The 71554-nt window shown below is 42.1% G+C and overlaps 6 protein-coding genes and 1 pseudogene across 6 annotated transcripts in view; 6 read left to right on the top strand and 1 right to left on the bottom strand.

Annotated features, from left to right (window-relative positions):
• LOC115663478 (mechanosensitive ion channel protein 10-like) overlaps window positions 1–1539 on the top strand; it is a 2914-nt gene extending 1375 nt beyond the window's left edge. The window contains exons 2-5 of the mRNA XM_030585477.2: window positions 24–129; window positions 491–784; window positions 867–1069; window positions 1260–1539. Coding sequence (XP_030441337.2) covers window positions 24–129; window positions 491–784; window positions 867–1069; window positions 1260–1512 — 856 coding nt within the window. The 3' untranslated portion in view covers window positions 1513–1539. The remainder of the gene's footprint in view (window positions 1–23; window positions 130–490; window positions 785–866; window positions 1070–1259) is intronic.
• A 2375-nt stretch (window positions 1540–3914) lies between these two features.
• Window positions 3915–7607, top strand: LOC115663477 (mechanosensitive ion channel protein 10-like). The gene is made up of 5 exons (XM_056310985.1): window positions 3915–5263; window positions 5359–5482; window positions 5831–6124; window positions 6204–6406; window positions 7186–7607. The coding sequence occupies exons 1-5, from the start codon at window positions 3915–3917 to the stop codon at window positions 7448–7450; spliced, it is 2235 nt and encodes a 744-aa protein (XP_056166960.1). The 3' UTR covers window positions 7451–7607.
• A 6065-nt stretch (window positions 7608–13672) lies between these two features.
• LOC130138063 (mechanosensitive ion channel protein 10-like) lies at window positions 13673–27317 on the top strand. The gene is made up of 8 exons (XM_056311006.1): window positions 13673–13914; window positions 14212–14986; window positions 17846–18491; window positions 18582–18705; window positions 19356–19489; window positions 25767–25926; window positions 26006–26208; window positions 26739–27317. Exons 2-8 carry the CDS (start codon window positions 14245–14247, stop codon window positions 27001–27003), a joined length of 2274 nt encoding a protein of 757 aa, XP_056166981.1. The 5' UTR covers window positions 13673–13914; window positions 14212–14244; the 3' UTR covers window positions 27004–27317.
• Window positions 27318–38456: 11139 nt separating this feature from the next.
• LOC130138020 (E3 ubiquitin-protein ligase ATL41-like) lies at window positions 38457–39079 on the bottom strand. The gene has a single exon (XM_056310896.1). It carries the CDS (start codon window positions 39038–39040, stop codon window positions 38555–38557), a length of 486 nt encoding a protein of 161 aa, XP_056166871.1. The 5' UTR covers window positions 39041–39079; the 3' UTR covers window positions 38457–38554.
• Window positions 39080–42194: 3115 nt separating this feature from the next.
• On the top strand, window positions 42195–43795 carry LOC130137971 (mechanosensitive ion channel protein 10-like; annotated as a pseudogene).
• Window positions 43796–49407: 5612 nt separating this feature from the next.
• On the top strand, window positions 49408–50706 carry LOC115663476 (mechanosensitive ion channel protein 10-like). Its single transcript, XM_030585475.2, has one exon. It carries the CDS (start codon window positions 49408–49410, stop codon window positions 50704–50706), a length of 1299 nt encoding a protein of 432 aa, XP_030441335.2.
• A 20556-nt stretch (window positions 50707–71262) lies between these two features.
• The window catches only part of LOC130137972 (mechanosensitive ion channel protein 10-like), a 2914-nt gene continuing 2622 nt past the window's right edge, over window positions 71263–71554 (top strand). Inside the window, exon 1 of the mRNA XM_056310725.1 lies at window positions 71263–71554. This exon is cut by the window's right edge and continues 961 nt beyond it. Within this exon, the coding sequence (XP_056166700.1) occupies window positions 71263–71554 (292 nt within the window).

Here is a 71554-nt window from a genome sequence, read left to right on the forward strand (position 1 = left end):
TGCCCGCTTTATTGTTTTACTAGGTACATTGACATGAAGAAGAAAGAAGATGTTGCCAAATTCATTCCTTTGATTCAAGGACCAAAGGGCGATGGAATGATCGATAAGCCAACTTTAGAGAAATGGCTGGTAAGTTCATCAATCGTAATTCAGGATATGTACAGAGTATCAGAATCTTGTCCAAGTTACAATCACAATACCGTCAATAATGTGTAAATAGCAACCAACTTGTGTAAAGAAATGCTTAAGCTCGCCGTATTGTTGACCCAGTTCGAGAACTTGTGAATTAGTATTGCACCATCAGTTACTTGGTGTCTTTCGGTATATGCTGATCGACATCCAAGATTCTATGCTTTGGAGTAAGACGTTTTCTGGAGTTATGTAACAAACTGAAACAGAGGGACTTTTGAAAGTTCAAAGTTTTTGAGGCAGACCTACTTTCAGATTAATACATTCACAAGATTTTGACTAAATAGTCTATTTTCTGCAGGAGACTGTTTACCGTGAAAGGAGATTACTTGCCCGCACCTTAAAAGATGCGGACACAGTTATCGATGATCTGGACAGGCTTGTTTCAGTAATTGTGCTTGTCGTGATTACCATCGTGTCGTTACTTATCATGGGACTTTTGACAACGGAAACACTTATTTTTATCTCATCTCAGCTTTTGCTTGTGGTGTTTATGTTCGGCAACACTGCCAGAACCGTGTTTGAAGCCATCATTTTCATATTTGTCACACATCCATTCGATGTGGAAGACCGTTGTGTCATCGATGGAGTGCAGGTGTGTTACTTAGTCCTGAGACTCCGCGTGAGACTGCTTTGTTACCGATTCCTTATTTGCCTGACGTCTGAATTCCTCACAGTTGGTTGTTAAGAAGATGGAGATTTTGACCACGACCTTCGTGAGATATGACGGTGAAAAGATATACTACCCGAATTCAGTTCTGGCCACCAAACCCATTAGCAATTTCAACAGGAGCGACAAAATGGGCGATTCTGTGGAGTTCACAGTCGATTTCTCCACTTCAGTTAATAGTATTGCAGAATTAAAGGAGAAAGTGAAAACGTATGTCTATCTACTACTTCCTAAACCTCTTTATATTGCCCCTACTAACAGGAAAAAAAACGAAACATCATCGGTTGGTGGTTGAGCTTTCTTCGGTTCATACATCATTGTTAACATTGCTAAATACTTCTTTAGAACAAACATACACAATTCCTGATGGAATTCCCATCCTTGGTTGGAAAACTAACAGGTACTTGGAAAGCAAGCCTGAATACTGGATGGAGGCACACAGCATCGTGGTCAAGGAGATTGAGGATGTCAACAAGTTGAAGATGGGTCTCTACGTCACCCATACGATAAATTTTCAAAACCCACGGGACCGGAACAGCCGGAGATCAGAACTCGTGTTGGAGCTGAAGAGAATCTTTGAAGAAGTCGGTATCAAATACCGTCTGCTTCCTCAGGAAGTTCAAGTCAGCTATGCCGGTTCAGCAGCTGCTTAACGCGCAGTTTTGAATCCTCCATGAGAAAAGTTGCCTGTGACCCGCAAGTATGTGAGGACGTGACTGTTTTGCTTTTCTTGATCATCAAGTCACAGTGCATTACATCTATGAACCGACTGTCTCTTTTGATAGAATGTTGATTTGGAGTTCCGGTGTTGTCTGTTTGTCAATTTTATCCGTTTGATTGAGAGAGGGTTGTTCCCAATGCCATTGGAATCGCAATGTCAAGGAACAGTCATCAAAGTTATCTATTCATCATATCATTTTTTTAACAGCTTAAACTTTCAAAGTAATCGAGTGCAATGTAATTGTGGGAAACATGATTTGGTAGCCGAATAAGGATTGATTGACCTGCTAATTTCCTGACATAACAAGATACCTCTGTTACTCATTTGACAGGCCAATGATGCTTTTCTTTGGTGCGTTAGATGCACATTTGCTTCGCAATGGATTCAGATTTCTCACGTTCATCTGCAAATAGTGTGTCGTCTGTCTAGACTCTAGCAGGCTGAGAGCATTCATTAAATTAATCAAGCATATGAGAAAGGTGTGAATCACGTGTGTTTTTCGTGTCAAAACGAAAAATGTCGACACCCATTTACTATTCATTTTCGTAGTATATCTGGCCTAATTTCTAGATGTTCAAAGTATACTTGTGACATTGTACTTTTCGATATGATATATAACTAAACAGATGTCAGCTCGATACTTGGGATTACTACGTTTTACTATAATATTAATGTTTTTTTTCATTAACCACGAACTTTATAATTACTGATACTTCTCTAATAGTAGGTTTTCAATTGGTTTAGGAAGAAGAGTACGATGACACACGATTTTTGTAATAAACCCTTTTTGAGGATGACTTCTAACATCCACTTCCCAAAATAGGCAGGTGTGATACAAATGGACTTTTTCTTTTTTCTTATTTACCAGTAAATAAATTCTTCCCGTAAGGAAGAATGACAATTAAAGTGAATAAGCCACAATCTCTATAACACTTTCTTGTTATCTTATTGAGACCATTTTTTTAATAAGGGGAATTGATTATTTAAAATTATTATTAGATTTGGGATTAGAGTGAAGTTACATATTTTTTTAGATTAAAAAAAGTTCATGGCACAATTAGCATTAAACCTAAAATTAATGGTTTTTTTAGGTAATTGGCATGTGCTTGCAGGATTCGCCATCGTTTGCTTCTTTCCTGCCCACTATTCAATTTAGTGTACTTTACAATCCGTCGTCAATAAATGTAATTAAGTTTATAGTTCCTCTTGGATCGGTGTCAATTTAATCCAATGCTCGTACTGATGAACACGTTGATTGCGTTGACAAAAAATAAAAATGATCATTGCCTCTATTTTTTTCATGTACACAGGACATATTGTAGTTATAGGTTATTAATGACTCAACATTAGTGAGATGCCTTTTCAATTTACGTACAGAAGATTTAATTGTCATATCTTCAATTCACATGCAGCAGCCTCAATAGAGATGTCTTTTCAGTGTATAGGTTTGAAGTATTGTGTCATGGGAGGCATTGTTCGCAAATTTGTAAGGCACTATTGGCAGGGAGATTCGATAATCCGTTCCTCACCTCCTGTTTAATTCTTTTCCAATTTTATTGCATCTATCGGTCTATATTTGGTTTGTAATTCAGCCTTCTTTACTTGTCAAGATTATATAAATATTGGCTTGGTCGTTATTAAATTTATTATTGCTTTCTCGGAGTTATTATCTCTGTTTATATTTTTTTCCGGTTATCGCACGGAATTTACATCAGTACACACCCTTGATGAAAGATGGGGATTAGGAGGTGTGGTTGATCTAAGTTTGGATCTTTCAGATTTCGAATATACTGTTTGCTTCATCAGTATGCACGAAGTGCGCGAACTGCCCGCGCCTTGTCCGTCAGTCCGACATGGATTCCGCTGATTCGTGGCACATGTGGAATTCAGGAGTTTGTTTGGGGTGATCTTTGATAATTTTGTTTCTCCAAATCTCGCATTGCACGCACTTTGACTCCTCGTTTTTCGTTTTTTTACTTTGATCGAGCTTTTAAATCGTGTGACGTTGACAAGGAACGAGCCATTCAAAACGACACTTCCCGCGGACCTTGACTGGTGCGGCAATGAAACCTTCTCTTCTGTGTCAGCTTAAATCCTGCAGATCTCTCTCATTTCTTCATGATCTTGCTCTGCACTTTCTTCCTAATCTCTTAGATTTCTGCGTTCTCCTGTGGGTACCCTTTTCTTTTTGGTTTTCAGCTCTTCGAAAAATTTAGAAACTGATTCGGTTCAGCTAAAGCTTTCATCTTCATGTTAGAAGTCCAAAATATTTAGAGGACAAGACTTGAGCTTAGCTTAGATTTTGAGTGGTTATTAGGAGTGAAACATTCAATCATGGAAAATAGGAAAAGTTTGTTAGAGAAGAAAGGAACAAAGGAGGTAGTTGTTATGATTCCGGGCAGTGAGTACCAAAGCAGAGGTTCTTCACCGAGATCCAATCTTGAACCGACAGAGATTAAGAATCTCCAATCAAGAGCACAGAGTTCTCCTCAAGGAATCACTCGATCCGGCCCAACTCTAAGTAAGCCTCGCGTGAATCCCACTGATCGTTTGGCTACAAACAAGTTCTTTTCGAGTCCATGGATATCTAAGAGGAAATCAAGATTTGAAGAACCATCGTGTCATGGTGATGCTACTTCAGTTAAGGACAATACCCAACTGAAGATTTCAGAGAGTTCGCCTTACAACGATACAAGTGCTAACGCCACTAAAGACGGTATGAAACCCGTGCTGAATGCTGCTCAAACGCCTCCTTCGAAGGCTGCAGAGGTGGAAGATGATGAGCATGTGTACAAGGCTGCAAATTTGAAGGTCCAAGAGATGGCCGGCAAGAAATTCGCCAAGTATATTATCTGGATCGAGTTCGCAGCATTTGTGTGCATCATGGGACTTCTGATCGCAAGTTTAACCGTTCGCAAACTGAAAGATACAGAAATTTGGCACTTGGAGCTGTGGAAATGGTGTGTGCAGGTGTTGGCGATCTTTTGTGGTAGGTTGGTGATTGACTGGTTGATTAACACATTGGTTTTATTGATTGAGAAGGATTATTTGCTCAAACATAAGGTCTTGTACTTCGTCTTTGGATTGAAGGACAGCGTCCAAAGGTTTACCTGGTTGGTTTTCATTCTTTTAGTCTGGGTTTTGCTGATGAACCATGGGGTGAAGCGATCGGAGCAGGAGAGGGAGACTCTACATTATGTGACAAGGGCTCTTGCTTCTTGTGTCATAGGAGCTGCTATATGGCTTGTCAAAACACTCTCAATAAAATTACTATCGGCTTCTTTTCAATGCAAGAGGTTCTTCGATCGCATCCAAGAGTCTCTCTTTCACCACTACGTAGTCAAGACCCTTTCAGGCTCGCCTTTGATGGAACAGGATGACAAGCTCTATGGGCGGCTCAGTTTCAAGAAGTACATCAAAGGAGTGGCAAAGAAGCTAGAAGAGGTGATTGATGTAGATAAGCTGAGTAAGATAGACCGGGATCAAATTTCTGCTTGGACGATGAAAGGGTTGGTTAACGTCATTAGCGACTCATCCCTAGGGATTTCAACTCTTGTTAGAAGCCTTAATCAATACTGTGATGAGGACACAGAGCAACAAAATAAGGAGATCACTAATCAATCAGAAGCAATGGCAGCTGCTGACGAAATATTCAAGCATGTCACTAAGAAGTCTGGACATGAGTAAGAAGAACCATGCTGTCACACACTTCCCTTGCATTCCAGCTAAAATTTTGCTTAGAAATATCTCACCAATACCTGCTTTATGCCTTTACTAGGTACATCGAAGAGAAGGACCTCTTGCGCTTCATGAAGAAGAAAGATGTTGACAAATTCATTCCTTTGGTGCCAGGAGCGGCAAAAACTAGACGGATCAATAGGTCATCTTTAAAGGACTGGCTGGTAAGTCTTACTAAATTAATAATATGTTGTATTAGGAAGCTTTTTGCTACCTCTTACAATGTTTTCGAAGATCCATAACTTTCTGTTCTCATCCAAGTTCTGATGATCCCAGAACAGTCAATGAGTGTACTAAATCTCAATCTTGCGGCGTTGTCTATACATATAGAAAACCTGTGATAATTAGTGGGCCATCGGCCCGGTGAATGCTCAACCACAATTCTATGCTTCAGAATTGGATTAGGTCTCCTGCCTTTTGGAAATAAAAGAATCACAAAACTTTTGGCTCAGTCCGAGTACAACAATCAGATGAGTACATTCCTAAGAACCTAATACAGAGTTTGTCTTCAGGTGAGCGTTTACCTTGAAAGGAAGTCCCTCGCCTACAGCTTGAACGATACAAAAACAGCCATCGAGGAGCTGAACAGGCTTGCTTCAGCAGTTCTGCTGGTCGTGATCATTATCGTGTCGTTACTTATGATGGGAGTTTTGACGACACAAGTACTTGTCTTCATTTCATCCCAGCTTTTGCTTGTGGCGTTTATGTTTGGTAATTCCGTCAAAACAGTGTTCGAAGCCATCATTTTTGTTTTTGTGATGCATCCCTTTGATGTTGGTGACCGTTGTGTCATCGACGGAGTGCAGGTGAATTACTAATCCTAAGACTCCCCATGATTTGTCTGAGCTGATACCATACTTTGCCTAACACTTCAATTCCTCGTAGATGGCGGTTGAAGAGATGAATATCCTGACAACAGTCTTCGTGAGAAACGATGGTGAAATGATATTCTACCCAAATTCAGTTCTGTCCACCAAACCCATCAGCAATTTCTACAGGAGCCCAAACATGAGTGATTCCGTGGAGTTCACCGTCGACTTCTCCACTTCGCCCGACAGCATTACTGCTTTAAGAGATGAAGTAAAAAGGTATGTTGCCTGCTACTCCTGAACCTCTTTAAACGAGGCACCAAAATTTGCATTTTCGTGCCTCATAAGCCATGTAGACTCGGCCGTGAATAAACATGATCATGTAATATAAATTGAACAGCATTTCATAATTGTTGGGGTGTGGTTCATACTCCACTTCGACTGGAAGACGAGGGTCCCGTATCCTGGTGAGAGGGTAGGGGTCCGAGGGCTGCCCCGGCGGGGGTCGTAGGGGTAGCGCCCTTGCAAAGCCATATGGCTTTTATATTTTGAGCCTATATTTTATTGGTAGTTTGGGCTTGGGCCCATGAATAACTACTGTTACCTGCGATGTGCTAATTATAGTAGAATCATCTGCTGGACATAGTCCTAGTTTAAGGGTGAAGAAGGATAAAAATCTTGTGTCTCGATTTTCTTTTCTCGTTTTTACTCTCTATTTCCTTGTAATTGTGAGCCGAATCCTAACAATACTATGTGCTTAATACAGAGAGGGAAATCTGCTGAATAAAGACAGAGACTCCATGAATTTAAGATGGCGATGCAATTGACTTGTGTGAACTAAAACTCAATGCGAGGGTGTGTCATTTGGCTTTTGAAGCCGTAGTTTGAAGTTTAAGAAACATCGTTTACTGGTGATTACGCTTTCTTATGTTCATAACGTGAGAAAAAATGCAGAGAATTTACACCAGGCAATTTTCATTAGCATTGCCGAATTCTTCTTCCATACAATCGTATACAAGTTTCTGATGGAATGGCATTCCTTGGGTGATAAAAATCAGGTACTTGGAAGAGAGGCCTAACTATTGGAAGAAGGATCACAGCATCGTGGTTAAGGAAATCGAAGACATGAGCAAGTTGAAGATGGCTCTATACGTCACTCACACGATAAATTTCCAAAACCCGGGAGACAGGAACAGCCGGAGATCCGAGCTACTGTGGGAGCTGAAGAGGATCTTCGAGAAACATGGTATCAGATACCATCTGCTTCCACAAGAAGTTCGAGTCAGCTATGCTGGTTCAGCGCCCGCCGGTGCGAGGTTCTGACTCCTCCAGGAGCGAAGTTCCTCGCCAGCTGCAAGTACGTTGAAAAGTGAATATTTCCTTTTCCTGATTCATTAGTCACAATACGTTATACCTATAAGTTGAATGTCTTTTGGGCTAACAGAAGGTATGAAATCACAGTATGCTGGGAATTGGATCACATCGCAGTTTTCTACTACCTTTGCCCTCCAACTTTCAAATTCTGCTTATAATTGTGGAGGAGATAAATCTAGCATTGAGACATACGTTCGTCCATTTTGCTCATTTGACCCAGATATGACTAATACTAATGCTACACGCTTGGTTGGAATTGAGGTACCTATTGATGAAATTGCAGAAATATTAGATATTTGTCATCGTCATTCTTGAACAGTATGAGCTTTTAGCTTGATCAGCTGCATAATTAGCTTGACGAACCAACATATAATTAATGTAATATCCACCAAAGGTCATCTCGCTAATTTCCATCATAAGAAATCGTTGATCATTTTGAAAAGTTCATGCTCATAATGACGCCTTCTATTTTGTTTTCTCCGTGGAGCGCAGATACAATTACTTGGTGAACGGATTCATACTTCATTCCCTTACCTCGAAAGCCCAGATTCTCAATGTGTCATCCCCTGAAATTATCCGAATCCTATTGTTCTATCGCTGCACATCAATGAAATGTCGTTACTTTTTCGCCCTTCCAATGCCTTGTTACTTTGTTGCGCTTCACACACTTGCTCTCTGCTCAATATTTGATATTGGATGTGTTGTAACTTGCATAAAACAAATAGATTGAATCAATACACCATGATGAACTGTAAACTATTACGGAAAATTTTGCAAAAATCCAAGTTACCATGAAAGCCCAGATTCTCAATGTCATCTCTTGAAATTATCCGATTCCTATTGTTCTATCGCTGCACGTCAATGAAATGTTGTTACCTTTTCACCCCTCCAATGCCTTGTTACTTTGTTGCGGTTCACTCGTCTTGCTCTCTGCTCAATATTTGATATTGGATGTGTTGCAACTTGCATAAAACAAATAGATCGAGTCAATACACCATGATGAACTGTAAACTGTTACTGGTAAATTTTGCAAAAATCCGAGTTAAAATTTGAAAGGAGAGCCAATTAAACTTACAGCCACCAAAATTGAAAAGATATTGACCTGAAATTGTTACAAAAATGCCAAACAACTAAAGGTGGTCCTACAAATTATGAAATCGATGATCATTTTGAAAAGTTCATGCTCATAATGAAGCCTTCTATTTTGTTTTCTCTACGAAGTGCAAATACAATTGCTTGGCGAACGGATTCAAACTTCATTCCGTTACCTCAAAAGCCCAGATTCTCAATGTATCATCCCTTAAAATTATCCGATTCCTAATGTTCTATCGTTGTACATCAATGAAATGTTGTTCCTTTTTAACTCTTCCAATTCCTTGTTACCGTTCTACGCTTAACACATCTCGCTTTCTACTCAACATTTGATATTAGATGTGTTGCAACGTGCATAAACAAATAGATTGAATTGATACATAGATTGAGTCGATACACCATGGTGAATCGTAAACTGTTACCAGTAAATTCTGCGAAAATCCAAGTGACAAGTTTGAAATGAGAACAAGTTAAACTTACAATTACCAAAGTTGAAAAGGATTATTGACCTGGAATTACAACAAAAATTCCAAACAACTGAAGCTGGCCCTACATATTCTTTTTCCAAAAGGTTCTAATGATTGTCGATTCCTGTCATCATCACAACAAGATATAAAAACACGATTTGCATGCGCATGTGCAAGTGCAATGCACCAGTTCTTCAACGTTTTTCCACTCTGGCTGCTGTTCATCAGTCATCCTCCAAGTTGAACTATCTTAGGTCTTCCCTTGACAGTTGACAATCATATCATTCAAATATGGCTAGACAGAGTTCATTCTTTTTGAGCCTTTACCCTAATTACCTTCCATAAAGAACTAACTTTCATTTGATGATAAATTCATATACACAGTTTAGAGCTTTTTATATAAGGCCGGAGCAGCACTCGAGTAGTCCTGCTTATTCCGTGCAACAAGCTTTCCGAGTGACAATGTCACGCCCCGTACTCTACCGGAACGCAACATCCCGTCGACGGTCGATTATGGTGCAACGCTCCCAGGAAGCATTGCCGACCCAACGCCCAATCAGAGATCAAACACATACGGAAGCAACGTATATAAATAAATATATACACCCATACAATAAATCGCATGAGACTAAGGATAGCCAAGCAATAAACAACGATCAACGCAGAAAATATGTACATACTTATATCACTATTTTAAAACTCTTTTTACAGTGCTCCCAACAACTCAAATAAAATACCAACTCCTAGGAATAACCAAACAGCCACTTCTCCGATCCGCTCCGTCTCCACAGGGGTGCACGCTCAACGACCGCTGGATGAAATGCAGCATCCCAAAAAGTGGTGGTGTCCTCGGCATTCTACGGCTGGGGGTCTGAAAATGTTTCAGTTTACATAACCGTGAGACGAATCTCAGCGAGTATGACCCCCTAAACCTAGGCTAGGCTAACATGCAATCTCCTGACCGACAGCACAAAACAACATAACCAACCAATTTATAAATAAACTCCGACCTAGGCCCTCTGACCCAGATCTCTTACCTGGCTGACCCTGCAGGTTATTGACAATCATGATTTAAATCAAGTCACATACGCGAGCACTCGGTTCACGCGTACGTCAAACGTATGCTCATACTTAATAATGGTAATAACGCGTGTCAATCACCGAGTCCCGCACACCCGCAAACCAGTCCATGCATTCTTATGTATGCAATGCTATCGTCACACCATACTCATGCCTCGGCTCACTAGCCCACACTGGCACCTTGGCACTTGCTCAATTTATCATTTATTACGACCCGCGTAAAACGCATCAGGTCTCTTCATTTAACCACAACACTTCGTGGCTCGCGTTAAAACACATCAAGCGGCCCGGTGTCTCAGCCCGCGTCAAAAGCGCATCGGGCGCAACACCGATCTCCTCACGAGGCAGGCCGCGTAAAAGCGCATCGGGTTGGTCGTCTTCCGGACATACCGGGCATCGTCCCGCGTAAAACGCATCAGGACGGCACACCCCGCGTAACACGCATCAGGGCGAAATTGTGATCACACATACACACAATCAATTATTATCTGCACCCCGCGTATCACGCATCAGGGCGTTTAGGTGATCACATGCTCATGGCAGGCACGCATTCTCGCACAATTCATCACACGCCTCGTTCCCGGCATTCACTATGCGTGCCATGAAATGCAAAACAATGCAACATGAGCATCAGTACAATTCAAGCATTCAGTTAATTTCATGCCGCAACAATCGTTCACTGGCCAATTAATACCATGCGGCTCAATTCCACAATGTGCAATTCAATAATCCAATCAAGCCATCATATGGCCAATCACACTCCGCACAAGTCGGCCACGCAGTCACGGGACATGGCATTACTCAATTTCCCAGCAATTGGGTACAGAAATCAGCCAGTCAATCAACCCGGACATACCCCGCAGTCCAATCACATAATCCCCGATTAATCTGTGCTAGACCAATAATTATTTCTAATAATCCCACTAAATTCCTTAGACTTAATTTCCAACGATCGATCCTCAATCTAGTCCGAATTACACACTAGTACTACCTAATCCAATCCAGACTACACCGATAATACCTAAGCCAACATGCCGAACACAATCATTCACCAAATCAACGAATTTAACGCATCCTTGGCACATTCAATATATTTCCACTTTGGTTCAACGAATCCCACATTCATTCGCACGTTCATTCCAAGGTAGTTCAATGCGTTAAAGGCCCGCCCTGGGCAAATCCATCTCAATAGTTGTTCTCACCACTTCGGGGTCATTCAATATGATTTATACACATCCTAATCATCCCCTAAAAATGCCTAGATTCTTGTCATTAGTCCATTATTCTTAGAATATTCAACTTGGGCACAAATTAGGCATTTTCGGTACTGAATGAACAGTGCCAGGAAAAATTAACATTTAGGCACTAAACCACCTTTAAACCATCTCATTAAGGCCTAATCACCTACCCCAAACATCCAACCACCAAATACATATAATTAAGCCTCAAATGAGCTTAATTAACACTTGAATTGTTTAATTTCAAGCCTTGAATCATTGAATTCAATTAGTGCAAAACTTAGACAAATATGCACATTTTCGGTACTTTGTGAACGATTGCAAGAACAAGGGCTTTTGAACACTAATCCACACTTAAATAACCTCATTAAGCCCTAATGACCTATCATAATCATCCTACACCCAAATAAACATCATTAGGTCCTAAATGAGCTTAATTAACCCCTAATTACCCCATAAGGACACAATTAGACTAATTAAGGGTTTAGGGGTTTATACTCGCCTATTAGCGACTCGGGACGACAGGGAACAGGCGGTCGATCACCGCCGCGGTAAGGATCGCAGCGGCGTTCGGTGCAGCCGGCGGTCACGGCGACGACGGGAACGGCGATTTCTTCTTGTTTTCTTACGTTCGGAGTGGAAATGGGGCCCGTGGTGGCTGTTTAAGGGCGAAAATGGTTGCTGGTGGTGCGGGATGGTGGCTGGTGGCGACCAGCGGCTCATTTGATGCTTTATTCGCGTGAACGAGTGCCGGGACGTCTTGCAAGTGTGCACGGCGAACAGAAATGGCGATGAAGAGAGGAAATGGGAGGGAGCTCTCGGCGGATCAGCGGAATGGAAGAGAGAGAGAGAGACGGTCAAATATGGGTCAAATTTGGTCTTAGTGGAGTCCAAGTGTCAAGATCTAGGCCAATTGGACAATTTTGCCCTTGATCCAAGGGCTATCCTTCCTTCTCATCCAATAATTTAGGGGTAAAATGGTCATTGATCCTTAACCCAAGCTGACCAGACCTGGTTTAGCCCTAACTCACCTTGGTTAGTCCCCTAATTAAATCCAAAATTCGGAATTACCAAAAATGGGTCCAAGGGCATTTTGGTAATTTTTCGGTCCCGGGTCAAAATTCCAATTTTCGCACACACGCGTTCCATATGTGCGTGGACAACATAATATGGCGTCGGAATCGCGAAATTCACTTTTTAAGTCCTCGAAAACTGACTGCAAGGTTTCGGGAATAAAATAATATTATTTTTCCAATTTTTGCCGATATTCCACTTTTTGGCCAAAACCACTCTAAATGTGCGTGGCCACCCCAAAATGACATTGGCCGCGAAAAATAACCTCAAACGGTCTCCGAATCCGGCCTCGGTGCCCACAAGGGCAAAACCGTAATTTCTCACCCCCGGACCGAAATTCCAATTTTCACTCGTACTAACCCCAAACGTGTGTGGCCAGCTTAATATGACGTCAGATTCCCAAAAATAGTCTCTTAAGCCTTCGAAAATCGATCTCGAAATCCGGGCTCAATTCCGTGAACAAAACTCGCTAAACTTTCAATTTCAGGGTCTCTTACTAACGGGCGGCTGTTTAGGAGTTACGCGTATCGACCTAGGGCTATCCATATCGTAATGGTCTCGATCACTGAGAGAATGAGAAATTATCATTAGTTCCAGAGGTCACGATCGCTCGGTTCAAGTTCAAGACTGGTTGGCCACGTGTACTTTCGGTCTTGCAGAATCACCTGCGATCCGATGGTACATCGTTGGCCTTGACCAAACCAGATCCGTTACCTTTCCTAAGATCGGTCCATACTGGTTCATAATATTCTCTCGTCATTTCTCGAGATCGGTGCCCAATTCACGATCGGGTCCCTAGTCCACGTACCATTTTCCTAGTTAGCCATACTCCATTGGTTAGTATCCCGAGAGTGATCAGCTCTGGGCGAGACTTACTAAAATGAAATGCGAAATATGATCAATTTATTGATCCCAGAATTACATCAAAATTCAGGCTGTTACAGACAAGATATTTACGCGACGCACATGTCGAAAGTCGATAACATCCTATTTAGAATCTTTCCATAGAAGATTTTTCTTGTATTACAAATGTGATTCTCTTGCTCAGATCTGTAGTGATCCAACACTAAAGACACAGGCCGCAAGGTTTCAGGACCTGTGAAGCGCTAATATTACAGCAATCAGTGTGAACCAAAAAAAGAAAAAAAAAAGTCAATCAGACAAAAAGGCCTGCGGACAAGTGCATAACAGGTTGCCATAAAGATAAACCGATAACAATGTGGTTGATGATAAGAATGTCGAACACGATGTCTCGTTTGACGGTACTTCCTCGGGCGGAATGTCCGGTTCTTCCACTTCCGTTCTCTGTCAAAGTCGACGAGTGGTCGTTAGCAGCCGCTGGAACGAGGGGCACTTTCCCTACCCACCTCCGGGAAATCAATCCCGACGCTCAAGCTCTCCTTGAAAACCCTGTTAAATAGTCTCGCTTTCATCGCCATTTTCGCCCTGCCCTCCTCGTCCCGTCAGTCTCTTTCTTCTTGCTTGCTTCTTTGTAGAAGTTGAGACTGGTCTCGCTTGTTTTTTCATTGCTATTTCGTCTGTTTACTTGGGCACAAGTGAATGAACTGGGCACTCCCAAAGTGCCCGAGACTGCATTAATTATTTGTTTGTTGTGTTGCTTGATCTGTCCCACTTCTCGAATTGTGCCCAAGTATTCTTTAATCTTAGCTAAAGCAGGCCCCTTTAAGGAAAGTTTCCATTTTTAAAGGACATCTGAGCTGAGCTTGCTCTTCCGGCACTTTCTTGATTTGGGATAGAGGGCTTCCGCATTTGTTAGAGAGCTAAAGCTCTCATGGAGACAAGTAAAGGCGTGTTGGGGAAGAATGAGACGGACGAAGTGATTGTGATGATCTCGAGCAGCGAGTATCTAAGCAGAGGCTCATCTCCAAGACCCAATATTGAGCTCACAGAGCTTGATAACCTTCAGTCTAGGGTGCAAAATTCCAACTTGACAAGCCCTTCCGCTCAGGGACTCACCCAATCTAGCCCATCTCCTACTAAGCCTCCAAGAATCCCCACCAGGAAGTCCCTTTTGAGGTCTTCCTATTCGAAGCCGAAATCAAGATTAGCAGAACCATCATATCCTGGTGATACTGATTTAGTTGAAGGGAAAACCCAAGTGAAGAGTTCTCAGTCTCCCTACAGGAATTCACCTAGAGTGGGTTCACCTTATAATGCTGCAAGTTCTGGTGCCAATAAAGACAATGTGAAGTCTGTGCCGATCACGCCTCGGATGCCATTGATCGCGTCCCCCGTTCCAGAGGAGGAAGATGATGAGGAGGTGTACAAGACTGCAAACTTGAAGATCCAACAAATGTCTGGTAAGAAGTTTCCTAAGGTAATTTTGGTTGAGTGGGTTGCATTTGTGTGCATCATGGGACTTCTGATCACAAGTTTAACTGTTCACAAGCTGCGAGATACTTGTATTTGGGGATTGAGATTGTGGAGATGGTGTCTGCTGGTGTTGGTGATTTTTTGTGGTAGGCTAGTGACTGAGTGGTTGATCAATATAGTGGTCTGCTTGATTGAAAGGGAATTTGTCACGCCCCGAACCCTACGGACACGCAACATCCCGCTATGGTCATTATGATGCGACGTCCCAGGACTCGTCGCCGACCCTTCATTTTATCTTTTAATTACGCATGCGGAAACGAACACAACAATCCCCGGACAACAACAAATAGGGATAGTCAGGAAAACAAATCACAACAGCCAAACAACATTATTTTAATTTCCACTTGATTAACCCCTGGGAATATTCTTACAAGCCCATTTCGGGCGTTGCCACAAAAAGCCAGCAAAAAGATATCAGGCTGGGGTCAGTCTACTCCACCAACAGGTCGAACTCCAAAAACCAGCTTTCAAACGACCTGAACCACACTGGGTGCGTCGACATGCTAAGGGCCTGAAAAAGGGGTTAACAACAACAAATGAGACGAAAGTCTCAATAAGTTAACGGCCTAAGCCCCGCTTAGGAGGCCTACTCGCACGGGGTCCCTAAGCAGGTAACACAGCACCAACAATACATTATTAAACAACCACAGGCATCCTTACCTCGCCTTGGTACACTCGTTGATAAAATGCATATGTCACATACTCGAAGCATTTAAAGAGATTTTCCATGCATTAATGCATCACAGTCGCGCGTGTCTCGATTATAAGGTAAAACCCACTTGGGCACGTCCCATACCATGCCTGGCAGTTTCTACCCCATAATCAAGCACTATGCATCACACGTATTCCAATTATTACGCCTCTGGGGCCACCACACATCAAGCGATACGCAGCAAGATGGCGGTCTACGGTAAAAACCGGGCTCCGTCCCGCCCCGTCGGGCACGGCTACGTCAAACGATCTACAGTAAGACGGCATTCCAATACGGCAACATCAAACGATCTACAGTAAGATGGTATCCCGTAAGGAGCATCGAGTCCGGCCTCGGGCCGCGACAAGGCATCCGGGGTATCGGCACTCCAGATAATCCCCAAGCATCCGATAAATCGGGCATCGTCAAGCGATACACAGCAAGACGGGTCCAACGTGTGACCACACGAGCACACGAGCACACAAGCATTCCGGCAAATTATTATCTTCTCAATTAGCCCATGCATACATGAATCGTGCTCTCCTCGATGTCATACAATAATACCAAGTGGCCACACATGCCAACAGTCAATCAATTCTTGCAATCTTCGATTTCAAACACGAATATCAACCACAAAGTATCACTAACATTACTTGGCATAACAGGATAAAATAATTTAATTCCAAAAGTCTCATAAATTTTCCACAGAAACTTTCGATCAAACAATTTGCCATAAAATCAATTTAATACGACAATACGCGGCAAAATCGCCAACATTCAAGCTAGAAATCATAATTTGAAATTATAAATTTTCCGAAATAACAATAAATTAAATTCGGAATTAATTAATTACTAATATCCGAAAATAATTTAATTTTCCAAAATGTCAAAATATTTCCTCGAATCGAAATCATTCAAATCATTTCCTAAATACGCCAACTTATACGGCGAAAACCAACATTGGTATCACAATTTGACGCTAGAAATTTTCCGAAAATAATAACATTTAATTTTCGGAAATTAATTATTTAATAATAAAATAATAATATTTAATTCGAAATTAATTTATTAACTAATAAAATAATATTTAAATTCCGAAAATAATAACATTTCATATAATAATCAATAACAATAAACTAATCAATAACTTATACCCTAAACACAATTAATTAACCACTAACCCACAATTAACACAAACTAAACATAAATTAAACTACCCTAAGCAAGTTTAACGCCCTAAACACGGAATTAGGGGTTAACTTACTCGGCTAACGTTGGCGACGACGCGAGGACGACGGCGGCGGCGAGGGCGGTCCGCAGTGTCCTCGGGTTGCTCCGGCTCGGGCTCGGCGACCGGCGGACGGGCGACGAACAAGCGCGGCGAAGGGAGCGGCTGCTGTGGCTGGCTGTCCGGTGCGGCTTGGAGGCTGAGTCAAGCAAAAATGGAGGTTGGCGGTGGTGGTCTCAGCAGCCGGGACAGCGGCAGCGAGCGGCGAGGGCGGGCGTGGGCGGACCGGCGAGAGGCGCTTCTCGCACGCGGCTTGGGCGAACCGACGACGGGAGGTTCCGGGCGGCCAGGGGTGGTGCCGCACGGCCAGGGGGAGAGCTGGGACGGGGGTGGTTCACGGAGGGGAGGAGTGGCGCTCGGTGGTGGCTGGTCCGGCGAGGACAAGCCGGCGGTGAGCAGCAGAAAAGAAGAAGCCAGGCGGAAGAAGAAGACCAGCGAAGGAGAAGAAGAAAAGAAGAAAAGGAAAGAAGAAAAAGAAAAAGAAAAAGAAAAAAGAAGAAAGGGGAAATGATGGGGCTGGTGGGGTAGGTGGTGTCAGGCGCATGAGGGGGGGACCGGCGTGGAAAGAGAGAGAGAGGAAAAGTCAAATCGCAATAATCGCAATCTAACGGTCACGATTCAAATCCAAAAACGATCTAACGGTCCCCGAAAAAACCTAATTAATAATATAGGATTTGGCCAAAGGATATTAATAAAAACACACCGCAAAAGAGGTCTACCGGTCTAAATCCGCACCCGGTCAAAAACTCACTTTCCACATATCCCGTGCAATATCGAGATGAGCCAAAATAATATCGACACCGTCCAACTAAATTCGTCTTGGAACTCTGAGAAATTCGACACCAAAGTTTGGGCTCTAAATAACGGCTAAATTCGATCGAGTGCGATTCTAGCGAAATCTCAATTTTAAAAACAATAACCGGGAGTGATCAGTTCCCGGGCGAGATTTTACTATAAGCACACTGACGAATTACACGTTTTATAAATCCCAAAAATGGGTCGAAATTCGGAATGTCACATAATTTTTGCTCAAAAAGAAGGTTCTGTACTTTGTGTATGGATTGAAAAAGGGTGTGCAGGCATTTATCTGGTTAGGTTTGGTTCTTTTAGCTTGGGCCTTATTACTAAATCATGGAGTCAAGCGATCAAGGCCCACGAAAAAGATTCTGAATTACGTTACAAAGGCTCTTGCTTCTTGTCTTATTGGAGCTGCCATATGGTTGATCAAGACCCTGTTGATAAAGTTACTATCTTCTTCATTCCGATGCACGAGGTTCTTCGATCGCATCCAAGAGTCGCTTTTTCACCAGTACATTGTCAGGACCCTTTCAGGCCCGCCACTGATGGAGATGGCCGAAAATGTTGGTAGATCGAGAAGTAGTGGCCAACTCAGTTTTATGAAATACAATAAAGAGGGAGCTAAGAATCAAGAGGAGGTGATTGATGTTGAGAAGTTACATAAGATAAAGCAAGATAAAGTTTCTGCTTGGACTATGAAAGGGTTGATTAATGTCATTAGCGTGTCGGGGCTGTCAACTCTTGCTGAGAGCCTTGAACAAAGTGATGACGAGGAGGCAAAGCAACAAGATAGGGAGATCACTAACGAATGGGAGGCCAGGGCTGCTGCTTATCAGATATTCAGGAATGTAGCGAAGCCCGGGAGCAAGTGAGAAGACCTAATGTCTGACTATTTCTTGTGTTATAGACGGACTTTTGTTCGAATCTGTTTCTGATTCCTGTATTATGCTTTTACTAGGTTCATTGAAGAGGAGGATCTTTTGCGCTTCATGAAGAAGGAAGATGTTGACAATGTAATCCCGTTGTTTCCAGAAGCAGTGGAAACTAGGAAGATCAGGAGATCATCTTTGAAGAATTGGCTGGTAAGAACATGCTAAGGATTTAAGGTTGCATTTCAATTCTAGCTCGTAGCCCTCTAGAATGTTTTCCCATTTCTGAAAATCTCCATTTTACTATCACGACCATCCCCATATTCTCCTCTCAGTCCAGTGGTTTATTAATGGCTTTCACTTCGCTTGGAGCAATTTTTGTCATATGCTACTTCATTAGGAAACTCATGAATGAGTATTGTGCAATTAGTTACCCGGTGTGATTCACTGAATGATTTCCCATTATTCCATGCTTCTCAATTGGAATCTCTGACCATTTCTGTTATGAAGTTCGTAACAAAAGATTTGGGTCTTTTGGAGTTAAAAAATTTGCAAGATTTTTTACCTATTTGAGTTGGTGAGATCCTAAGAGCGTACTCAGACCATGCATCTGAGGCCCAGAGCTTGATTTTTGTACTAGGATGCACATGAAACTATACTCTAACCAAAAGTATTCATTCAGACTTGGATGAAGGGTACGTACTTCCCTAGGTCCACGAGTTTACCAAAGAGGAATGAGCCATTGAGTGCTTCATCCTTGGGAAGGTTCTCGGACATCAAAACAGACAATTTAAGATTTTTGACACAGGCCATTGAGATGATTATTTAACTTGTGGAGCTGACAATGTAATTTTCCATTGCAGGTAAATGTGTACCTTGAACGTAAATCTCTTGCACTCTCCTTAAACGACACGAAAACAGCCATAGACGAGCTGAATAACCTTGCTTCAGCGGTTTTGCTTATTGTGATCATCATTATCTGGTTACTTTTGATGGGATTTATTGTTGGGATTTTGGAACCAAAATCCCATAGAATTGAATGAGAAGTGTGTGGGTGAAAGTGTCCCACATAGGGTAGAAGAGAGATGGGAGATGGGTTCAAATAGTTGAGCCTCACAAATGGGTTTGGGCCCCAAGGGGTACCCCACTTTTGTGGAAGAGAGAGGACCTACGTCAACCTAGGTCGGTCCACCTCCCGCGCGCGCGCCGCCGCCGTCCGGCCGGTTCGGTTCCGGGTCCACTCTCTATCGGTTTTGTTTAGAATTTATTTATTTATTTTTGGACAAATAAACATGTATGTTCGTGAGGTTCGGTTCGCCCGAACAGAAAACCGAAGCCCTTCTCGCGACTGTTCATGAACCGAACCTTCGCTACTATTCACGAAAACTCGCGACTCTTCATTTTTCGTCACTTGAATAAGACCGAACAGTTTAGTTCGGAATATAAATATCACTTCGTGGCATTCATTTTTTCCCGACGCACTCTACGCATATTCACTTCATCATTGTCATTTGGTGCGATTGTTCTGCAAAATTGCGTTCGTTGGAGTCCTCCGAATACGTACCGCTTCGGAGGAACGAGATCCGTTCTATCCTGGGAGACGATTGTCCAATATCCTCGGGTACTGATTGAGGGGTCAAATTCGTCTTAAGGACACGACGTTAATTCGTTGGGCTCGGATCAACATTCTGCTTATTTGGTTGTACTGCTTTCAAGTTAGTTTTTCCTAACGTTTGATTTTAAGTTCTGATATACGAACTTAGCCGACTACAATCTTAAGACGAATTTTGCTTCGGTTCTGTTCGTATATTCTTATGCGTTGTTCGTATCAAATATCATATTGCCGTTTCTTTAATTCGAACTTTTGTATAGTTCGTATGTTCCTTGTCATATCATATAGAATACAATTCTATTTGCACATTCTGTTCGTTAACGAATTTTTCGAATATTGTTCATATTAGAAATTTTCAATTCTGTTCGTGAATATGGTATGTGTTTATATTTCAGAAATGGCTTCGGCTTCGACTTCGGTTAATCCTGTTCCGAATCACGGAGAAAAGCCAGAAAAGTTCAATGGTACGGATTTCAAGAGATGGCAACAAAAGATGTTGTTCTATCTCACGACCTTGAACTTGGCTAGATTCCTCAATGAGGATGGTCCTAAATTGGACGTTGGAGAGACAAATAAAGAAAAGCTTCTTCTTTGTGGATGCATGGAATCATTCGACTTCCCGTGTCGCAACTATGTCCTCAACGGTCTGGACAATACTCTCTATAACGTATATAGTCCGCTAAAAACGGCTAAAGAGTTATGGGATAGTCTGGACAAGAAATACAAAACCGAAGATGCCGGATTGAAGAAATTCATTGTCGGTAAATTTCTGGACTTCAAGATGGTTGATTCAAAGACCGTCTTAAGTCAGGTTCAAGAGCTTCAAGTGATTATGCATGATATTCATCTTGAAGGAATGACTCTAAGTGAGACATTTCAAGTGGCTGCATTCATTGAAAAATTGCCACCATCCTGGAGAGATTTCAAGAATTATCTCAAACACAAGAGAAAGGAGTTGTCACTTGAAGACTTGATTGTTCGGTTGAGGATAGAGGAAGACAATAGAAATTCCGAAAAGAAAGTTGGCAGCAATTTGGCGGTCTCAAGGGTCAATGTTGTTGAAGAAGGATCAAAACCCAACAAGAAGAGAAAAATGACTAGCAAGTCTGGAGAGGGATTCACCCAAGGCCTGAAGAAGTTCGTTGGCAAGTGCTTCAACTGTGGCAAGTCTGGACATCGAGCCAAAGACTGCAGAGCCAAGAAAAGACAGAAAACTCAGGCTAATGTGGTGGAAGAAATTTCCAATGGTGTTGATGATATCAATCTAACTGCCATGATATCCGAGTGTAATATGGTGGGAAATCCCAAGGAGTGGTGGATTGATACCGGAGCAACTCGTCATATTTGCGCCAATAAATCAATGTTCTCATCTTACATGCCTATGGAAGGTGATGAAAAACTCTACATGGGTAATTCATCGACCTCTAAGGTTGAAGGTGTTGGAAAGGTTGCTCTAAAGATGACATCTGGGAAAGTTGTGACACTAAATAATGTGCTACATGTGCCAGACATACGCAAGAATTTAGTGTCCGGATCTCTTCTTAGCAAGAATGGCTTCAAGTTGGTTTTTGTATCCGATAAGTTTGTACTCTCCAAGAATGAGATGTATGTAGGAAAGGGTTACCTCAGTGATGGTCTTTTCAAGTTAAATGTAATGACTGTTGTACCCAATGATGTTATGAATAAAGCTGTTTCTGCTTATGTGCTTGAGTCTCCTAATTTATGGCATGATAGATTAGGACACGTTAACTATAAGTCGATAAAGAAATTAATGAACATGGGATTATTGCCAAAATTCGAATGTTCTAGTGAGAAATGCCAAGTGTGTGTTGAATCTAAATTTTCTAAGCCTCCTTTTCATTCTGTAGACAATAGAGTCTCAGAACCTTTAGATTTAATACACACAGATATATGCGATATGAAATCAATACCGTCAAGAGGTGGTAATAAGTATTTTATCACATTTATAGATGACTGCTCGAGGTATTGTTATGTTTATTTGCTTAGTAGCGAAGATGAGGCTGTGAATGCTTTTAGAATTTATAAGTCCGAAGTTGAAACTCAGTTGAATAAGAAAGTTAAAATGATAAGAAGTGACAGAGGAGGTGAATATGAATTTCCTTTTGAGGAAATTTGTACTGAGTTTGGTATCGTTCACTAAATGACTCCTCCTTATACGCCGCAATCTAATGGAGTGGCAGAAAGGAAAAACCGGTCTTTAAAGGAAACAATGAATGCATTGTTGAATAGTTCCGGTTTACCACGGGAATTTGTGGGGGAAGCTGTTTTGACGGCGAATTTTATTTTAAATAGAGTGCCCCACGGAAAAACACAACAAACTCCCTATGAGAAATGGAAAGGCGGAATGCCTAACTTGAATTATCTCAAAGTGTGGGGGTGTTTGGCTAAGGTTGCGGTTCCTAAGCCTAAAAAGGTTAAGATAGGACCAAAGATTGTTGACTGTGTTTTTATCGGATATGCTCAGAATAGCAATGCATATCGTTTTCTTGTTCACAAGTCGAGAGATCCCGGATATACATGTTAATACGATAATTGAATCAAGGGGCGCTTCGTTCTTTGAAAATATATTTCCGTATAACATAGTATATGAGCCAATTGATAATAATAAGAGGTCTCGAGATACTATATCTAGAAATGATCCAATTGAGGATGAACCTAGACGTAGTAAAAGACAAAGGACTTCCACGTCTTTTGGACCTGATTTCTTAACGTATCTGTTAGAGAATGAGCCTCGGACATTCAAAGAAGCTGTGACTTCGCCAGAAGCCCCGTTCTGGAAAGAAGCTATCAATAGTGAAGTTGAATCCATCTTGTCAAACCATACATGGGAATTGGTTGACCTTCCTCCTGGTAATAAACCACTACAATGTAAGTGGATTTTCAAGAGGAAAATAAAAGCGGATGGTGCTATTGATAAATATAAGGCTAGGCTTGTAGTAAAAGGATACAAGCAACGAGAAGGTCTTGATTATTTTGATACTTATTCACCTGTTACTAGAATTACATCCATAAGGATGCTAATTGCCATAGCAGCGGTGTATAAGCTTGAAATCCATCAAATGGATGTTAAGACGGCCTTCTTAAACGGGGATTTGGAAGAAGAAATATATTTGGAACAACCCGAAGGGTTCATTGTTCCAAGTCAAGAGAAGAAAGTATGTCGGCTTATCAAGTCACTCTATGGATTGAAACAAGCACCGAAATAATGGCATGCTAAATTCGACCAAGTCATGTTGTCGAATGGTTTCAAGATCAATGAGTGTGATAAATGTGTATATGTTAAGAACACTCATAATGGTTTTGCCATTTTGTGCTTATATGTAGATGACATGCTTATAATGGGCAGCGATAGTGAGGTTGTTAAGGCGACCAAACGCATGCTCACAAGTAAATTTGATATGAAAGATATGGGGGTTGCAGATGTTATTTTAGGAGTTAAAATCCATAAAACATATGGAGGATTAACTCTATCACAATCCCATTATATTGAGACGATTCTTGGAAAGTGTAAGAATCTAGATATTGTACCGGTAAAGACTCCTATAGATGTTAATTTACATCTTTCGAAGAATACTGGTGAAAGTAAGGCTCAAAATGAGTATGCTAGTATACTAGGCAGTTTAATGTATGTCATGAACTGTACTAGGCCGGACATAGCTTGTGCGGTTAGCAAGCTAAGTCGATTTACAGTTAGTCCAAATAAAAATCATTGGAAAGCAATGAAACGTTTATTGGGCTACTTAAAGCATACTCAAGATTATGCTTTGCATTACACAGAATATCCAGCGGTACTTGAAGGATACTGTGATGCAAATTGGATAACCGGCACTAAAGACACAAAATCGACAAGTGGATATGTATTCACACTTGGGGGAGCGGCAGTGTCTTGGAAATCATCCAAACAAACTTGTATTGCTAGATCCACTATGGAATCAGAATTTATTGCTTTGGATAAAGCCGGTGGAAGAAGCAGAGTGGCTTCGAAATTTCTTGGAAGATTTTCCTAATTGGCCTAAACCAGTGCCCGCTGTATGTATACATTGTGACAGTCAAGCGGCAATAGGAAGAGCAAGGAATGTCATGTATAACGGTAAGTCTCGACACATACGTCGAAGACATGACACAGTAAGACAACTTCTCTCTAGTGGAATTATCACCATTGACTATGTGAAGTCAAAAGATAATATTGCGGATCCATTGACAAAAGGCCTAACTGGAGAGATGGTTGCAAAAACATCAAGGGGAATGGGTTTAAGGCCTATAAACAAGTCATCATAGCGGAAACCCTACCTAGTTGATTTGGAGATCCCAAGATCTAGGTTCAAAGGGACAACTAAGTTACGAAGACGAGTGTAGAAATCTTGTTAAATTTTACTCATTCCCAGGATGAAGACAAGTACTAATATGTGAAGGTTAAGCAAAAGCTTTTAATGATTACGAATTGAGTATGTGATATACTATATGTTCGAAATCACCTATGTGAGTGTGAAGTGAGGGCCGCACGTGAGAATTGAAAAGGCCGAATTCTCTAAAACACTCATGAGACCAAAGCGGTGTTCATGGCCAAAACGAACACAACAAAGTGAGAACCAATTTTGTTCGAGAAGCTTGCTTGTGTGATTTCTATTGTCTAGGCTTACACCAAAGGTCGACAGTTCAAAGACATCAAGTCTCTTGATTGACTGAGTAAGTCCGATAGGTTTCACTAAGGAAAGTTCAAGGTCTCAGACTACTTATCCTGATGCAACGTTTTCTCATGGAATAATCGCACATTGCATCTCATGCATACACAAAGAGTCATGATATCTGAACTTCTCATTCATGTGGGGGATTGTTGGGATTTTGGAACCAAAATCCCATAGAATTGAATGAGAAGTGTGTGGGTGAAAGTGTCCCACATAGGGTAGAAGAGAGATGGGAGATGGGTTCAAATAGTTGAGCCTCACAAATGGGTTTGGGCCCCAAGGGGTACCCCACTTTTGTGGAAGAGAGAGGACCTACGTCAAGCTAGGTCGGTCCACCTCCCGCGCGCGCGCCGCCGTCCGTCCGGTCGGTTCCGGGTCCACTCTCTATCGGTTTTTATTTTTTTCGAACAGACACGTTGTTTAGAATTTATTTATTTATTTATTTATTTTTGGACAAATAAACATGTATGTTCGTGAGGTTCGGTTCGCCCGAACAGAAAACCGAAGCCCTTCTCGCGACTGTTCATGAACCGAACCGGTTCAAGCGAACCTTCGCTACTATTCACGAAAACTCGCGACTCTTCATTTTTCGTCACTTGAATAAGACCGAACAGTTTAGTTCGGAATATAAATATCACTTCGTGGCATTCATTTTTTCCCGACGCACTCTACGCATATTCACTTCATCGTTGTCATTTGGTGCGATTGTTCTGCAAAATTGCGTTCGTTGGAGTCCTCCGAATACGTACCGCTTCGGAGGAACGAGATCCGTTCTATCCTGGGAGACGATTGTCCAATATCCTCGGGTACTGATTGAAGGGCCAAATTCGTCTTAAGGACACAACGTTAATTCGTTGGGCTCGGATCAACATTCTGCTTATTTGGTTGTACTGCTTTCAGGTTAGTTTTTCCTAACGTTTGATTTTAATTTCTGATATACGAACTTAGCCGACTACATTTATGACGACAAAAGTACTCGTCTTCATATCATCTCAGCTTTTGCTTGTGGTGTTTATGTTCGGTAACACAGCCAAAACCGTTTTCGAGGCCATCATATTCGTATTTATAATGCATCCGTTTGATGTGGGTGACCGTTGTGTAATTGATGGAGTGCAGGTGACTTAGTAATCCTACAACTCTAAGAGACAATATTGTGTCGGGCAACATTTTGGCTGACGTTTTGATTCTTTTGCAGATGGTGGTTGAAGAGATGAATATATTGACTACACTCTTCTTGAGATATGACGGTGAAAAGATATTCTACCCAAATTCAGTTTTGGCAACTAAACCTATCAGCAATTTCTATAGGAGCCCAGAAATGAGCGACGTGGTGGAGTTCACTGTTGACTTCTCTGCTTCAGTCGAAAAGATTGGAGATCTAAAATCTAGAATTAAAACGTATGTCTTCTGCAGTCTCTGCATCTCAAATTTAGGCAGTATATTTTGCATGCATGATTAATTGTGTCGAGTATGATGAGATGTGGCATAAAACCTATTATGAATTGCGGATAATTCATTCATTATCAGTCTGGATGGTGTCCTTGTTTAGAATTCGGTGTAAGCATCGGGCTTTTGTGAAACCTATATGGAAATAGAGCAGCCCCTTTTTAATATGAAGAAAGGCACAGCTACACAATAGAAAAGGCGAAGTCATCGATATAAGTTGTTTCATATCAAGATATTTTCTAATATGCACGAGACATTAAATAGGCTTGCAATTTTAGTAATGCTTTTGCATCTTTTTTGTGATAAAGTTTATGCTTTTGAGTCTTCAAGATGTAGCTTATCAAAGTTCACAAAAAATAGTCGCGTCCCTATTTCTGTTTATAGAGAAGATAGATGGACATTAGAACTGTTGAATATGCTCTTCTATACGAATATTTGTGCATTCATTCGATTGAATGGCATTCATTGGGTCTAAATGTCAGGTACTTGGAAAGCAAGCCTAAACACTGGCATCCGGGTCATAATGTTGTGGTTAAGGAGATCGAGGATGTTAACAAGTTGAAGTTGGGCCTCTACGTTACTCACACGATCAATTTCCAAAACTACGGTGATAAGAACAGCCGCAGATCCGAGCTTGTGTTAGAACTCAAGAAAATCTTTGAAGAACTTGATAGTAAGTATCGTCTGCTCCCTCAAGAAGTTCAAATCAGCTATATCGGATCGGCAGCTACTAATGGACGGCTTTGACTCGTCCAGCAAGTTCCTAGTTTGCTGCAAGTAAGCGCCTACTTCTTTCTTCTCTTGATTAGCGTGTCACCCCGGATGTTTGTGTTCCTCGCTCGAAACTGGGACATCTAGACATTAACATCTATAATCTCAAAAATGCCGAGTGTGAAGTCACCGCACTTCTTGTGCTTGATCAGATTCGATCTTTCATAAGCTGTGCTTCTATATTTCTTTTCAATTCTTCTAAGGCGGTAAAACTTAGTGTCGTATTTCAGATTAGTCTTTCAGTGTATCATTAGCTTCGATTTGGTTAAAAGATTGTTAGTCCAGGAAAATGCTTAAGGCTTGATGATTAGTGAAGCATCAAGTACTTCACGATTTCCACTTCTTTCGGATGATTATCTTGACTGTGCTGTAAATTCGTTGAACAGCTTTGCGCTCATATTGTTGAACCGCAGATGTATTTGGTTGGTGCTGAACTCCATTAACCTATACTTAGAGCAGAATTTACTCCTTGTTCACCGGGAATGTTGAACAAGCGAGCCAGCTCTCCTCCTTTGGGCCAAAGAGCCCGAATTTCACTTTTCCAAGGTTTCTCGATTTACTGATAAATTGGCGATTCCCAGAATTTTTTCAATAATTGTCTCTTAATCCTTTAGAGTCCAATACCCTCAACTGGATTATAATTCGTGGTTAAAATCACTCAAATGCGTCATTCGCATAATTAGAACTATGGGCAGCTCTTAGGGATTTCGTACGTTTAACCCGTTGTTGATTCCAATTCAATCTATATTTAAGCCTTTTCAATTCATGGATGACCCTCGGTTGTCATGTAATCGATAGGGGTCAATTGCCCGTTTTGAAGTATACGATCATTAGGGATTGGTCTAGTGTCGTTTGGAATCAATACGATAATGTCGTGCGGAAACACCCGTAATCCGATTATATACTATTCTTTGAATCGAGCTCTAACCATTCTGGATCGACTTGAAATGGCTTATGAGGATCCCTCATCGATCCTTATGGTCAAATTGTCAATACATGATTGAGTTCTTTGGTCATGCGCATCGAAGTCCTAAATTGCCTTTCCTGTAGCTTGGAATACTCTCGAATAATTCTTGAATCGATTAAGAGTCTAATTCTAATAATTGCACATTGATGAATTAACCATTCATTATATCCGGAATATGGTCAAATTTAAGGATGTCACATTTTTTACGGTGATAATTTCAAATAAATAATGAACTTTTACAGCAAAAGAGCGACAAAACTCATCGTCGGGTGAGGGCGAGAGAGAGAGAGAGAGAGAGAGAGAGAGAGAGAGAGAGAGAGAGAGAGAGAGAGAGAGAGAGAGAGAGAGAGAGAGAGGGAAAGGGTGAGACCGCGAGAGGGAGAGGGTGAGATCACGAGAGACTAAGACCGAGATAGAGGGAGAAGAGTGCTACTTTTGAAGAACCCTTCTATGAAATTGCTTGTGAAGAAAAGGACTGAGAAAAAAACATAACATATATTTTCATGACAAGATAGGGAGAACTCACGGCTGTGAAAAGCCAGCAATTTGGCCTTGGGTTCCCGTCGCCTATGCCTAGGTCCAACGAGGTTGATTATGGGACCACGACAATCGGGCTTGGTCATCGGGACCCGAGCCTGGCCATATCCATTAGCCCGGACCCGAGCACGGACACTAAAGTCCTAGGCTCAAGCACGGGGGATCCAAGCATAGGCATTGAAGACCCAAGCCCAAGTGCCGGGGACCTAGGCACGACGTTTGTGGACTTAGGCTCGGGTGCCAAGGACTTGAGCCCAAGTGTTGGCGCCCCTGATACTAGGGTACTGGGGTCCCATGTTCGGCCTTTGTGGACCTGGGCCTTGGCATCGGGCCTCAGGCCTAGTGTCGATGGACCTGGGTTCGGGCATTGGCACTAGGGTCTTCCTGGGCCTAGTCTTGATGGATCTGGGTGCGGGCGTCGGGGACTCGGGCAAATACACTAGGGTCGCTCGTCTAGCCTTGGTGGACCTAGGCTCAAGCGCTGGAGACTCAGGAACGAGTGTTATAATTTACATGCCCAATTGCACAAAAATTTATTCAAACGCCAATATCTAGTCATATTTTGAAAAGTGATTTTCGATTTTTTAAAGAGGAAATCATTTTCTTTAATTTAAACATAAGTTTTTGCTAACTCATTTTCCTAAGCAATCCAAATGCCGGACAATGAGAAAAAAATTTCACGAAACAAATGAAGCCTAACTATATTAATGGAGTAAGAGTAGCTTGGTCAATGATTTAAAGAGCTTAGGTTTTTAGTTTATCTGTCATGTAAGTCTAAAAAACGTTCCAAACTTTGGTAGAGTTGGAATACTTATGTTTATTTGCTACATAGCCAACCTAAAGACGATTTTTTACCCAAAAAAAAAAACCTAAATACGATAAGGAAATAAAGTAATAAGAACATATCGGGTTTGGGATATTGGATTCCCTATCTATAAATCCCAAATCCATCTCAAACCTCACAAGGGTTTTGACAATTGATCCCAAACCCATATCGCTACACGAAATTCAAAACACGTTTACGTCCAATTAGGGTTTGGATGGATTGGGTATCCTGTCCTACCAGCTCCATTTCCCATCCCTAAATTTCGTGTGGATCATTAACTGGACATAAAAATGTTAGAAAATTGTCACGACTAACTTATAGATCTGATAGTCTAGAGTAGTCTAGTAGATTTAAAGACAAACTATTCTAAGCAAATCGGGTTTTCTGCCATCTAAGAGAATTACTAGTCACATCTGCCAAGCAAAGAGAAAACCCGAAAAACAAACCGAGGGAGAGAATTCAACTGTGTAAAAAGAGCCAATTCACTTAGAAGTCAGTCGACAGGCTGCGAATTTAAGCTCCTACGGAACAAAATGACTAACCTGCAGCTTGCACTAGAAGCTCAACTTGCACATTCCATGCCAAATGTCTACTCTCAAGACCAAGAAATGGTGAAACAAAGAATTTAAAGAAGCCCGATCCCTCGACACTTCTTTACTGTCATAACCACAATGCAACCGTCCCAAAAGGAGAAAAAAACTGCATCATTAAGCTCAAGAACCAAACTTGCAAAAACATCTCCATTACAAAGAACTCGCGAGACAGTGAAATCTACTGCCACAGCAAAATGTCTGACATCAAGCAATGCAATACCATATTCTTTATTTATTTTTCCCCGATAAAGTTCTAACTATAATACAGAGTAAGCGGATCAGAACCCTAACCCGGATCGCACTGCTGATAGAATTCCTCGACATCTGCAACAAGAAACCCAACAACAACAACAAGAAAACGTCAGCACCCGCAAATCTTGAATACCCAGAAAGTAAAACCACCAGACAGACCAAACCCAATTCTCAATTCGACCAATGTGAAATCACAAGAGAATATACCAACAAATACTCAACCAGAGAGAGAGAGAGAGACCAGTGGTTAGAGCTTTGATCATACCGGCTCGATGACCCTTGAAATCCCTGAAGAACTCCTCCACAGTCCGAGGATTGTACTGCCCTCCTCCTTCCATATCTCCCACGCCGCGCGCAAGAAGCTCTTTCTCCTCACGGAAGCACGAACGGGGAGAGCGCTGACTGCGACCCGAAACAGGGATTCGGATTTTTCGAAACCCAAAACCCAAGATTCGTGCGTCAAAGGACGAAAACGGAGGAACAGAGGCGGAGCGAACTGGGGACCGACATTCTTGGGCTGTGACGGAAGGAACAGAGGAATTTCAGAGAGCGAGAGAGATTGCGAGGGGGAGGTGTGTTTTGAAGAAGAGGAGGGAAGCGAGGGAGTGAAATTTTCTTGCTTGACCTGGCAGATTAGGGCGCGCATGGAATCCATTCTGGAGCCTTAAAATATATGTGGTTACCCATTTTGAGTGAAATTTAAATTTTTTGAGATTCCTAAAAATATAAAAATAAAAAATAAAAAATTCAAAACTTCACAAAATGGCTTAGAATACCTGTGGCCACCCACTTTGAGTGAAATTTAAATTTTTTTAGGTGTCCAAAAAAAATTTCAAAAATCAAAAATTTCAAAAATTTACGGAATGGCTTATAATACATGTGGCCACCCACTTTGAGTAAAATTTTAATTTTTTAGATGCAAAAAAAATCAACAAATCAAAGCAGTTGCATTCCCGGAAATCAATTACGGAAGCGAGAATTAGTCATGTTTTACCAAACAGATTTCTCCTCCAGAAATCAATTTCTGGCAAGAATTTGATTTCTGGAGCAGAATGGTTATTATTCGCACCCTTAGATTCAGTGTAAAAGGTCGAGCTGCGCTAAAAAAAATAAAAAAAAATAAAGAGATAAGTACATTAGAAGTCTTATAACTTGTCAGGAAAATATAATTAAGTCCTAAAACTTTCAAAAAATGGGATTAAGTCCTAAAACTTGTAACTAAAGTACAATCAAATCCTAAAACTTATTACGGAGATGCAATCAAGTCCTAAAATTTATTATAAAAGTGCAATCAAGTCCTAAAACTTTCAAAAAGTGCAATCAATAGAAGGACTTGATTGAACTAATTTGACAAATTTTAAAACTTGTTTGCTTCGTGACAAGTTTTAGGATTTGTTTAAATTTTTTGAAAATTTTAGAACTCAATTGCACTTTCTTAACAAGTTTTAGGACTTAATTGCATATTATGAAAGTTTTAGGACTCAATTATATTTTCGTGACAAGTTTTAGGATTTTGAACGTACTTATCCAAAAAAAAAACCTAATTAATGAAAATAATAATTATTAATTTAACTTTATTGGAAATTTTTTTGTTTTTGTTTTTGTTTTTGTTGCCCAATTTAAAAATATATATCATGAGAGAAGGATTTGGGTGTGGGGCGGTCCAGCAAGTGTTCAGCTGGTGCTTTCTATATGACGTGGCACTTGGGTCGGGGTTGGGTTTGGAGCAGCTGACGTGGCGTGGGACTTTGATGGGTTTGCTTTTTGTGTTCTTTTAACCGAGATGGGATGAATCTGGCCAAAAATAAGTAAAATCAAGATTGAAATCAAACGGGTCTAGAGGGTGAATGCGTGACCTAAGCGCCTATGCACATATTCAAGCAAGCATGCACAACCAATAGTAGAATATATTGAAACAAGTCTTCTTCTGACTATGATGGTATATATGTAATGTGTTTAATTGATGATTTCTATGTATTGACGACATATGTTACTCCAATGTTCAAATCGATCAAGGTCAAAAAAATTCATGATAGTTATACTTTGGTGATATGCAAGAGTCTCACATGTGAAGAAAGAGTCCATGTTGGTGGTTTATAAATAAGATCTACCGCTAAGTGGGCATCAGGCACGAGAATGGGCACCGGGGCCTTGGGCCTAGCCTCGATAGACCCAAGTCCGGGCACTGGCACTAGGGTCTTGGGCCTGGCCTTGATGGATCTGGGCACGAGTGTCGGGGACTTGGGCAAGTACTCTGGGTCGCGTATCCAACCTTGGTGGATTCAGGCCTAGCAATGGGGGACCCAAGCAAGTACACTGGGGTTGCACGCCCATGATGGGTACTCGGGAAAGAGCGTTAGAATTTATGTGCCCAACGGCAAGTTTCTAGTCCAAACGTCGATATATAGTCATATTTTAGAAAATAATTTTCGATTTTATAAAGAGGAAATCATTTTTCTAAATTTAAGCATAAGTTTTTTGTTGACTCATTTTCCTAAGCGATTTAACCGTCGAAAAATAAGAAAAAATATTTTTTTCGAAACAAATGGAGCCTAAGGGCGCGTTTGGTAACGCTTCTGTTTCTCTATTTTTCTGTTCTTCTGTTCCCTGGAACAAAAAAAGAATAGAAATCCGTTTGGTAACGCATTTTATTTTTCTATTTCCTGGAATAGAAAAGTGGCCAATAAATAGATTTGGAGCAGAAATAAGAAGTAGAAAAAATTTACTTCTTTGTTCCTAGAAATAAAAATAGAAATAGAAAGGTCCGGTCCTCATGTCACATCGCGATTTTTGGGCTTGGGAAGCCGCAGGTAAATTGTAATATCCTCAATGTCAGTCCCTCAGAAATGACTAGGGTTTAAGTTTGGTGGTTTTCCAATCAGAACTAAATTGTTTTATCTTGTTTTGGAAAATCCAGTTTGGATCCTTTGTACCCGTTCGTTTTGTTATTTTTGGGGAGACTTTTGTGATCCGAATTTCCAAACACTTTCTTCTTGAAAGTTGTTCCAAACATTCTGAAGTTTTACATAATTTAATTTCAGAATTTTTGGAGTTGATATGAGTGGTACGATGTCCTGATTTTCGGACCGTGTGAAACTGCCCAGAATGGGTATTTCGGTGATGTTCACACCGTATTTATTTTCTACAAGATTTTGTGGGCCGATTTTGGAAAAGTTTCCTTCACAAAATTTGTTTAGAATGTCCTTTTCTATAACATATATAAATTTGGGAATTTTACGAGATGATTTGGATTCTGGACAGAGCTTACTTTGAGAAACAAGAATGCTGTTCCAGCGAACTATTTTTAGTCTGTCTTTGAGCTACTAAAAATGGTGTTTACAGAGAGATTCAGATTTTATGTTCTTGATGAAAAATGTTTGTTAAGGCCTTGTTTATGACATATTCAAATTTGAGAATTTCCGGAGTCCATTTACTATGTTTTCAAGTCCGATTTCGTGAACAGTGCAAAGCTGTCCGGTTTTGTCAGATTTCAAAGATTTATCAATTTCTATATGAGAACGTTGAAATCTCGACTTGATGTCTTTTGGTGATATTTGAAGACATTCCCGTGCTGAACCTTGGGTTGAACGAGATTATTATACGTGTTTTGTCGTGGAAAACCCTCGGAAAATAAGTTAGATGTTTATGATGTGGGTTGTGATTGTAGTGCCGATTAGTCTATTTTGTGTGACCCGATTGGCCCGAGTCATTTACGTGAGAAACCAGCAAAGTCAGAAGGTTCTAGGGAGTACACGGTTCGGGATATTGGTAGAAGAACCTAGAAGCCTTGACCAAGTTAAAGCTTCTCCTTCAAGCTTCCATCATTAAGTTTCATTAATGCCATTAAATGGCCCTTGACTTAGAAGCCCTATTTCATGATAACAAGCATTAATGACCTTAGACTTTGGAGGCCCTATCATTATGGGGCACAAGGCAAGGCCATTCGGCCAAGCCAAGGGGGAGCCGTGAGAAGAGGGCCATTCGGCCAAAGAGAGAGAGAGAGAGAGAGAGAGAGAGTTGCCGAGAGAGAAAGAGAGGAAGAGATAAGGATCATTAATGGCTTGTATTAATTAAGTTAGACTTTAGGGCCCTCCATGATGACATGCATTGATGGCTTGGAGTAGTGACCAAGAAAAGCCTTCTATTAATAGGGAGAAAGAAAGAGAGAGAGGGAGAGCCTCAAGTGAAGCCCCCCCCCCCCCCTTCCTCTCCCTCAAGCCATTTCCACGCCCGAGAGCTCCGGCCAACCTTCTTTCTTATTTCTTGCTTTGTATTCATGACCGAGAAAGAGAGAAAAAGAAAGAAAGAAAGAGAGAAAAAGCTTACCGACTAGCCCGTGTCTCTCTCTTGTGGTTTGATCGAGTGAGGAAGCCTTATGCAAGGCCCGAGTGTTCGTGTTTAAGCCCGAGAACCACCAAGAATCGCCCGAGAATTGCCGAGACTCACGTGTCCTTCACACGCCTCGTTTTCTCTAGTTCTTGTTTAATTGTTGTGTAAGTGAATTCCCTAATATCGGAAAAGGATGTTGAGATGCGTTGTGACGTGGTTTGCTTGGACCGTTTCTCGGTTGTTTGGTTGGTCGTAATTGGTTCTTTTCTCGATTTGATCATGTTTCATGTTTGATGTTGTTTTAAGATAGAACCGAGCCTTGGTTTGTAAAGTGTGCACGATGTGGCCATGCGTGATGTTCTCTTGTTTGAACTTTGCTATTGATCTGCCATCGATGCGGGTACGGTAAGGGCTGACTTATGTTAACGGCGATTGATATATCCTCGCTTGATATTAGTGTTTTCACTTGCTAAGTCTCCCCGACTCATCGCCCGTTTTTCGCTCTCAGGTTCATAGGATGGTCGAATGGACAGCGGCGATAGGGGGAGTTTGAGCCATGTTGGAGTTCGGGGAAAGCTCGGAGCTGTGAACCCGAAGTAGTGGGCTTAGGACACCCAAGCCATAACGTTTGTTGTATAAATGGCTAAAATCGGCTAAGTTGGCTTGTAAAATATGTTTGCGTGTCCTATAAATATAAGGTTTTCTCATGATGCTGTTTGTCTTAATCCCGCTGTTGTTTTTAAATGTGATTGTCTCGAGATATGCTTCCGCTTGTATTTAAAGAAAGATAATAATGAACGGGACGTCACGTTAATGACCCCGAGGTCGGGGCGTCACACCTCAAGTCGCGACCTCAGCTCCTCCTCCATCCTCCGTCATCTGCAAACCGTCTCAAGCACCGGTCCGGTCCATTCTCGGCGGAAATAATAAAAAAATTATAAAAAATTAATTAAATTATAAAAATTCCAAAAATTCCAAAAATTCATAAAAATCAGAAAAATTCTCAGAAAATCCATAAAAATCAGAAAAACTCCAAAAAATCATAAACAATTGCAAAATTCCGAAATTGAAAAATTTTTAAAAAATTCATAAAAAGCTTTCTAGAAAATAAAAAGAGACAAATTTCGGGAAAGTAAAAAGCTTTAATAAACTTTTCCCCAAAAAAAACAAAAATAAAAAATTCACATAATGGCTTAGAATAAATTAAAAAATTCCGAAAATTCATAAAAATTAGAAAAATTTCAGAAAAATCCCATAAAAAATTCCCAAAATTCATATAAATCAGAAAAATTCTCAGAAAATCCATAAAAATCAGAAAAACTCAGAAAACCATTAAATATTTGCAAAATTCCGAAATTGAAAAAATTTAAAAAATTTCATAAAAAATGTTCGGAAAAGTAAAAAGAAATAGATTTAGGGAAAGTAAAAAATTTTAATAAATTTTACCCCAAAAAAATATAAAAAAAATTCACATAATGGCTTAGGGTGCGCATGGAATGCATTCCGGAATAAAAATTCTGTTCCGGAATGCATTCCGAAATAGAATGACGTTTGTTAAAAAATTTCCGGAATGCATTCTGGAGCGATTTTTGCATTCTGGAATAAAAATGCGTTTGTTAAAAATACTTTATTCCAGAATGCATTCTTGATTCCGGAATGCATTTTTGATTCCGGAATGAGTTTTTGGCAAGAAAAAGAGAAGCTACTTTTTTTAGCTTCTTGATTCCGGAATGCATTCTCCCTATTTTCTCATAATTTTTTTTTCAGAAAAAGCATAAAAATTGAAAAATTCTAGAAAAATTCATAAAAATTTCCAGAAAATAAAAAAAAAAGTCAGATTTCGGGAAAATATGAAATTTTGTGAATTTTAAAAATAAAAAAATAAAAAATAAAAAATTTCAAAACTTCACAGAATAGCTTAAAACACATGTGGCCATCCACTTTGAATGAAATTTAAATTTTTTGAGGTGCCCAAAAAAAATCAAAAATTTCAAAACTTCATAGAATGGCTTAAAATACCTGTGGCCACCTACTTTTAGTGAAATTTAATTTTTTTGAGGTGCCCAAAAAAAATAAAAATAATATTAAAATAAAAATTTTCAAAACTTCACAAAATGGCTTAAAATACCTGTAGCCACCCACTTTGAGTGAAATTTAAATTTTTTAGGTTAAAAAAAATAAAAAATAAATAAATAATTTTAAAACTTTACAAAATGGCTTAGAATACCTGTAGCCACCCACTTTGAGTAAAATTTAAATTTTTTGAGGTGCCCAAAAAAATAAAAAAAAATAAAAAATTAAAAACTTCACAAAATGGCTTAGAATACCTGTGGCCACCCACTTTAAGTGAAATTTAAATTTTTTTAGGTGTCCAAAAAAAATTAAAAAAATCAAAAATTTCAAAACTTTACAAAATGGCTTATAATACCTGTGGCCACCCACTTTAAGTAAAATTTAAATTTTTTTAGGTGCAAAAAAAATCAACAAATCAAAACAGATTTCTGTTCCAGAAATCAATTTCTAGAGCAGAATTAGTCATGTTTTACCAAACAGATTTCTCCTCCAGAAATCAATTTCTGGCAAGAATTCCAGAAATCAATTTCTGGCAAGAATTTGATTTCTGGAGTAGAATGGTTACCATTCGCACCCTTAGAATACCTGTGGCCACCCACTTTGAGTGAAATTTAAATTTTTGAGGTGCCCAAGTGGTATTTTTGAAGATTCCTTAGTTTAGGGATTAAAAAGGGTTTTAAACCCCTAAAAAGGATTAGACAAACCAATAAATCATGCTTATTGATTTTTTTTCAGTTATAACTTGTACTTATAGTTAAATAAAAGATATAGATTTGAATGCAAAAAATTGGGAATAGAAATTTTGTGCAGTTACCAAACGCATTTCTGTTCTTTTTCTATTTCAGAAATAGAAATTTTGTGCAGTTAACAAACACATTTCTGTTCTAGAAATAGAAATTTTGTGCAGTTACCAAACGCATTATTTTGCTCAGAAACTCTTCCAGGAAATAGAAATAGAAAAAACTATTTCTAAAAAGAAATTATTCCAGAAATAGAAACGTTACCATATGCACCCTAAGTATTGTAATAGAGTAAGAGTAGCTTGGTCAATAATTTATCGAGCTTAGGTTTTTAGTTTATCTGTTAAGTAAGTCTAAAAAATGTTCCAAACTCTGTTATAATTGGAATAGTAATGTACATTTGCTATATAGCCAACCTAAAGACGATTACAGATAAAATAAAATAAAATATCCTTAAGACGATATAGAAATAAAATAATGAGAACATATCGAGTTTGAGATATCGGATTTCCTACCTATAAAATCCCAAATCCATCTCAAACCTTATAAGGATTTTGATAATAGATCCCAAACCCATCTCGCTACTCAAAATTCAAAACACGTTTACGTTTCATTAGGGTTTGGATGGATTGGGTATCTGATTACACCCGTGCCATTTCCATCCCTAACATTCGTGTGGATCATTCATTAGACATAAAAATGTTAGAAAATTGTCACGACTAACTTGTAGATCCGAGAGACAAAGGTGAAAGAAATGTACATAGTTCAATTCATCGGTTTCAAAAGAGTCGTCTAATCAAACAAAAGTTGAAATGATTGATTCATTGAGAGAGAGATGCTTATACTTCCAGTACCATAATCCTATTTTTTTCAATTTCCATTGTTTCTTGGGAGGGAGGTGAAAGTGAAATTTTACCAATTTCACCCAATCATTTCCTCAGCAACAAATTTACCCATTTGCAAAAAAACATTTGAAATTTACTTTTAATTACATATAAAAACTTACCCAACTTGTAATAAATAATGTTATTTCAATTTTCTTCGTAATCATCGTCCTAAGTTTTAACCCACATCAGATTCCCATCGACGGCAAGAAAAAGACCCACAGCCGAATATCAACAACGTTTTATCATTCATTGAGTGAAAAAGAACAAAAATTTCATTTTCTACAATGGAAAGAAACAACAAAACCTACAAAAATACAAGGACCTCAAACTGACACGCCCGACTCCAACAGCCCCTCCCGGGAATTCTCCGGCGCGCTCTCCGGCGGCAGCAGCGGCGGCAGCGGCTGCAACCGGGGCCGTAGCGACAGCGGGTGCGCCGGCGAGCGGCAGAGCGGGCAATCGGAGTGAGAGTACAACCACATATCAATGCACGACACATGAAACGAATGCTTACACCGCGGCAATTGCCTCACTTCCTCGCCCTCCTCAAAGACCGATAAGCAGACCGCGCACTCATACTCGCTCCCGGGTTCCTGAGCCGCCGCCGCTGCATCCTTCTTGTACTTGAAGCTCGACAACAGGTTCCGGTTAGGGTTTTCGAAGCTCCGGCTCGCCGCCGCGAACTCAACGAACCGCTCGGCCCTCCGGCCGGACTGGTAGCGGCTGGTGCACCACTTGATGATGATGAGGTTGTACAAGGCCAGCACGAGGGCAGCCGTCCCCACCACGACTAGCCCATAGTACAGCATCGGCAAATTGGACTTCAACGGTGGGGGCGGGGGCGGCAGCACCAGCAGTTGAGGAGGCAGCGGCAGTGTGTAGGGAGGTTGGACATCCGGTATGGTGGTTGGGGGTAGGAAGGGATTCCGGCTATGACGACGATGTATGAAGAGCTTATAAGAGTGCCAAGCGGGGTGTAGATTAAACTATAGAGGGGGATTACATTTGTTTATCGCGTAGCTGATGTTGGTGCTATTATACGATTATAATGAACTTTGGTAGCTAATCTGAAAGCCGTGGTGGTTGTGGCATCGCAGGAGGAGGAGGAGATTACAATCTATTGGCTGAACGAGCGAGGACAAAGAAGGGTACAATCACTAGACGGTGATGAACATTGCTATGCTATGCTATGTGTGACTTTGAGTATGATTGAGCCTCTCTCTCTCTCTCTCTCTTCAATTTTTTTTTTCTTATTTGATGTGACTTTTGCCAATGATCCAATCAAGCAAGTGATCTGGAAGCTCACCCATATTGATAATATCTGGTACAGCGAGCTGTGGATAAATGTCATTGCGTGAGGACAATCTAGTTTTCAAATCACAATACATAATCAACAAATCGAGAATCTTCTTCTTGTACCCTTTGCATATGCAGTAAAAAATGGAATTTATCTTAAGGGGACGGTGAAAGATGGCTTTGAGATAGCATACTTCCTTATCGGTTACGGCACGTGTCATGTCGATAAGAGTTTTTGGCCCGAGAGTTCAGATAATTAGAATTTAGAGATATATTTGTTGATTCTTATATGACACATGAATATCTATGAAAATAATGATTGACTTGATTTATCATGTCAATAAGATGAAGTAGACCATGCGAAGTATCTTGGAATTGCCAAAAACCGGACCACTTACACTTGAAGAATTTCTAAAGATATAAAATCAGTTTGCACGTTACAGCGAAGATTCTTGTTGGTCGAATGTCATATACTAAGCCGGCTAACAAAATATGACGGGGTTGGTCTTTCGGAATTGAATAATTAGTTGATCATTGGAATTTTAGCATAAACATTAGTCCTATACAATTATTTTCTTGTCATTTTGGAACAACTTGCGCACATGCTCGAAATCGAGCTTATCTGATCGAAGCACAAAGGTGAAGGTTGGCTGTTGCCACATAGGTCAATTAAGTATGTCATTAAGGCCTTAATGACAGGTTAATTATATTAAGCACAATGTGAGAGATTTCAAATCGCGAGAGGCCGTGGAGCTAATCAAGTACATCGCAGTACTCTAATCTGGACAGCGGTCGGCCATAATTATTTACATGCTACATAAACCTACGGCAGTGACGTCATCGAATTTCATTCATGCATGCAATTACAAGAGAGAACAAAGCATATTATACACGAGTCGACGTTAACGCAACGTCTCTATAGATGCGACATAAGGTCAGTCTTTTGTATTAGTTTTCCCCAGAAAAGAACGTCCTTATTAGCGTATTAATGGATGAGCTAATGACTAGTCAAGCTTTATACAATGCTGGAAATAGGTTGACCATGTATGATAAGGCGAGAGAGAGAGAGAGAGAGGGGGGGTGAATCATTCGATGTTACAGGCGAATATTCTCTCCTTCAAGCATGTGAGGCAAAGGAGCACCGATAGGTTCTCCGAAAAGTAAGGACGAAGATTCGAGCCGACGACACTCGCAGTTGTTACATGTGAGGTACATAAAAATCGGTAAAGATAGGAACAGTTGGTAATTGAACGAAAAATAAACTTGGTAAGTAATTTAAATAAGAGTTGGCAAGTTAAAAGTAGTGAGTAATTTAATAAAAAAAGGTTATCAAGTCACTTTAATTAAAGCCGGTAATTTCTTTAAAAAAGTTGGTAAGTATAAGGTATTCCTAAGAAATACAAATAAAAGTTTGTAAACACTAAGAAAAGTTGTCAAATTAAAAACAATCAAATACATGTCGAGAAGTAATTCAAACGAAAGTTGATGAGTTTGTCGCTGAATCCTGTTTTCTGCTTTTACTAGGTTTATCGACGAGGAGGACCTCTTGGGCTTTCAAGAAGAAGGAACGCGTCGAGAAATTCATCTCTTTGTTTCCCAAAGTGGCAAAAGCTCGGAAGATCAAGAGGATGTTATTCAAGAAATGGCCAGTTCTATATCTCTCTCTCCAAATTCGGCCACACTCCTCTAAAACCCTAATTTCTCTGTCGGCAACCCTCTCTCTCCCAAAAACACTCTCATTTAAAGCAATCGCACCTGCAGGCTTTCAACTTCAGAGTAGGGGTTAGCAAAATGGACCGTCCAAATCGGGACCGGACCGGACCGGACTAGACCGACCGATTTGGTCCGGTTCTTGGGAATATCTGTCCGGTTTCCAATTCCTAAAAGTGAAACTGGTTTCCGGGTGGTCCGATTCCCAGTTCTAGGGTGGGAACCGGACCGGACCGGACCGACAAGACAGAACCGATAAAAATATATTTTTCTATTTTTTTCATAAATATTTATTTACTTTTTAAAATTTTTGAAAAAAATAGAAAACATAATTTAATTTCCCCAATTTCCTCTTGCTTTTATCTATAAGTGATTAGTCTCATCGGAACCAAACTAGACCGGACCGGTCCGATTCAGTCCACAGTCCCAAGACTAGTCGGTCCGGTCCTCGGTCCTAGAAATGGGGAACTGGTCCTCCCAATCCGATTCCCAGTTCTTGGGTTGGACCGAATCGGACCGGGAACCGCTCACCCCTACTTTAAAGGCTCTCAGCCTCAATTTCTGAAGCTGAGAGCTTGTTTTGCTATGCTTTTCTTTTTTAGGCCTTGATTTCCTATTTTTTTCTCTCTTGATCTAATTTGGGTGTCTTTCTTCACCTTGTTTGGCGTTTTCTTTTGCTCGTTATAGTTGCTTTTCTTTACTCGTCGTGGTGAATAAATCTACTTGTAGCTGATAATTTTGTGAGAATGTCGTCACACAGCCCAACCAGCAGGATGTCTGCGACGCGAGTCTATGACTTCTCTAAGATTTAACGAAAGTTCTCACCTCCTGATTTAGGTGTAGATCTAAATTTGAGAGCTTTTCTTTCTCGATCTAAATTTAGGTCTTGGAGTTTCTTAAATGCGTTTGATATGTGGTGGTTCAACATGCTGTTGTTGTCGTTGTCTCCATATGGCCATGGTGCCGAGGACGCCGAACCTAGGTGCACTGCAAGCCATAGTTTCTGGAGGGGAAGATCTAAGCGTGTGCCTATTAGTGACGGTTTCGGTAATCGGCCATCAAGCCGATGTTGTGATAGATGTGATCTTTTGGGATGAGAGTTTCAAGCTACACTCTTTTGTTTTCTGTTTTTTTATTATTATTATATTATAGCTCTTTTGGGATTTTCTTTGCTTAGAAGTTTTCTATGTCTATATGATGTTTGATTATAACAAATGAATAAAATTTTCTTTTGATAAAAAAAAAAAAAAGAGATGGCTAGTAAGTGCCTATTGTATCACTTAGGTTTTGACTAATGTAGAGCTTCGCTTCCAAAACAAATATTCTATGCAGCTTGTACCAAACTGAAATTGAGGAGACTTTTTGTGCTGAAAGAACTGGAAATCATTAAGGACATGATCTGAATTATAGAGTTCACGTCTGTAGGTGAATGTCAGTCTTGACTGGAAATCACTCACTCGCGCCTTAAAGGATGCGAATGCAGCCATCGAGGACCTGAACAACCTAGCTTCAGCAGTTTTGCGGTCATCATTCTGTGGTTGCTTCTGACAAAATTCTTGACTCTCGTTTTCCTCATTTTCATTTCGTCTCAGCTTTTGGTTTACACACTCATTAATGGGGACGCTGCCGAAGACTTGTTCGGAGCCGTCGTGTTTGTATTTGCGATGCATCCGTTTGATGTGAAAGACCGCTGTGTGGTCGATGGGGTAGAGGTGAATGAACAAGCCTATATGACTCTGCAGGACTGGTTTGTACAGATTTCACATTGGTCTTGACTTATTGATTCATCATAGATGGAGGTTGAAAAGATGAATATCCTAACAACTATCTTCTTGGGAAACATCGGTGAAAAGATATCTTACTCGAATGCCGTTGTGATCTGTAAACCCATCGGCAATTTCAACTGGAGCCTGGACAGAAGCGACTCCGTGGAGTTCACGGTCGATTTCTCTCCACTTAAAAGAAGAGCCTTGAAGATTTGCAAGATAAAGTAAAACAGTATGCCATATGCTACTCCTGAATCTCCCTTTTCGGGCATTAAATGTCTCGCCTCACAATTTGTAAGTGTAAATACAAAACTGTGTATAGTTAAGTTTTCCATTCGTGGTTATAATGATGAGCTTATTGGCTTATGCATCAGATGAACTCAAACCCATCATAAGCATCCTCTGCTTTTGGCTTTTGAAGCTGCTGCTTGGAGTTTTGGAAATTCCGGTCTATGTGCGCGTGCTTTCATTTGAGAACTGCCCTAGTATTTTACAAGGTGCAAGTACTGATTGATTAAGCCTTCAGGTACTTGGACAGCAAGCTGAAACACTGGCATCCGGATCCCAGCGTTGTTAATAAGGAGATTGTGGACGTTGGCAACTTGAAGGTCTTGAAGGTGGGCTCTCCACGTCTATCACAGGATGAATTTCCAAGATGCCACCAGAAGGACCAAAGCTCGTGCTGGAGCTGAAGAAAATTTTCGTAGAACTCTGTCTCAAGTAATGCGTGCTTCCTCAGTAAGTTCGTCTCAGTTAGACGGGGTCGGCAGCTGCCACTGTGCACAGTTTTGACGACTCGAGGAGTATCGCGTTCCTAGTAATCTGCAAGCATGTGAGGATGGGACTTCATTTCTGCCTTTTTTCTGCTCTTCTTTGAATTTTTTTGGCAAAGAAAGTGCGTGACTATGTTCTTTGCTTGATCACAAATTACCTTGCGTGAGAATTGCAATGACCTCTATATGTAGACTGAAAGTCTCCAATAACAGAGGATCGAATAAAGCGGAGAGTGACCAGATTTCACTATAGTTTTGCTCTGATCATTTAATTCTGTTTTAGTTTTCTCTTTAGCTGGTCAACCTTTTAAGCTCTTAGTGACCAGCAAACGTGCACATGCTTTGCGTGATTGGCATTCAAAAGATGGAAAAGTAGGGTTGGGACCCTTGTTGTGGTCGTTGTAAGGGCAGCGACCCCTTCCGAACCACTGCCGAGAGCCCGTTGCCCTCGCCTGGAGCAGGCAAGGCACTTGTGCCCTCGCTTAACGGCGGTGATCTGCATCGCCACCACTACTCAGGGAGGGCTAGCTGACCCTCAATGGTGGCAGCGAGCTACATCGCCGCTGCCGCCACTTAGCAAGGGCCCTCGCCCGCCCCCCTCACCAACTCCAATCGAGGGCTGTGGACCCTCATTGGTTGTGGTGACCAGGTCTGATAAGGGCGAGGAGTGATTGCTGGAGCAAGAGCTTAGATAAAGAGCGGCTCTCGATAAATTTCTAGGATGGTGAAGAGGTTATGAATGAGCCGAATTGCATACTGAATAAAGAGAGAGCGTTCTTGAATTACATATGTGAAACTAAAATTAATTCACAAGAAATGCATTTTGCCTTAACGGCAACTTCACTCGCTCTCTCTCATCTATTTTTTATTTGATGGCTTCTGCATCTTATCCAATCAAGCAATTGATCTGGCAGCAAGTTGAGGATAAATGTCAATGACATGAGGACAAATTTGTTTTCAAATCACAATATATAATCAAAAATTGAAATCTTCTAGAACAAGATTATACCATTTGCATATGCCGTAAGAAATGGAATTTATCTTAACGAGATGGTTAAAGATAGCTCCGAGCAGCATACTTCCATATCGGGCGCCGTGGCACGTGTCACCATGATGAGAGTTTTTGGTTAGAGATTTAAGGTAATTATAGTTTAAGAATATATTTGTTGATTCTTATATGACACATAATTATCTATCGACGAAATCGGTAAGAAGAAAGCGATCACGTTAGATATCTTGTAATCGCAAAAAACCGGAGTTGAACTAATAATATTTACACTTAAAGAACCCCTGAAAATCAGTTTGCATGTTAAACTGAAGCTTCTAATTAGTCGGACATTATTTACTAAGCCAGCTTACAAAATTTGACGGGGTTTTTTGAATTAAATCATTAGTCGATCAATGGGATTTTTTCTAGCTTAAACATTAGTCCTATACAATAATTTTCTTGTCATTTTGCAACAACTTGCGCACATGCTCCAATTCGAGTTCATCTGATCAAAGCACAAGGTGAAGGTTGGCTATTGCCACGTAGGTTAATTAAGTAAACCTTAATGATGGGTTAATTGTATTAAAGCACAACGTGAGATATTTCAAATTGTGAGAGCTGCGAGCTAATCAAGCTTGTCGCAGTACCCTAATCTCAACAGCGGATGACCCTAATTATTTACGTGCGACATAAACCTACGATAGTGACATCATTAAATTTTCATGCGTGCAACTACGAGAGAGGACAAGCATGTTATGTATGACTTTATGAGTTGACGTTAACGCAACGTCTCTGCTAAGAACGTCCTTATCAACATATTAATCACCAATCGAGGAGTATTAATAGATGAGCTAATGATTGGTCAAGATTTATACATTACTGAAAATAGGTTGACCATATTTAATGAGGCGAGAGAGAGAGAGGCGTGAATCATTTGATGTTACCGGAGAATGTTCTCTCCCTCGAGCAATTTGAGGCGAAGGAGCAATGATAGATTCTCCAAAAAGTGAGGCCGGAAATTTGATCCGGCGACACTCGAGGGTAGTGTTGTGGTTCTTGTCGACAACTGGGGCAGTGTTGTTACATGTTAGGTAAGTAAAAGTTGGTAAAGATAATCATAGTTGGTAATTGAAAGAAAAATAAATTTGGTAAGTATAACTCAACTAAGAGTTGGTAACTTGAAATTAATAGGGAATCTAATCAGCAAAAAGTTGAGGAGTCTCTTAAATTGAAGTTGGTTTTTTCTTAAACGAAAAGTTGGTAAATTTAAAGCGTTTCTAAGAAACACAATAAAAGTTTTTAAATGACAAGAAATAATTAGTAAATTAATAGAAAAAGGCCAAATAAATGTTGAGAAGTAACTCAAATAAAAGCGGATAATGCCATTACTAGATGCAATGTTTTTAAAAACCATACAGAAGGCCATACAAGCAAGGTGAACCATATGCAGTTTAATCGGAAAATTTGGTAGCTTGAAAAATAATTGATATGTATAGTGCATGCCTTACAAGTCTTTCCCCAAAGTTGAGTTGGTACAGTCCTGTCCAATTATTTTCGAGGTCATGGGGTTGAATCTCACCATGTGCTAATTAAAATCTTCTTTGAGAAAGATAAATGAATTGTTTGCCATTTATGGAGGAAAAGCTCCTCCTAGTTTTGATTGGTAAAATGAATTAATGAATGAAGAGGTTAGAGGTTCGAACCATGCCCTCTACAACACAACTTTTTTGTTACGAAGTTCAACAATTTGAAAAAATGGACTGGTCCGACCCGGTTCAAACTGAAGTGGTTTGATCGGCAAGGCTGGTTTTGACCTATTTGGTTGGTTCTTGACCGGCTTTGACCATCTATGGTATAAAGGTGTGAACCGGACCGTCACCTAGCTGGTAGTCAGTCGAACTGGTAGGTCCGGTTTGATATTTCAAATATTAACTAGATGGTAATCTAACGAGAGATAAGTTGGTGACTAAAGCTAAATTAAGTTAGTAATCTCTAAAAAGAGTAACTAAATATAAAGAGTTGCTAATTGAGACAAATAAAAATTGATAATTCGATTGAAAAAAAACATTGTAAAATTGAAAAAAAAACATATAAGTTTTAATAAGTAACTTAAATGAGAATTGATATTAAAAAAATTAGTTAATAATTTAATTTAATAAAAGTTGTAGATCACTCTAATTTATTTTGGTAATTGTATATAAGAGTTAGTAAATTAAAAGTGTCAGTAAGCTGTGTAAATAAAAGTTTGTAAGCTAACAAAATTACCGATTTGCAAATTGTAAACATAGCTAATAATTTTATAAATGTTTAGTAATTTTAAAAAACCGGCCGTCTTTTCAACCAACAATATCTTTGACACTTCCAATACTTATTGAAAGTTACCAAAAAAAAAAAATGAAAAACGGTATTATTGGGCATGAGACAATAGAATTTTGCCCCTGTCGTACATTCAAGGTGGGAATGAATAGTCCACTTCATTCCTAAATTTTCTATGTCACATTCCCCTTGTTTTACTTCGATATCTTACCAACAAATGCATGAAGTAAGTAAATTGGTTATAATAATAACCATATATTATAGAACAACAAAAACACAAACCTGGGTCATAGCGGCGAAGTTTGAGCACAATCTATTGATAAATCAACGAACCCGAATTTGAAGCATATATATGCTCCAAATGAGTTATCGCTTTTTGATTTTGAAAGGGTTTTCCATATAAAATTTCACTTGTCATCTTCATTATTTTTTCTCTTGAAAGATTCGCGTTCCTGCACAATTTCCGTGGAATTTATGCGAAGAAAAGACGTGTGTGCTGTAACTTCCCCTCATGTTTGGTTCACTCTAAAATAAGAGTTCGAAATGGAACTGCCATTGATCGGAATCGAATTCCCACCTTTCTGGAATAAAGTTTAACCTCCGAACAGGATTATCAAGGACACGGGATTACAACAAGCAAAAACCAGTAACAAGGAATGGGATTCTGACAGAATCGTGGCATATAATTCCCTAGCTTTGAGGAGCTTGTTTGATTTGAAAGCTATGGAAACAAGGCATGAATTCCACAGATAGGATATCAAGGAAATTGGATTACAGCAAGCAAAACCCCAGCAAAAAGGAATGAGATTCCAACAAAATGATATATAATTCGTTAGCTTTGAGGGGCTCGTTTGATTAGTATCGAGTATCATTCCTCTTCCATTATCTCCATTAATGTAGGAATAAAGGAGGAAAGGAGGAAGGTTATTCCATTGGGGCTACATTACCTTCCTCAATTTATGTAATTGATTGGAAGGTTTGCATCAGCAAGTCCATGAAATGACAATTTTCATAAACAAATGGAAGCAAGAACAGAGGACAATCACGCAAGTATAGGCTATGGGGACTCAAAAGAAAGTGGGAAGTCTATGAACTTTTTATCGCACGACAAAGTCCAAACATAGAAACCAGACGTAGGCATGAACCGGGTGCATGTATACGCGATCAAATGCACATATATCAGTCATTAAATCATGCGCGGTCCTGATGACGGGCTGGCGCATCCCAGGAAGTCCACTCGCGAGGTCAGGCAGCTGGTCTGGTGCACAATGGTCAGGTGGAGAGAGAGAGAGAGAGAGAGAGAGAGAGAGATGCAAAGTATGAGGGAGTGAGATTAAGAGTGGCCAATACGCATGCAGCTCTACTGGTAAAGGGATTGGGGTGGTGGGGATACTGTATCACAGGTGCAGGATTTGACTCTCGCGCTCTGCAAGCGGCAAAGCAAAAATCAAAGAGAGAGAGATGAGAGTTAGAGATAGGACAAAAAAAAAAATTTAAGAGTGGAGCTTGTGCTAGAGAAAAGTATGGTTAGTGAGTGGGAATCCAGCTTTTAGCGAGGCCATAAGGTTTGGAATAAAACATGGAACAAAGAGGTCTTGCATGGGCCAACACGCTCCAAGGATTTCTATGGTACAACGGTTGTATCGTTAAATTTTTCGTTTAACATTAGATTATGACGAGACGTTGTAATATTGTAAAACCAAAATAAAATCGCATTATCAAAGACTTTTTATGACATTCTTGCACTTAGTAATGTAGACAAGCGAAGTAATATTGAACGGTACAACAGTTGTAGATGTTTGATGTAATTTCATGCGATTCCTGAACTTTGGAAAGTGGGTTTTGAACTTCCAAGTCCTCTGATCAAATTTTTTAATATTTGGTATAAATTCCGTTATCTTGTAATTTCAAAGTCCAACCTCATCTACTATCGCTCAAAGTTGGAAGCAGCTTTGCAAAGTTTTCTTGAACTGACAGTTCTTGTTTAACTTTGTTTTTTTACTGAAACATTCTTAGATGAATTACCTTTTCACCATAAAGTAGTTTTCTCAAAGCAAATTCATGCGCTCTTCTCTAAGAGCCCTTTAAATGGAGCCTCCTGCGAAGCTATACTGAACGAAAAAAACCCCCTCCCATTGTTAGTCCACTTCCTGCAAAATCCCACTCATTTCACCATGTTTAGCTCTTCCTGATTCACTCTTTTGCTCTTGATCCTTTGCCTTTCGACTTCTTCCGCTGATTTTGCGTAAAATTGAGCTAAAACATTCACTTTCGGGATAAAGTACATCTGTTTCCTAGAGAAGCTCTGAGCTGAAAGGCATTCACTTATGGAGGTCAATGAAAGTTTGTTAGAGAAGAAAGAAGCAAATGACGTTATCCTTATGATTTCAGGCCCTGAATGTCAAAGCAGAGGTTCTCCACCAAAACCAAACACTCAGCCAATAGAGCTTGAAAATTACCCATCAAGTTCACAAATTTCCAATGTGACAAGCCCCTCTGCTCAAGAGCTCACTCAGTCAATCCCGACTCCGAGTAAGCTTCCAAATATCCCAACCAAAAAGTCCATCTCGCTGTCTTCATTTGCGAAGCTGAAATCAAGATTCATGGAACCGCCATATCCTAGTGACGCAAGTGCTAGTGCAACTAAGGACCATGGGAAACCGGAGCTGAGAATGCCTCCAAGTGGTTCAGCAGACACACCACCAGATGCAGAGGAGGAAGATGATGAGGAGGTGTGCAAGACTGCGAATCAGGAGTCCCAAATGATGTCGGGTAAAAAGAAGGTTGTTTTGGCTCAGTGGGTCGCGTTTGTGTGCATCATAGGGCTTCTAATAGCGAGTTTAACCATTCATAGACTGCAAAATACAATTATTTGGGAAGTGCAATTGTGGAGATGGTGTTTGCTGATGTCGGCAATCTTTTGCGGTAGTTTGGTGACAGACTGGTTGATCAGCATATTGGTGTTCTTGATTGAGAAAGACTATCTGCTTAAAAGGAATGTTTTGTACTTTCTCTATGCATTGAAGGATGGTGCCGAAGTGTTTGCCTGGTTGAGTCTGGTCCTTTTAGCCTGGGTTTGGCTGATAAACCATGGAGTGAAGCGATCGAGACACACGACCAAGATTCTGAACTGGGTCACGAGGGCGCTCTTTTCTTGTCTTGTAGGAGCTGCCTTATGGCTGATCAAAACATTTCTGATAAAATTGCTTGCTCCTTCTTTTCAATGCAAGAGATTCTTTGATCGCATTCAAGAGTACATCTTTCGTCACCACGTTATAAGGACCCTTTCCGGCCTGCGTCCAGCGGAAAGTGCCGACAAATTGGGTAGCTCGAGGTTTAGCATGAGGCTAAGTCTCAAGAAGTATATTAAAGGAGCTGCAAGGAAGTTTGAAGAGGTGAACATAGAGAAGCTACGTAAGATAAAGCCGGATAAAATTTCTGCTTGGACGATGAGACGGTTGATTAACATTGTTAGCGGCTCGGAGCTGTCGACTCTTACCGGTTCCCTCGATAACATCGAGGATAATGAGGCAGAGCAACAAGAGAAGGACATCACCGATGAGCAGGAAGCCAAGACTGCTGCTTCTGCGATATTCAAGAATGTAGCCAAGTTAGAGAGCAAGTGAGAGCAGCGACTACCTTAAAACTCTCTCCTAATCTGGAAATGTGTTGTTGGTTTGATCCTCTGGGGGTTGGCGCAGTAGGTTGGGGCTGTGGGGGGTTTCCAGCTTAGGAATTGTAGGTCACCTGTAACAGCCCGAATTTCGACGTAATTCCGGGATCAATAAAATTGACAATATTTCGCATTTCATTTTAGTAAGTCTCACCCAGAGCTGATCACTCTCGGGATACTAACCAATGGGGTATGGCTAACTAGGAAACGGTACGTGGACCAGGGACTCGACAGTGAACGGGACACCGATCTCGAGATACGATAAGTGAATATTTTGGGCCAACGCGGGCCAATCTTAGAGAAGGTGATGGATTTGGTTTAGCTAAGGCCAACGATGTACAATCGGATCGCAGGTGATTCTGCAAGACCGAAAGTGCACGTGGCCAACCAGTCCTGAACCTGAACCGAACGATCGTGACCTTTGGAACTAATGATAATTTCTCATTCTCTCAATGATCGGGACCGTCGTAATTCAAATAACCCTAGGTCGATACGCGTATGTCCTAAACAGCCGCCCGTTAGCCAGAGACCCTGAAATTGAAACTCGAGCGAGTTTTGATCACGAAATTGGGCCCGGATTTCGATGTCGATTTTCGAAGGCTTAAGAGACTATTTTTGGGAATCTGACGTCATATTATGCTGGCCACACACGTTTGGAGTTAGTACGAGTAAAAATTGGAATTTCGGTCCGGGGGTAAAAAATTACGATTTTGCCCCTCGGGACGCCAGCGTTGCTTTTCGAGGCGAAATGAGGTTATTTTTCGAAGCCGGCGCCATTTTTGGGTGGCCACGCATACCAGGAGTCGTTATGGCCAAAAATTGGAATTTCGATAAAAATTAGAAAAATAATATTATTTTATTCCTGGAACTTCGCAGTCAATTTTCAAGGGTTTAGAAAGTGAATTTCGCGATTCCGACACCACATTATGTTGGCCACGCTCATGGAGGGGTTGGTACGTGCGAAAATTGGAATTTCGCACAGGGACCAGGAAAAATGACGATTTTGCCCCGGGCTAATTTTTTGTCCGAATTTTTTTGGGATAATTTGGGATAATTATGGATAATTATCAGCTGCATTATTGGGGGCCATTGACCATTTTACCCCTCCCTTTTTGGATAAGATCGGATAGAAACCGTTAGATTATGGGTATTTTCGTCAAAACCGCCGGATTTGCGACACGTGTCGCCCTAGGGCCGCCCTTTTTGACCAGGTCGACCTTTATCTCTCTCCTCACTCACCCTCACGCCAGAACTCCCCCAGAACAGCAGCCCCTTCAGTTTTCTCCCCCATTTTTCTCTCTTTTCCTCTCTTGTTTGGCTCGCCGGAGCTCGTCGCCGGCCACCGGAGCACCGCCGCCGACCACCGTGCCCCGCCGTGGACCACCTCGGCCCCTCGGCCTCGGCCTTGCCCTGGCCGACCCTTTCTCTCTCCCTTTCTCTCTCTTTCTCCCTCTTTTTCTCTTTCCGTCCGACAAAAAGGGGGCTGGAGCCCAGGAGCTCGGATCGCTGTTCCGTCACCACCCAGCTGTCCAGCCTCGCGTACAACACCGGGCGTACCCGTCCGTACAACGCTGTACGGAAGCACTGTAGCAACCCCCCGTACGGGAGTACTGTTCATCCCGTCCCGTACGGGGTCACTGTTCACGCCGTCGCCGGGAATTCTGCCGCCGGTTTCACTGTTCACTAGTGATCGGCCGCCATTCCCCGTCGTCGTGACCTCGGATTAAGTGAGTAAAATTCCTAAACCCGGATTAGGACTGTTAGTGCATTTTTCTCGGATGGTTTAGGTATTATCGGTACATTTTGATTTGGCTTAGATAGTATCAGTGTGTATTTCAGACTGGATTGAGGACTGATTAGTGGAAATAAAATCCGAGGAATTTAGTGGGATTGTTATGAACAATTATTGGGCCCGGATTGTCACGCCCCGAACCCCAACGGGCTCGCGACATCCCTCCCACGGTCGTATTGAACGCGACGTCCCAGGACGCGTCGCCGACCCAAACGAAACACCCAACAATAAAGGCAAGCGGAAGCGAAATTAATTAACCCAGACAATAAATAATAACAAAGGGATAGCACGCAACAGTAATTGCATAACAACATAAAGCAGTCATTAATACAAAACAGTAATCCAGGCTACCAATTTAAAAACCACAATTTTCAAAAGGGGGCGGTGGTTTACAAGCCTATCTCCTCTACAAAAATATACTCAAAAGACAGGGTAAATGATCTATCTTTCAATTCCTGTGGAGCTCTGGCGGCATCTCCGAATCGATCACGGTCGCGGATCTGAAATGGTTATATAATAACCGTGAGAACGAGTCTCAATAAGCAACCCCCTATACCCCACGTAGGCCAATGCGTACCCAGACAAGTCGTACATGCAATCTACATCTACCCCATAACATATAAAATAAAATAGCATCCTTATACTTACCTCACCATCGAACCCATGCTAACACTGCACGTTAGTCATAACATGGTAATGCAGTAATAGTAACTAAATAGCACATCGCAATTGCTCAAACGCCAACCACACTTGCACGCAATTCATCTTACTAATTCGACCACACATTCAACTGACCAATTCCATCACACGCTCAACCAACCAATTCAATCACACTCAACCGGACATTTCAATCACACTCAAATCGCATGCGTGGCCGAACATCTTTCTCACGACCCGCGCCACTGCGCCTCAGGTCCATTCTCACTGCCCGCGCCACTGCGCCTCAGGCCCACTTGGCACACCAGCCATTCATGCTTTCACACGGACCGCCGTCAACACGTCCCAAGTCCGTAGCCCTCCGATCAATCCGGGCTCAATTTCCAATGACCGACGTAAATACGTCCCGGTCCAACACACCTCTAACGGGCCACCGTCAACACGTCTCAAGCCCGCATCCATTTGGCACACCGGCCATTCATGCCTTCACACGGACCGCCGTCAACACGTCCCAAGTCCGTAGCCCTCCGATCAATCCGGGCTTATAATCGATGTGCATGCACACGCCATTCAATTCAATCAATTTCACGCCAATTGCATTAAACCATCCATATTCACAACTCACCACGTCAATCCACAAACCCGACGTTCAAGTCGGCCACGCACGATCACCCAAATCATGCACATCATTTTATCCAATCCAATTAGCACAATCATATCATAATATAATTAAATTAAATCACGCTCTAACCGTTCTAAACCCGAGACAAGTCATAAAATACCCAAAGTACTAGATAGGGTTTAGAAAGTCACTTACTTCAATTTGGCTCGGGAAAAACCCGCACGGGCTCAAAAACGGGCCGATGAACAAAGGTCCGAATGAACAAGAACGGGCCCCGATGAACAGTGTTCGGAATGAACAAGAATGGGCCCGGATGAACAAAGTGCTCCGGAATGAACGGTGACGGGCCCGGATGAACAGTACCCGGAATGAACAGTGACGGGCCCGGATGAACAGTGACGCCCCCCCCCCCCCTCGGCTGAACCGTACGAGCAAGGGCGCGGGCTTGGCCACGGCCCGGGGCACGCTCGGGCTGGCTGGGCAGGGTCGCCGGGGCTAGGCGGTGGCGGACGGAGCAGCGGCGGCGGCCGAAACAGCGGCACGCGGCGGCAGCGAAGCTGGGAGCTCGAAACGGGGAAGGCGCAGGAAAGAAAAGGGGGGGAAAGGGGAGGTCGGGCGGCGGGGGAGGTGGCACGGCGGCGTCTCGAGTGGCCGGGCGACGGAGGACGGGCCGGCGGACGGCTCGGCAACGCCGGACCACGGCGGACGCAGCTGCAAGCGCTTGCTCGCGTGCAGGCGTGGGATGTGGCCGGCGACAGGCGGATAAGGCCGACGAGCGGCGGTCGCGAGCGCGGCAGCACGGCTCGGTCGGGCGACGGCGGCGCGGCGGCGGCGGCGACGGGGCAGGCTGAGAGGTGGCTGACCGGGCGGCGAGCGAAGCGGAACCCGGTCGGCGAAGGAAGAAGGAAGAAGGAAGAAGAAGGGAGAGAGAAGGGAAGAAGAAGAGAAAGAAGGAGAGAGGAAGAGATGAGTGGATGAGTCTGACAAGGGGGGAAAACGTGCGCAAGAGGAAAAGGTGACCGGAGAGAGAGAGAGAGAGAAAGAGAGAGAGAGAGAGAGAGAGAGAGAGAGAGAGAGAGAGAGAACGTGCGCGGTGGAGAGAGGAGAGAGGAGAGAGAAAAACAATAAAAAAAATTAACTTCAATCAAATATTAAATGCGATCCGATGACCCAAATTCAAAACCGAAAGCGATCTACCGGTCCAAAATAAGCCTCGCATATAAAAAGGGACAAAGGTCGAATTAATTAAATCAAACTATATCGAGGGAGGTCTACTAGTCCAAATTCGCACCCGGTCAAAAACTCCCCTTTTTCCATTATTCCTGACAATCTCAACGATGGCTACGATAATATTGACACCGTCCAATTTATTTCGTCCTGAAACTCCCGAAAATCGACTCTCAAGTTCGGGGTCTAAATAACGGCCAAATTCGATCAAGCGCGATTCTAGCGAAATCTCAATTTTAAAACAATAACCGAGAGTGATCAGTTCCCGGGCGAGATTTTACTATAAGCACACTGACGAATTACACGTTTTATAAATCCCAACTATGGGCCAAAATTCGGAATGTCACAACTCTTCCCCCCTTATAAAAATTTCGTCCTCGAAATTTACAATCCAACCCAACTATTCAAACAAATGGGGGTATTGGTGTCGCATCAACTCTTCACTTTCCCACGTCGCACCTTCGGTTCCATGGTGTTCCCAAATCACTTTAACCATCGGAATTGTCTTGTTCCGCAACACTCGCTCCATTCTATCCTCGATCCGAACTGGTTTTTCCACGTACGACACTCTGTCGTCCACGTCTATTTCCTCGTAGTTCAGCACGTGGGTCGGGTCCGGTTCATACTTTCTTAACATTGACACGTGGAAGACGTTATGAACTTGCGACAAATTCGGCGGCAAGGCGAGACGATATGCTAACATCCCAATCCTTTCCAAAATCTCGAATGGGCCTATATACCTTGGACTTAGTTTTCCTTTCTTGCCAAATCGAGATAGTCCTCTCATCGGCGAGACCTTAAGAAACACATGGTCGCCAACTCGAAACTCCAACGGTCTACGTCTTCGGTCTGCGTAACTTTTCTGACGGCTCTGAGCTGTTCTTAGCCTTTTCCGGATAATCTTTCTTGTTTCTACCGATCGTTGAACCAACTCGGACCCGTTATACTTCTTTCCCCCACTTCATCCCAACACAACGGTGTTCTACACGCTCTGCCATAAAGTGCTTCAAACGGCGCCATCCCAATACTCTGCTGAAAGCTGTTATTATAGGCGAATTCGACTAAATGCAGCTGTTCCTCCCAACCACCTTTAAAATCCAAAACACATGCTCGCAGCATGTCTTCCAATGTCTGAATCGTCCTTTCAGACTGGCCGTCCGTCTGAGGATGATAGGCCGTACTGAATTGCAACTTAGTCCCCATGGCCAATTGCAGACTTTTCCAAAAATTCGCAGTAAACCGGGAATCACGGTCCGAAGTGATCGATACCGGTACTCCATGCAATCGGACTACCTGCCGTACATATAAATCTGCGTATTTTTCTAGTTCAAAATCCTTTCGCACTGCCAGGAAGTGCGCTGACTTGGTCAATCTGTCCACTATCACCCAAATAGAGTCGTGTCTCCTCTGGCTTCTTGGCAATCCCGTTACAAAATCCATCGTAATATGCTCCCATTTCCATTCTGGGATTTCCAACGGTTGCAACATCCCACCAGGTTTACAATGCTGTGCCTTCACTTGTTGGCACGTCAAACACTTGGCCACATACTTGGTTACATCCACCTTCATTCCATTCCACCAATAATCTTTGTCGAAGGTTCTGGTACATTTTCGTGCTGCCCGGATGAATGCTATAATTGCTCCTATGAGCTTCCGATAAAATCTCTTCCTTAAGCTCCAAATCATCTGGCACGCACAACCGTCCTCGAAACTTAAGAATTCCGTCCTCGGACGCTTGGAAGTCCGATTTCCTCTTAGTGCCATCCATCTCCAGAATTTTCTGAATCTCAGGGTCCGTAGACTGTAACGCCTTAATCTTGGTTTGCACTTCCGGTTCAATCCTTAACGTTGCCACCAAACTGGAGAGGCGTCCTACCTCGAACTTAAACTCTGAGTCTCGCGCTTTTTCCAATAAAATCCACTCTTTGACTATTAATTGCGCGATGCTCGATTTCCGGCTTAAGGCATCCGCTACCCGGTTGGGTTTTCCGGGATTATACAAAATATCACAGTCATAGTCCTTCAAAAGCTCCATCCAACGCCTTTGCCTCATATTCAATTCTTTCTGCGAAAATAAATACTTGAGGCTCTGATGGTCCGTATAAATTTGGAACCTTTCTCCATATAAATAGTGCCTCCAAATCTTAAGTGCGAAAACAATTGCTGCCAATTCCAAGTCGTGAGTTGGGTAGTTCATCTCATGAGGCCTTAACTGACGCGATGCATAAGCAACCACCCTTCCATGTTGCATTAGCACGCATCCCAATCCCTTGAGCGAAGCATCGCTATAAATCTCATATCCTCCCGGTCCTGAAGGGATCGTTAGCACTGGCGCAGTCGTCAATCTCTGCTTCAACTCCTGAAAGCTCACTTCGCACTTCTCCGTCCATTCAAACTTAGTCTCCTTCTTAAGCAACCTTGTCAATGGAGTGGCTATTGCTGAGAATCTTTCCACAAATCGTCTATAGTAACCTGCCAGTCCTAAGAAGCTTCGAACCTCAGTAACCGTCGTCGGTCTCGGCCAATCCATCACTGCTTCAATCTTTGCCGGATCCACGGAGATTCCTTCTCCGGAAATTACATGCCCAAGAAATGCTACTCGGTTCAGCCAAAACTCGCACTTGCTAAACTTAGCGTACAGTGCATGCTCTCTTAACGTTCGTAGAACCTTTTCCAAGTGTACCTCATGTTCCTCGGGGCTCTTTGAATACACCAAAATATCATCTATGAAGACGATGACGAACTGATCCAAAAACTCCTTGAATACCCGATTCATTAAGTCCATAAAAGCAGCAGGGGCATTAGTCAGTCCAAACGGCATTACCGTGAATTCATAGTGCCCATACCTCGTCCTGAATGCCGTCTTTGGGATATCCTCCTTTTTAATCCTCAGTTGATGGTACCCCGTCCTCAAGTCGATCTTTGAAAACATCGATGCTCCTTGCAACTGATCAAATAGGTCATCTATCCTTGGTAGTGGGTACTTATTCTTAATGGTCACCTGATTTAACTGTCTGTAGTCTATGCACAACCTCAAAGATCCATCTTTCTTTCTCACGAATAACACCGGTGCTCCCCATGGAGACGCACTCGGGCGGATAAAGCCTCTATCTAGCAACTCCTGCATTTGGACCTTCAATTCCTTCAATTCAGACAGTGACATCCTATAGGGCGCTTTCGAGATTGGTTCCGTCCCTGGGGCTAACTCAATCACGAACTCCACTTCTCTATCAGGTGGCAGTCCCGGCAATTCCTGAGGAAAGACATCGGGAAAATTGCACACCACGACTATATCTTCTAGCCTCGGCTCTCCAGCCGTCGAATCAACTACATTTGCCAGAAATCCTTGGCACCCTTCATCCAGAAGCTTGGCTACCTCGAGCGACGAAATCCAAGGGATCGAGGTTCCTCCTCGGTTTCCCACAAACTCAAATCTAGGATGTCCAACCGGATTAAATTGGATCACCCTGCTACTACAATCCATAACAGCTCTCTGTTTGACTAGCCAGTCCATACCGACAATCACATCAAAGTCATGCATAGATAAAACCGCCAAATCTATCCTTTCTTCCCTATCACCGATCACTATCTTACAATCGGGACATCCAAACGCAATCAGCACTTTATCATTCAGTGGAGTAGTAACACACAGCATAACATTAAGCGATTTCGGCTCAATCCCAGATAATTCAACGAACTGCTCAGATATAAATGAATGCGACGCCCCCGGATCAAACAAGGCATATGCAGCATGATCACAGAGAGAGACAGTACCTGTGACCACGCCAGGCGCGTCCTGAGCCTCCCTCCTTGCCATTGCATACACCCGGCCTTGGGCCGGCGGCCTATTCTGATTGGCCGGCTGGATAGCTCTAGTTTGATTTCCATTCCGGGGCGGCGGCGGCGGGAGTGCAGGCGACCCAGCCTGCCTATTGTTGGGGCAGTCCTTCATCTGATGGCCCCTTCCGCCACATACAAAACAGACTCCGCTCCTATTTGGGCACGGTCCATTCCAGTGCCTTCCTCCACATAGCCTACATGGGGCGTTCTGATAACGGTTTGGCTTCCCAATATTCCTCCGAACGGGAGGGACAAAGCGACTATTTCCTGCCATGGGCCTTTTCCCAAGTTGACGGTCATCCCTAGTCGGGGCATACCGCGATCCAGAAGCGGCGGCCCGATCCGTTTGATCTCGCTCAATTGCCTGGGCCCTTTCATATATCTCGTTATAGCCCCTCAAGTTCAATGAGATCATCTGACTGCGAAGGTCCGGTTTCAGCCCATCCCGGAATCTCCTAGCTTTGTCCATTGGGTCCTCCACCATTCTGGGGGCAAATTTGGACAGCCTTGCAAACTCAGCTTCATACTGATCTACTGACCTTTGACCTTGGCGGAGTCTCATGAATTCGGCCAATTTCTGTTCTCGGGCACTTTCCGAGAAATACTTGCCGTTGAAGGTCTCGGTAAAAACGGTCCAATTTGGGGCAGTACCAGCGGGGAACACTTGACCTCTGGTGGCTCTCCACCAATCGCTGGCATTTTCCTGAAGTTGGTAGACTGCTAGCGTTACCTTCTCTTCCTCAGTACACCCCAGCACCTCAAAAGCTTTCTCTAGCTCTTCTACCCATCTTGGTGCAGCCTCGGGGTCACCTCTCCCATCAAACTTTGGGGGTTTCAACCTCAGAAACTGCTCGACCAGCTTGGACATTGGCCTGATCGCATTTACTCGCACTGGACCAGGATTTCCACCAATCACATTATTCCCCTGACCTCCATTATCCCCAATAATCTCACTAGCAGCTGCAGCGGCGACAGTAGCACTTCTTTCCCCCGTCTGTCTACCTGATAATATTCCCGCATCCTCTAGCGCCCTCCACATTTCATCTACCCTGGGGTCCCCCATTAGTTCAGCTAGAGGGACTACGCGACCTCGACCTCGACCTCGACCTCTACCTCGACCTCGGCCACTCATCTTATTGATTCTCACAAAAGCTCACCTGCTAAAATCCCACACAGGAATTAAAAACCTAGGCCAACTATACCAGTCTAAGCCCTAGGCAGTGAATCACAACACAATTCACTAAGCAGGCAGCCAATCACAATCGACAACCAATCACAACCAACATAATTCGTGCATTTACCTCAAGTCCTGACGCACCTGCACCTTACACATTATTGCATAAAAATCACTTAGCAAATCACAATCACACAGTCGGGGGTACGCATTGCACACAAATCTCCCTAATTGGCTACCCCAAAGTCATCGCTCCTTATCACTCCAGGTTTCGACCACTTGGATCGAGCTAACCTTGCTCTGATACCAAATCAACGGGGATGTCACGCCCCGAACCCCAACGGGCTCGCGACATCCCTCCCACGGTCGTATTGAACGCGACGTCCCAGGACGCGTCGCCGACCCAAACGAAACACCCAACAATAAAGGCAAGCGGAAGCGAAATTAATTAACCCAGACAATAAATAATAACAAAGGGATAGCACGCAACAGTAATTGCATAACAACATAAAGCAGTCATTAATACAAAACAGTAATCCAGGCTACCAATTTAAAAACCACAATTTTCAAAAGGGGGCGGTGGTTTACAAGCCTATCTCCTCTACAAAAATATACTCAAAAGACAGGGTAAATGATCTATCTTTCAATTCCTGTGGAGCTCTGGCGGCATCTCCGAATCGATCACGGTCGCGGATCTGAAATGGTTATATAATAACCGTGAGAACGAGTCTCAATAAGCAACCCCCTATACCCCACGTAGGCCAATGCGTACCCAGACAAGTCGTACATGCAATCTACATCTACCCCATAACATATAAAATAAAATAGCATCCTTATACTTACCTCACCATCGAACCCATGCTAACACTGCACGTTAGTCATAACATGGTAATGCAGTAATAGTAACTAAATAGCACATCGCAATTGCTCAAACGCCAACCACACTTGCACGCAATTCATCTTACTAATTCGACCACACATTCAACCAGCCAATTCCATCACACGCTCAACCAACCAATTCAATCACACTCAACCGGACATTTCAATCACACTCAAATCGCATGCGTGGCCGAACATCTTTCTCACGACCCGCGCCACTGCGCCTCAGGTCCATTCTCACTGCCCGCGCCACTGCGCCTCAGGCCCACTTGGCACACCAGCCATTCATGCTTTCACACGGACCGCCGTCAACACGTCCCAAGTCCGTAGCCCTCCGATCAATCCGGGCTCAATTTCCAATGACCGACGTAAATACGTCCCGGTCCAACACACCTCTAACGGGCCACCGTCAACACGTCTCAAGCCCGCATCCATTTGGCACACCGGCCATTCATGCCTTCACACGGACCGCCGTCAACACGTCCCAAGTCCGTAGCCCTCCGATCAATCCGGGCTTATAATCGACAGGCATGCACACGCCATTCAATTCAATCAATTTCACGCCAATTGCATTAAACCATCCATATTCACAACTCACCACGTCAATCCACAAACCCGACGTTCAAGTCGGCCACGTACGATCACCCAAATCATGCACATCATTTTATCCAATCCAATTAGCACAATCATATCATAATATAATTAAATTAAATCACGCTCTAACCGTTCTAAACCCGAGACAAGTCATAAAATACCCAAAGTACTAGATAGGGTTTAGAAAGTCACTTACTTCAATTTGGCTCGGGAAAAACCCGCACGGGCTCAAAAACGGGCCGATGAACAGTGCCGAATGAACAGTAACGGGCCCTGATGAGCGAATGTTGTTCGGAATGAACAAAGAATGGGCCCTGATGAACAAAGTCCCCGAATGAACAAAGTGACGGGCTCCCGATGAACAGTACCCCGGAATGAACAGTGACGGGCCCCGGATGAACAGTGACGCCCCCCCCCCCCTCGGCTGAACCGTACGAGCAAGCGCGCGGGCTTGGCCACGGCCCGGGGCACGCTCGGGCTGGCTGGGCAGGGTCGCCGGGGCTAGGTGGTGGCGGACGGAGCAGCGGCGGCGGCCGAAACAGCGGCACGCGGCGGCAGCGAAGCTGGGAGCTCGAAACAGGGGAAGGCGCCGGGAAAGAAAACAGGGGGGAAAGGGGAGGTCGGGCGGCGGCTGGAGGTGGCACGGCGGCGTCTCTGGTGGCCGGGCGACGGAGGACAGGCCGGGCGGACGGCTCGGCAACGCTGGGACCACGGCGGACGCGGCGGCAAGGCTACGGCTTCGCGTGCGGCGTGGGATGTGGCCGGCGACAGGCGGATAAGGCCGACGAGCGGCGGTCGCGGGCGACGAGCGGCGGCACAGCTCGGTCGGGCGACGGCGGCGACGGCAGCGACGGCGACGGGGCTGGAGGCGACTGTTCGGGCGAGCAGAAGCAGAAGCGGAACCCAGTCGGCGAAGGAAGAAGGAAGAAGGAAGAAGAAGGAGAGAGAAGGAAGAAGAAGAGAAAGAAGGAGAGAGGAAGAGATGAGTGGATGAGTCTGACAAGGGGGGAAAACGTGCGCAAGAGGAAAAGGTGACCGGAGAGAGAGAGAGAGAGAGAGAGAGAGAGAGAGAGAGAGAGAGAACGTGCGCGGTGGAGAGAGGAGAGAGGAGAGAGAAAAACAATAAAAAAAAATTAACTTCAATCAAATATTAAATGCGATCCGATGACCCAAATTCAAAACCGAAAGCGATCTACCGGTCCAAAATAAGCCTCGCATATAAAAAGGGACAAAGGTCGAATTAATTAAATCAAACTATATCGAGGGAGGTCTACTAGTCCAAATTCGCACCCGGTCAAAAACTCCCCTTTTTCCATTATTCCTGACAATCTCAACGCTGGCTACGATAATATTGACACCGTCCAATTTATTTCGTCCTGAAACTCCCGAAAATCGACTCTCAAGTTCGGGGTCTAAATAACGGCCAAATTCGATCAAGCGCGATTCTAGCGAAATCTCAATTTTAAAACAATAACCGAGAGTGATCAGTTCCCGGGCGAGATTTTACTATAAGCACACTGACGAATTACACGTTTTATAAATCCCAACTATGGGCCAAAATTCGGAATGTCACACGGATTGAGGAAATAGCGGCTGTCCATGTTTTTGAGGAATGTACCGGATTATAATGGACAGCAAGAATTATTAGCTGAATGACCGGGATTACCCAGAATGATTGGCTATTGATTGATTGGTGATCAATTGTGTTTAATTGCGAAATGCTATATTGCGTGCTTGTGTGGCTGAATCGTGCGGAGTGTGATTGGCCAATTGATGGCTTGAATTGTGTATTTGGAATTGGGCCGCACGGCATTAATAGGCCAAGTAAGCACGTGGCTTGTGAATTAGGCTTCGTAGAATGACTTTGATTGAAGCGTGTGCCTGTGCCTATGTTATGTGGATGCTCATGTTGCATTTCATGGCACGCATTATGAATGCCGAGAATGAGGCTTGTGATGAAATTGTGTGAGACTGTGTGCCTGTCATGAGCATGTGATCACCTAAAATACCCTGATGCGTGTTACGCGGGGTTCAGATAATAATGGGTTGTGTGATCACCTAAGGGCCTTCGAGTCGTGACCTTCGGGTCGATGCCGTCCTCATGCACTTTGAAGCAGGACGATGCCCGGTACGTCCGGAAGACGACCATCCTCATGCACTTTGGAAGCGGTGCTCGGTTCGTAAGGAGATCGCATTGCGCCTCATGCACTTTAAAGCAGGCTAGAGACACTGGGCCAGATCGGTTGCTGCGCCTCATACACTTTGAAGCAAGCTAGACGCACCGGGCCGTGAATATTGTCAACTCGAATCGTAATGAATAATAAATTGGGCGATTGCCAGTGTGCCAAGGTGGGCTAGTGGGCCGGAAAATGCACGTGACATGTCCACGACATTTGCATGCATGAACATGCATGGACTGGCATGCGAAAGTGTGAGAATCGGTGCATGAGCATGTGATTGGCGTACGTGTGATAATGTGTACCGCGTATGTGCCGTGATTGTTATATATATATTGAATTGTTTAACCTGCAGGGTCAGAGAATCATTGATTGTTGTTGTGTTATGATTTCTAAGTATTTGTTTCCGGTCAGGAGATTGCATGCTAGCCTAACCTAGGTTTAGGGGTTGAACTCGCTGAGATTCGTCTCACGGTTGTGTAAACCGAAACTTTTCAGACCCCCAGCCGTAGGATGCCGAGGACATCACCTCTTTTTGGGATACCGCATTTTATCCAGCGGTCGTCAAGCATGCACCCCGGTGGAGACGGAGCAGAAATGAGAAGTGGCTGTTTGGTTATTCCCAGCTGTTGGTGTTTCCTTTTTGGTTGTAGTGAACGCTGTAAAAAGAGTTTTAAAATAGTAATATAAGTATGTACATATTTTCTGCGTTGATCGTTGTTTATTGCTTGGCTATCCTTGGCTCGTATTTTATTATTGTCAGGGTTTGTTTATTTCTTCCGCTTGTGCTTGATCTCTGTTGGGCGTTGGGTCGGCGACGTTTCCTGGGACGTCGCAGTTTGTCGACCGAGGTAGGGATGTTGCGTGCCGTGGGGTACGGGGCGTGACATCACCTGTCAGGGCAACTTGCACAAACCAAAGGCCTGAACTTAACCAGTTCATGGGGCTTGCAATTGCAGGCTGTTTCTTCATTAGCCGGGTGTCCATGCCCGTATTCGTGGGTTATAAGAAAAAAAAAGTTTATTGCTCCATGAGTTAGTCACTGATTCCTGTTTTCTGCTTTTACTAGGTTTATCGAGGAGGACGACCTCTTGTGCTTCATGAAGAAGGAACACGTTGAGGAATTCATCTCTTTGTTTCCTGGACGGAAGATCTGTTGGGATTTGTCACCAAAATCCCATAGAATTGAATGAGAAGTGTGTGGGTGAAAGTGTCCCACATAGGGTAGAAGAGAGATGGAAGATGGGTTCAAATAGTTGAGCCTCACAAATGGGTTTGGGCCCCAAGGGGTACCCCACTTTTGTGGAAGAGAGAGGACCTATGTCAAGCTAGGTCGGTCCACCCCCCGCGCGCGCGCCGCCGCCGCCGTCCGTCCGGCCGGCTCGGCTCGGTTCCGGGTCCACTCTCTATCGGTTTTTTTATTTTTTATTTTTTATTTTTCGAACAGACACGTTGTTTAGAAATTATTTATTTATTTATTTTTTGGACAAACAAACATGTCTGTTCGTGAGGTTCGGTTCGCCCGAACGAAAACCGAAACCCTTTCGCGCGCCTGTTCACGAACCAAACCGGTTCAAGGCTCGGCTCGTGACTGTTCACGTAGAACCGAACGAAATTGTTTGTTCGGTTGGTGACTCTTCAGTTTCATCCTTATATATCCGAAATTCCTTGGTGACTATTCATTATATATATGACGAATTGAACATTTCGGAAGTCTCTGGGCATTTCATATTTTCACGGCATTCTGCTGCACTCTCATTCTTCATCGTAGTCATCTTTTGTGCGATTATTCTGCGAAGTTGCGTTCGAAGATTTCCTTTGAAGAAGTACCGCTTCATAGGAAAGGCGATCCGTTCTATCCTGGGAGGCAATTGTTCAACGACCTTTGGGTACCGGTAGAGGGGACAAATTGTCTTAAGGACACAACGTGAACTCGTTGGGCTCGGATCAATCGTCAAATTCGGATCACTCATTTCAGGTTTGTCAAACAACTTTACTTTATATGCACATACAAACACGTGTATATTGAACAACAATCTTAAGACAATTTTTTATTATCGTGTTTGTTCAGTTACATTCTCAATCATTTCTGTCTTCGTGTCAGAAATGGCTACAACATCGACGACGCCTATTGCGTCTGTTCCAACTCATGGAGAGAAGCCGGAAAAGTTCAATGGGGCTGATTTTAAGAGATGGCAACAGAAGATGTTGTTCTACCTCACTACATTGAACTTGGCAAGGTTCCTCACGGAGGATGCTCCGAAGTTGGATGAAGGAGAGACAAACAAGGAAAAGGTTGCTGCTATAGATGCATGGAAACATTCTGATTTTCTGTGTCGCAACTACGTCCTCAATGGTCTAGACAATTCCTCTACAACGTTTATAGTCCGCTAAAAACGGCTAAGGAGTTGTGGGAAAGTTTGGACAAGAAATACAAAACGGAAGATCTTGGATTGAAGAAATTCATCGTCGGCAAATTTCTGGACTTCAAGATGGTAGATTCTAAAACCGTCTTAAGTCAAGTTCAAGAACTTCAAGTGATCACGCATGACATTCATGCTGAAGGTATGATGATTAGTGAATCTTTTCAAGTGGCTGCTTTCATTGAAAAGTTACCGCCGTCTTGGAAAGATTTCAAGAATTATCTCAAACACAAGAGAAAGGAATTATCACTTGAAAATTTAATTGTTCGATTGAGGATAGAGGAAGACAATAGGAATTCCGAGAAGAAAGTTGGCAGCAATTTGGCGGTCTCGAGAGCCAATGTTGTTGAAGAAGGATCAAAACCCAACAAGAAGAGGAAAATGCCTAGCAAGTCTGGAGAGGGATTCACCCAAGGCCTGAAGAAGTTCGTTGGCAAGTGCTTCAACTGTGGCAAGTCTGGACATCGAGCCAAAGACTGCAGAGCCAAGAAAAGACAGAAAACTCAGGCTAATGTGGTGGAACAAATTTCCAATGGTGTTGATGATATCAATCTAACTGCTATGATATCCGAGTGCAACATGGTGGGAAACCCCAAAGAATGGTGGATTGATACTGGAGCAACTCGTCATATTTGCGCCAATAAATCAATGTTCTCATCTTACATGCCTATGGAAGGTGATGAAAAACTCTATATGGGTAATTCATCAACCTCTAAGGTTGAAGGTGTCGGAAAGATTGCTCTAAAGATGACCTCTGGGAAAGTTGTGACTCTAAACAATGTGCTACATGTGCCAGACATACGCAAGAATTTAGTGTCCGGATCTCTTCTCAGCAAGAATGGTTTCAAGTTGGTGTTTGTGTCTGATAAGTTTGTACTCTCTAAGAATGAGATGTATGTAGGAAAGGGTTACCTTAGTGATGGTCTTTTCAAGTTGAATGTAATGACTGTTGTACCCAATAATGTTATGAATAAAGTTGTTTCCGCTTATGTGCTTGAGTCTCCTAATTTATGGCATGCTAGATTAGGACACGTTAACTATAAGTCGATAAAGAAGTTAATGAACATGGGTTTATTGCCAAAATTCGATTGTTCAAGTGAGAAATGCCAAGTGTGTGTTGAATCTAAATTTTCTAAGCCTCCGTTTCATTCTATAGACAATAGAGTTTCAGAACCTTTAGATTTAATACACACAGATATATGTGATATGAAATCAATACCGTCAAGAGGTGGTAATAAGTATTTTATCACATTTATAGATGACTGCTCGAGGTATTGTTATGCTTATTTGCTTAGTAGCAAAGATGAGGCTGTGAATGCTTTTAGAATTTATAAGTCCGAAGTTGAAACTCAGTTGAATAAGGAAGTTAAAATGATAAGAAGTGACAGAGGAGGTGAATATGAATTTCCTTTTGAGGAAATTTGTGCTGAGTTTGGTATCGTTCACCAAATGACTCCTCCTTATACGCCGCAATCTAATGGAGTGGCGGAAAGGAAAAACCGGTCTTTAAAGGAAACAATGAATGCATTGTTGAATAGTTCCGGTTTACCACAGAATTTGTGGGGGGAAGCTGTTTTGACGGCGAATTTTATTTTAAATAGAGTACCCCACAGAAAGACACAACAAACTCCTTATGAGAAATGGAAAGGCAGAATGCCTAACTTGAATTATCTCAAAGTGTGGGGGGTGTTTGGCTAAAGTTGCGGTTCCTAAGCCTAAAAAGGTTAAGATAGGACCAAAGACTGTTGACTGTGTCTTTATTGGATATGCTCAGAATAGCAATGCATATCGTTTTCTTGTTCACAAGTCAGAGATCCCAGATATACATGTTAATACGATTATTGAATCAAGGGACGTTTCGTTCTTTGAAAATATATTTCCGTATAACATAGTATATGAGCCAATTGATAATAACAAGAGGCCTCGAGATACTATATCTAGAAGTGATCCAATGGAGGATGAACCTAGACGTAGTAAAAGACAAAGGACTTCCACGTCTTTTGGACCTGATTTCTTAACGTATCTGTTAGAGAATGAGCCTCGGACATTCAAAGAAGCTGTGACTTCGCCAGAAGCCCCGTTCTGGAAAGAAGCTATCAATAGTGAAGTTGAATCCATATTGTCAAACCATACATGGGAATTGGTTGACCTTCCTCCTGGTAATAAACCACTACAATGTAAGTGGATTTTCAAGAGGAAAATGAAAGCGGATGGTGCTATTGATAAATATAAGGCTAGGCTTGTAGTAAAAGGATACAAGCAACGAGAAGGTCTTGATTATTTTGATACTTACTCACCTGTTGCTAGAATTACATCTATAAGGATGCTAATTGCCATAGCAGCGGTGTATAAGCTTGAAATCCATCAAATGGATGTTAAGACGGCCTTCTTAAACGGGGATTTGGAAGAAGAAATATATTTGGAACAACCCGAAGGGTTCATTGTTCCAAGTCAAGAGAAGAAAGTATGTCGGCTTATCAAGTCACTCTATGGATTGAAACAAGCACCGAAACAATGGCATGCTAAATTCGACCAAGTCATGTTGTCGAATGGTTTCAAGATCAATGAGTGTGATAAATGTGTATATGTTAAGAACACTCATAATGGTTTTGCCATTTTGTGCTTATATGTAGACGACATGCTTATAATGGGCAGCGATAGTGAGGTTGTTAAGGCGACCAAACGCATGCTCACAAGTAAATTTGATATGAAAGATATGGGGGTTGCAGATGTTATTTTAGGAGTTAAAATCCATAAAACATATGGAGGATTAGCTCTATCACAATCCCATTATATCGAGACGATTCTTGGAAAGTACAAGAATTTAGATATTGTACCAGTAAAGACTCCGATAGATGTTAATTTACATCTTTCAAAGAATACTGGTGAAAGTAAGGCTCAAAATGAGTATGCTAGTATACTAGGCAGTTTAATGTATGTCATGAAGCTGTACTAGGCCCAGACATAGCTTGTGCGGTTAGCAAGCTAAGTCGATTCTGATTAGTCCAAATGAAAATCATTGGAAAGCTATGAAACGTTTATTGGGCTACTTAAAGCATACTCAAGATTATGCTTTGCATTACACAGAATATCCAGCAGTACTTGAAGTTTATATCCATGGACCTTGACTTAAAACTTTTTTTTCGGATTTTTTTTTATTTTCTCTCTTTTTTTTCCTGATGTGACGCCAACTCGTGCCACTTGTTTGAAAATAAGGAAAATCTAATTAAAAGCCCTACCTATGAAAAGTTCAGTACACCTAACGAAAGGACTAAGATAGAGAACGGCCATAACTTATAGGACTCAAATGCACAAATCCAAAGCTTTGGAGCTCAAGGGGCAGATGGGTGCAAGTTTTAAGACTAAGCGTCCAACGCCGTCCGCTCCCTTAAAATGTTCGAGTCAACGATGCAGGCCGAGTGACTGCTTATGCATGGTTGCGACTGTCGTCTGGGGTTGTACTTCCCATGTCCCGTAAGCCTTCCTGGTTGACATACATTGTGAGCTAATTAAATATATTAACTTCTCTATACCATATCAATATTTCCAATCGTTCAATTTGCCTAAGGACCTTCACACTTGCGCCTCAACAATATAGTTTTCAATGTATGCACCAAAAGCAAGCAGCCACAAATGTAATTAACCTAATTTGCATGTGTTTGCGGTGCTCCCCATCGTTTCCTTCTCTCCTGCTCACCATGCTATTCAATTTTAATGTGCTATATGGTCTGTCGTCCATAAATGTAATTGAGTTTTAAATTCCCTCTTGGATCTGTGTCAAGAAATATTATTTAAGTCAAATGCATGCACCAATAAACATGTTGACTGTGTTGACTTATTTGGGGTGATTTTTATTGGTGATTTTTTTTCTATATTTTGTGGTGCACGCACTTCAATTTTTCTTTTTTATAATGTTAAACACTCGAAATTTTCGAATATACAAATATTGACAAGTAGATTGTATAAAATTATTTTCATGAGTTTCTAAAGTTTTTGTAACAATATATGCTTTGGCGGGAAATTAAAAAAAGTAATTTTATATAGCTTTTCCAGAGTAGAGCAACAAACAAATTTATTAAAATGAATTTAGACTGTAACTTTTCATTTCCGCATAACTTGTTGGAACTTTTAAAATCATGTGAAGTTGACTATTAACGAGCCATTTAAAATAACATTTCCCGCGGACCTTGACTGGTGTGGAGATGAAATTCATTTTTCCTTTTCAAACTTGGCTTCCAAAACGACATTTTTCATGAGATCAATTTATGTAAGAGATCAATTTATGTTGAATTTCCATCAGGCGTGTGTCCACATCAACAACTTAACGAGATATAGACAGAATCTAATTAAGGGTAGATTTGTTAGGAGTGTACCGATTTATGATTTTTTATAATACAAAAATTAATTCGTGATAATCATAGTTCAAGGGTACGAGTGTGGGTTTCTTAGTGGTAGTAATCTGAAATATATTATGCCTGTGCATTTGTCTGTGTGTGGGAGGAACGGTTGACGAATAGGCGGAACGAAAGAGGAGTAGAAAAAGCGAAAAAAAAAAATGGAGAACACGCTCTCAGTCGAAAACATGGTAACGTGTCATTTTCTCCGGGGATAAATTGAAGTACGAAATTTATCGTCTAAATTTAGAGTTTCCGAATCAATTAAACAATGATCTGATGATTAGATCACAAATCTTCAGGTCTTTTTTTTTAAACATTCAACCTGTCGATCAATCCAAATATTAAATGGACCTAACGACCGAGCGTTTGTCTTGTAAAGGTCATTTGAAATTGAATAGAGTTTCCCGCAGACCTCGACTATTAACAGTCATTTGAATAGAATTTCCCGCGGACCTTCGCTTGAAGCTAAAGCCCTCTCCTCCTCCTCCTCCTCCTCCCCATTCACATCCCCGCGAATCTCGGCTCGTTTCGCCATCGCCGTTTCGCTCCAACTCGCTCTCCCTTTCTTCTCTGCTGCTTCTTTTTTTCCGGGTCGCTCATTTCTTTCAATCTTTCTTCTTGTGATCTTGATCCATTTGAGTTTTCAGGTGACTCCGCGCTCTCTTTTCGGGTCGGCGTGTCGTTTCTCGCGAACTATTGTTGAGAGTTTGTCGAGAGTGAAACATTCATGGAGACACAGGGTGTGGTTCTCGTGCTCGCAGCTAGCGAATCTCAAAGCAAGGATTCTTTGCCGGCGTCAAATCTTGGGCCGGCAGAACTCAACAATGTCCCATCCGTAGTGCAAAGTTCCTATGCAACAGGCCCTTCTGATGAAGGAACCCCTCCATCGAGCACAGCTCCAGCTAAGCCTGCTGAAGAGAAGTCCCACAAATCGGGATTTGAAGAACTGGTGCAGCCTAGCGACGCTGCTTCGGTCAAGGATGACAAGACCCGACTGAAGAATTCGCAGTCTCCCTGCA

The sequence above is a fragment of the Syzygium oleosum genome, unplaced genomic scaffold (genome assembly GCF_021117445.2).
Source record: "Syzygium oleosum isolate NSW1041296 unplaced genomic scaffold, Sole_v2.1 Sole_v2.04, whole genome shotgun sequence".
Lineage (NCBI taxonomy): Eukaryota > Viridiplantae > Streptophyta > Magnoliopsida > Myrtales > Myrtaceae > Syzygium > Syzygium oleosum.

Bases quoted from the DNA above. Each gene is read 5' to 3' on its own strand.
- LOC115663477 (XM_056310985.1), top strand. From the start codon at position 3,915: ATGGAAAATAGGAAAAGTTTGTTAGAGAAGAAAGGAACAAAGGAGGTA. The intron at 5,483-5,830 runs GTAAGTCTTACT...GTTTGTCTTCAG, and splicing joins CATCTTTAAAGGACTGGCTG to GTGAGCGTTTACCTTGAAAG. The intron at 6,407-7,185 runs GTATGTTGCCTG...GATAAAAATCAG, and splicing joins TTAAGAGATGAAGTAAAAAG to GTACTTGGAAGAGAGGCCTA.
- LOC130138063 (XM_056311006.1), top strand. From the start codon at position 14,245: ATGGAGACAAGTAAAGGCGTGTTGGGGAAGAATGAGACGGACGAAGTG. The intron at 19,490-25,766 runs ATTTATTGTTGG...TTAGCCGACTAC, and splicing joins ATCTGGTTACTTTTGATGGG to ATTTATGACGACAAAAGTAC. The intron at 26,209-26,738 runs GTATGTCTTCTG...TCTAAATGTCAG, and splicing joins CTAAAATCTAGAATTAAAAC to GTACTTGGAAAGCAAGCCTA.
- LOC130138020 (XM_056310896.1), bottom strand. From the start codon at position 39,040: ATGCTGTACTATGGGCTAGTCGTGGTGGGGACGGCTGCCCTCGTGCTG.
- LOC115663476 (XM_030585475.2), top strand. From the start codon at position 49,408: ATGGAGGTCAATGAAAGTTTGTTAGAGAAGAAAGAAGCAAATGACGTT.